A 72,089-nucleotide genomic window follows, 5' to 3' on the forward strand; every position below is an offset into this window, starting at 1 on the left:
CGGAAGTTTACATACAAATTAGCCAAATACATTGCTGACATTTAATCCTAGTAAAAAATCCCTGTCTTAGGTCAGTTAGGATCACCACTTTATTTTAAGAATGTGAAATGTCAGAATAATAGTAGAGAGAATGATTTATTTCACATTTTATTTATTTCATCACATTCCCAGTGGGTCAGAAGTTTACATACACTCAATTAGTATTTGGTAGCATTGCCTTTCAATTGTTTAACTTGGGTCAAATGTTTCGGGCAGCCTTCCACAAGCACAATGTTCTATGAGATTGAGGTCAGGGCTTTGTGATGACCACTCCAATACCTTGACTTTGTTTTCCTTAAGCCATTTTGTCATAACTTTGGAAGTATGCTTGGGGTCATTGTCCATTTGGAAGACCCATTTGCGACCAAGCTTTAACTTCCTGACTGATGTCTTGAGATGTTGCTTCAATATAACCCACATATTTTCCACTCTCATGATGCCATCTATTTTGTGAAGTGCACCAGTCTCTCCTGCAGCAAAGCACCCCCACAACATGATGCTGCCAACCCCGTCCTTCACGTCCGTCCTCCAAACGTTATGTTGGTCATTATTTTTTTTACCTTTATTTAACTAGGCAAGTCAGTTAAGAACAAATTCTTATTTTCAATGACGGCACAAGGAACAGTGGGTTAACTGCCTTGTTCAGGAGCAGAACGACAGATTTTTAACCTTCCGGTTACAAGTCCAATGCTCTAACCACTAGGCTACCTGCCGCCCTGGCATTATGGCCAAACAGTTCTATTTTTGTTTTATCTGACCAGAGGACATTTCTCCAAATAGTACGATCTTTGTCCCCATGTGCAGTTGCAAACCGTAGTCTGGCTTTTTTATGGCGGTTTTGGAGATGAGGCTTCTTCCTTGCTGAGAGTCCTTTCAGGTTATGTCAATATAGGACTCATTTTACTGTGGATATAGATACTTTTGTATCCAGCATCTTCACAAGATCCTTTGCTGTTGTTCTGGGATTGATTTGCACTTTTCACACCAAAGTGCGTTCATCTTTAGGAGACAGAACGCGTCTTCTTCCTGAGCAGTATGACGGCTGCGTGGTCCCATGGTGTTTATACTTGCGTACTATTGTTTGTACAGATGAACGTGGTACCTTCAGGCGTTTGGAACTTGCTCCCAAGGATGAACCAGACTTGGTTTATTTCTTTTGATTTTCCCATGACATCAAGCAAAGAGGCACTGAGTTTGAAGGTAGGCCTTGAAGTACATCCACAGGTTCACCTCCAATTAACTCAAATTATGTCAATTAGCCTATCAGAGGCTTCTAAAGCCAAAGACATAATTTTCTGGAATTTTCCAAGCTGTTTAAAGGCACAGTCAATTTAGTGTATGTAAACTTCTGACCCACTGGATTTGTGGGTGAAATCCACAAATCCACAAAGTGAAATAATCTGTCTGTAAAAGATTGTTGGAAAAAAAGACTTGTGTATTTGTAGATATCCTAACCGACTTGCCAAAACTATAGTTTGTTAACAAATTTGTGGAGTGGTTGAAAAATGAGTTTTAATGACTCCACCATAAGTGTACGTAAACTTTCGACTTCAACTGTACATATGGACGAGCGATGTCAGAGCGGAACGGACTAAGATACAGTAGAATAGTATTGGAAAAAAACAGTATATACATATGAGATGCCGGGGGCAAACTACCCGCCCTCCAGGCCACCAGCAGCACCTGATGTCACAGGAAGGCCAAAAAGCTCATGAAGGACATCAATCACCCGAGCCACTGCCTGTTTACCCCGCTATCATCCAGAAGGCGAGATCAGTACAGGTCCATCAAAGCTGGGACGGAGAGACTGCAAAGCAGTGTCTATCTCAAGGCCATCAGACTGTTAAATAGCCATCACTAGCACATTAGAGGCTGCTGCCAAAAGGCATTGACTAGGAATCACTGGCCACTTTAAGGAATCGAAGAAAAATTGAGGGTTTAAGGTGTCAAGCCACATTTATTTAACCTCCTGAGGTTGAAGAAGCTCTGTTGTGTCTTCTTCACAACACTGTCTGTGTGGGTGGTCCATTTCAGTTTGTCAGTGATGTGTATGCCAAGGAACTTAAAGATTTCCCGTCGATGTATGTAGGAGGTGTACCCTCTGCTGTTTCCTTTAGTCCACAATCATCCCCTATGTTTTGTTGATGTTGCGTGAGAGGTTGTTTTCCAGGCACCACACTCCCAGAGCCCTCACCTCCTCCCTGTAGGCTGTCTCATCATCATTGGTAATCAAGCCTACTACTGTTGTGTTGTCTGCAATTGAGTTGGAGGCGTGCTTGGCCACGCAGTCATGGGTGAACACATGGAGCCGGTTCGGTCATCATGTAAGGATGACACGGTTGTAAGTAGCAAAGTGTAAACACAGGTTGTAACATAGAAACAAAATGGACAGGGACAATGATTTAATGTTAGAGATGTCTCAACCTGTGATGTCAAGTGTCACAACCTGGACAACTGCTGACCCTAGAGAAAAACCTAAGGAAATTTAATTGGGGAAGATGTCTCCCTCTATTTTGAGAAACACTGAACAAAAACTTCCAATACATAAAAAAAAAGTTAATTGAAACAATTTCATTTGGCCCTAATCGATGGATTTTACAACTGGGAATACAGATATGGATTTGATGATAACAGACACCGTTTTTTTTTTACAGGTAGGTGTGTGGATCAGAAAACCAGTCAGTATCTGGTGTGACCACCATTTGCCTCATGAGGTGCAACAGACACATCTCCTTCACATAGAGTTGATCAGGCTGTTGGTTGTGGCCTGTGGAATGTTGTCCCACTCCTCTTCAATGGCTGTACGAAGTTGCTGGATATTGGCAGGAACTGGAACATGCTGTCGTACACGTCGACCCAGAGCATCCCAAACGTGCTTAATGGCTGACATGTCCGGTGAGTATGCAGACCATAAAAGAACTGGGACATATTCAGCTTCCAGGAACTGTGTACAGATCCTTGTGACATGGGGCTGTGCATTATTATGCTGAAACATGAGGTGATGGCGGCGGATGAAAGGCACTACAAAGGGTCGTCAATAAATGCAATGGTGTTCATTATCCTTAACTTACGCCTGCCCATAACATAACCCCACCATGGGGCACTCTGTTCACAACGTTGACATCAGCAAACCGCTCGCCCACACACGCTGTCTGCCATCTGCCTGGTACAGTTGAAACCAGGATTCATCAGTGAAGAGCACACTTCTCCAACATGCCAGTGGCAATCGAAGGTGAGCCTTTGCCCACTGAAGGCACTGCATCTCAGTGCTAGAGGCATCACTACAGACCCTGGTTCGATTCCAGGCTGTATCACAGCCGGCCACGATTGGGAGTCCTATAGGGCAGCACACAAATGGCCCAGCATCGTCCGGGTTAGGGTTTGGACGGGGTAGGTCGTCATTGTAAATAAGAGTTTGTTCATAACTGACTTTCCTAGTTAAATAAAGGTTACATTTAAAAAACGACGCCAAACTGCAGTCAGGTCAAGACCCTGATGAGGACGAGCACGCAGAGGAGCTTTCCTGAGACCGTTTCCGACAGTTTGTGCAGAAATTCTTTGGTTGTGCAAACCCACAATTTCATCAACTGTCCTGGTAGCTGGTCTCAGACAATCCCACAGGTGAAGAAGCCGAATGTGGAGGTCCCGGGTTAGCGTGGTTACATATGGTTGTGAGGCCGGTCGGACATACTGCCAAATTCTCTAAAATGTTCAAAGGGGCTTATGGTAGAGCAATGAACATTAAATTCTCTGGTAATAGCTCTGGTGGACATTCCTGCATTCAGCACGCCAATTTCAGGCACCCTCAAAACTTTACATCTGTGGCATTGTGTTGCGTGACTAAACTGCACATTTTAGTGGCCTTTTATTGTCCCCAGCACAAAGTGCATTTGTGTAATGCGGTTTAATCAGCTTCTTGATATGCCACATGTCAGGTGGATGGATTATTTTGGAAAAGGAGAAATGCTCACAAACAGGGATATAAACAAATGTGTGCACAAAATGAAAGAAACAATCTGTGTATATGTAACATATATTTTGTTTCAATTCATGAAAGATGGGACCAACATTTTACATGTGGCGTTTATATTTTTGTTAACAATTTGAAACAATCACATATGACCTTTACACTTTTAAATTAAAGGTTCATAAATGTCAGGATTTTCATGAAAATACACCTCAAACGTCAAATCAGTGAACAATTCCTTATGGCATACTTTTGGTGAAAGATTGGAAGAAAACGGGTAGCCTGTGAATTATCTATACAACCTTAACATGAATTACTTGCATAAAATCTGGTTTCATGCACAACTTCAAGGTGAAACCAAAAAAACAAAGACATTTCACACAATGAATGTTATTTCCAAGCATATAAGTAAGAGTAATGTTAATGTGATATTCAACAACAACAAAAAACATGACATCCAGCCTTTATTAAAACCTTATTGTCCATGAATGTCACTGCAGCATTTATTGCATACAGCATCTCTTCAGTCAAATTATATACAAAATATAATATTTTAAGAAATAAATGTATACAGTGACATCTTTTGTTCCATAAAATCTGTTACAGCAAATTATGTTATACTTCTCTAGCAAACAAGTAAATATGGGTGGGAAAAAGTGGCCTTCTAAATGACGTTGTGCCACATATCCAAAAAACTAAATACAGCGATTTTTCATATTATGGCCTATACTGGTATGCGTGTGACTATAAATTAGTTATACATTGAAACAATTTTAATCTGCAAGGAGTGTCAGGTAGCTCAGGAAATAGTGCCTTAATTTACAAGTAACTTTGCAACAAACATTACACACATCATTCAAACTCACAAGTTGCTGTAAATTTACCATACAGTTTTGGAAAATGGATTAACACATTCATAGAGATTGGATTGACACATGCTTAATACCCAGGATGTTAACAAGGCATAAGACTGCAAAGTAGCCTATTTCATGAAATATTATTTACAGATAGATAGATAGATCTATCTCTATATACTTGCATAGTTCCCGGTATGTTAATTTTTTTTATATATATATATATATATATATATATATATATATATATATATATATATATATATATATATATATATATATATATATATATAATATATATTATATATATATATAATATATATTATATATATATATAATATATATTATATATATATATAATATATATTATATATATATATAATATATATTATATATATATATAATATATATTATATATATATATATATATATTATATTATATATATATATATATATATATAAAAAAATCAAACATACCGGGAACTATGCAAGTTTAAACATAAGATATCTAATAAATGTATCTCTAATAAGTATATATATAAAAAAATAGCAATTGTTCCTCTGAAATGAGCTGAACAAAATGCCATATGAAAGGAGCTGAAACTCAAGAAAAAAAATTGCATGTGAAATCATGTTTTAGTTTGTGAGAATACAACATCTTCAATACCCATTCAAGGGAGTCGCTACAGTACACTGTTGTATGGAGGGAGGTAACAAATGGAAACAGACATGCAGGAGTAAAAAAAAAAAATAGAAATGGCAGTAACACAATGTCTTCTGAGTGCTTTGCTAAATAATAATTTCAAACAAAAGGTGAGACTGAACCTGCCCATGTAACCAACACTGCTTCCCAGACACAGCTATGTAACATCTGACAAAATTAAAGCAACTAAACCATTTACATTTGAACAGTTAAAGGAAAACATGTATTAAAGGAAAATTCCATTGTTAATATAGTCCCAAAATGTTTTGCATGTCAGCAATGAAGTTTTCAAAATAAGTCACTTTCAAAATACAGAAATAACTGCTGCATTTTGCATCATATGATGTTGCGCTTTGCATCATACCGGCTATATTTCTGCTGACATGGAAAACATTTTAGGACTGTATTAACAGACTAATGAAACAAATACCAAAATATATTTTTTCCTTTAATTCAAAACAACTAAGCTTCTGCAGTTTTCGGATGTGCTACCAAAAAGACAGCCTATTGTATGGAGCAGGGATTCTCAAGCTTTTTGGGTCCAGGGACCCGTTTTGTGACAGCAAATTAAATCAACCTCATAAATCAGAACAACTTGAGTGCGATAAAAATGGCCTAAAATGAGTTTTACTTGGGAGTATGTTTCCACGCACACTAATAATTTGAAATTAAAATGCTTATGACAGAAGGCCAAGTATGGCATTAGTCTTGTAAATAAACACTTCTCTGCCCATCTGTGTAAGGTCATAATCAAAGTCAGCACACGCAGAATAAAACACCTGGTTTTCAGAGCAATCTTTCAAATAATTAGGACATTTAAACATCTTAATTGACATTCCAGAGGTGTATTTGATCTGACATGAGCAAGTACTGGGTAGCGTAAGCTTCCCTCTTATGCACGTGTGAAGTGAGTTCGGAAAAACTGAAAGTATGCATCTTAAAGTTTTCACATTCAAATTTACCATACACATGTCCGTACTCAGAATCAAACTGTCTTTGCAAAAATAACATGGTCAGTGTGGTAGAATGTTTGTGAATGGCGATTTTCTGCATTTATTCAAAGTCCAGATGTGTCCATGTAAACAGCAAAATCGTTCTTGCAAAGTACGTAAACGTTATTATATTAACCTCACTATTCACAATAATCTGATTATTGAAAATGATCAGTTTAGGCTAATTTCTTGCCATTCCACACATTTTGCCACAGCTTTAAGTCTAATATTCTGCAATTCTACACATTTTACCATGAGGCAAAGAGAAAATGTTGCAGTTTTAAAGCTACAACAGCCTTCACTCTTCTGGGAAGGCTTTCCACTAAATGTTGGAACATTGCTGCGGAGACTTGCTTCCATTCAGCCACAAGAGCATTACGGTAGTAAGGGAACTGATGTTGGGCGATTAGGCCTGGCTCACAGTCAGCATTCCAATTCATCTCAAAGGTGTTCAATGGAGTTGAGGTCAGGGCTCTGTGCAGGTCAGTCAAGTTCTTCCACACTGATCTCGACAACCCATTTCTGTACGGCTCTTGCTTTGTGCACGGGGGCATTGTCGTGCAGAAACAGGAAAGGGCCTTCCCCAAACAGAATCGTCTAGAATGTAATTGATGCTGTAGCATTAAGCGTTTCGCTCTACTGGAAATAAGGGGTCTAGCCAGAACCATGAAAAACAGCCCCAGACCATTATTGCTCTTCCACCAAACTTTACAGTTGGCACTATGCAGTCGGCAGGTAGTGTTCTCCTGGCATCTGCCAAACCCAGGTAGTGAGTGTTGCAACCGAGAACAGGCCATTTTTACACGCTTCAGCACTCTGTGGTCCCGTTCTGTGAGCTTGTGTGGCCTACCACTTCAGAGGATGAGCCGTTGTTGCTCCTAGACGTTTCCACTTCAAAGCACTTACAGTTGACCGGGGCAGCTCCAGCAATGCAGAAATTTTACAAAACAGACTTTTTAGAAAGGTGGCATCCTACGACAGTGCCATATTAAAAGTCACTGAGCACTTCAGTACGGGCAATTTGACTGCCAATGTTTGTCTATGGAGATCGTATGGCTGTGTGCTCGATTTTAAAACACCTGTCAGCAACTGTGTGGCTCTAATTTGGGGTGTCCACATACTTCCAGATATGAAGTGTGTACAGTGCATTTGGAATGTATTCAGACTACTTTTTCCACATTTTGTTACGTTACAGCCTTATTCTAAAATGTATTAAATACAAATTTGAATTATAAATCTACACACAATACCCCATAATTAAAGTAAAAACAGGTTAAGACATTTTAGCAAATGTATATGTATTGTGTGTAGATTGATGAGGGAAAAACAATTGAATACATTTTAGAATAAGGCTGTAACGTAACAAAATGTGGAAAAAGTAATGGGATTTGAATACTTTCCAAATGCACTGTGTGTGGATATATATATATATATATCTATATATCCACACACTACCAGTTAAAAGTGTGGACACTTACTCATTCCAGGGTTTCTCTTATTTTTACTATTTTCTACATTGTAAAATAATAGTGAAGACATCAAAAACTATAAAATAACACACATGGAATCATGTAACCAAGAAATTTTCAATCAAAATAAATTTGAGATGATTCAAAGTAGTCACCCTTTGCCTTGACAGCTTTGCACAATCTAGCCATTTTCTCCACCAGCTTCATGAGGTCGTCAGCTGGAATGGATTTCCATTAACAGGTGTGCCTTGTTAAAAGTTCATTTGTTATTAATGTGTTTGATCCTATCAGTTGTGTTGTGATAAGGTAGGGGTGGTATACAGAAGATAGCCATATTTGGTAAAAGACCAAGTACAAGAACAGCTCAAATAAGCAAAGAGAAACAACAGTCCATTACTGTAAGACATTAAAGTAAGTCAATGCAGAACATTTCAAAAACTGAGTTTTATCAAGTGCTATGATTAAATTGGCTCATGAGGACCGCCACAGGAAAGGAAGACCCAGAGTTAACTCGACTGCAGAGGATAAGTTCATTAGAGTTAACTGCACCTCAGATTGTTGAATTGTGAAGCATTTATTTGGGCTGCAAACACAACATCAACTGTTCAAAGGAGACTGCATGAAATCAGGCCTTCATGGTCAAATTGCTGCAAAGAAACCACTACTAAAGGATACCAATAGGAAGAAGAGACTTGCTTGAGCCAAGAATCACAAGCAATGAACATTAGACCGGTGGAAATCTGTCATTTGGTCTGATGAGTCCAAATGTTAAAATTCTTGTGAGACACAGAGATGTTGAATGGATGATCTCCGCATGTGTGGTTCCCTCCGTGAAGCATGGAGGTGGTGTGATGGTGCTTTGCTGACGACACGGTTTTATTTATAATTCAAGGCAAAATTAACCAGCATAGCTACCACAGCATTCTGCAGTGATAAGCCATCCCATCTGATTTGCGCTTAGTGGGACTATCATTTGTTTTTCAACAGGACAATGACCCAACACGCCTACAGGCTGTGTAAGGGCTATTTGACCAAGAAGGAGAGTGATGGAGTGCAGCATCAGATGACCTGGCCTCCACAATCACCTGACAACACAATTGAGATGGTTTGGGATGAGTTGGACTGCAGAGTGAAGGAAAAGCAGCCCAGCATATATGGGAACTCCTTCAAGACTGTTGGAAAAACATTCCTCATGAAGCTGGTTGCGAGAATGCCAATAGTGTGCAAAGCTGTCATTAAAGCAAAGGGTGGCTACTTTGAAGAACCTCAAATATAAAATATACTTGTTTAACACTACTGTACATGATTCCATAGTTGAGGTCTTCACTGTTATTCTACGATGTAGAATATAGTAATTATAAAGAAAAATCCTTGAATGAGGTGTCAACAAACTTTTGACTTTTGATATGTGTATAAAATCTGGTTACGGGCCCCCTGCAGTTCCCCACTTTGAGAACCCATGGTATACAGTAATTCTATACTGAACAAAAAGATAAACGCAACATGTAAAGTGTTTGTCACATGTTTCATGTGCTGAAATAAAAGTTCCCAGAAGTTTTCCATACGCACAAAAAGTATTTCAAATTTTGTGCAGAAATTTGTTTACATCCCTTTTAGTGAGCATTTCTCCTTTGCCAAGATAATCCATCCACCTGACAGGTGTGGCATATCAAGAAACCGATTAAACAGCATGATCATTACAAAGGTGCACCTTGTGCAGGGGACAATAAAAGGCCACTCGTGTCACACAACACAATGCCACAGATGTCTCAAGTTGAGGGAGAGTGCAATTAGCAGACTGACTGCAGGAATGTCCATCAGTTGTTGCTAGAGAATTTTATAATAATTTCCCTATCATAAGCTGCCTCCAACGTCGTTTTATAGAAGTTGGCAGTGCGTCCAACCGGCCTCACACCCGCAGACCACACCAGCCCAGGACCTCCACATCCGGCTTCTTCACATGAGGGATCGTCCGAGACCTTCACAGCTAAATCCAGGTTTCAACTATACCGGGCAGATGGCAGACTGGTGTCGTGTGGGCGAGTGGTTTGCTGGCGGTGGGATTATGTATGGGAAGGCATAAGCTACGAACAACAAACACAATTACATTTATCGATGGCAATTTGAATGCAGAGATATCATGACAAGATCCATTATTGTGCCATTCATCTGCCGCCATCACCTCATGTTTCAGCATGATAATGCACGACCCCATGTCACAAGGATCTGTACACAATTCCTGGAAGCTTGAAATATCCCAGTTCTTCCATGGCCTGCATACTCACCAGACATGTCACTCATTGAGCATGTTTGGGATGCACTGGATCGATGTGTACGAGAGCATGTTCCAGTTCCTGCCAATATCCATCAACTTTGCACAGCCATTGAAGAGGAGTGGGACAAATTCCACAGGCCACAACCAACAGCCTGATCAACTCTATGCGAAGGAGATGCGTCCGTTGCACTGCATGAGGCAAATGGTGGTCACACCAGATACACCAGACTGGTTTTCGGATCCACACCACAATTTTTTTTTAAGGTATCTGTGACCAACAGATGCATATCTGTATTCCCAGTCATGTGCAATCAATAGATTAGAGCCTAATGAATTTATTTCAATTGACAAATTTCCTTATATGAACTGTAACTTAGTAAAATCTTTGAAATTGTTGCATGGTTTCGTTTATATTTTTGTTCAGTGTAGTTAAAGCCCATAAGTTTCCTACCCCTCTTGGGGTTGTTGTACCTTAAAATATATAATCTCACTTCATCTTAATTTGAATACAATACCTACTCGGAGGTTAAAAAAAATAAAAATAAAATGCCCCATGACCTGACAAGTAAAACATTGCTACAAATGATACATGAAACATATCACAGGTTTTTGCTTTGTAATTAGGTTTGCTTTGCTACTACTGTACCCCTCATCAAGGACTGCATGTCCATGTGACTGTAGTATTGTATTGAGTATTTTCCTTTTCTGACATCCATTTCTTTGTAAAAAGATACTGTATCTTTATATTATGCAGAAAGACTGTTTAGGATTATAGACTGGGCCAAGAAAGTTGAATTAAACCTAAAACAAACACTGACGTGTAGGCCTAACACACAAGAACTGGCAAGAGTCACTAGCATGAACTAGAACTAGGAGCAACTTAAAAATCCCTAAAATGTGTAATACCACCTAATATAGACAGTAACTCTTTGTGCCACTGTAAAATGGGCATTTCATTGGTTTTTGTCTTTCTTTGCAAATAATCACTTGGTTTAAAATGGAGGGAAGGATTATTTAAAGCAACAAATGTTTTAAAAACAAAACAGGAAACAAAAGACAAAAAACGTGGTCTACCTAGTATTTTTGTGTCGCAGCACGAGGGGTGTCTGCATAATGTGCCTGTGTATACGTTTAGTGCTAACTGCACGCGAGGAGGATCATGGCAAGAAGGACCTCATTCAACCTTGTGGAATGAAGGAACTAGGCAATTGTTTTGAATGCGTCATGTCTCAGCTCCACCCTCAACAGACTGCAAAAATCCCAATACATGTGAGACCTTATGGAACGCCTGCCTCCCCTTGCTAGAATTCAGAAAACTCTTTCGCACACTTTTCTGTGTCGGACACACGGACATCCTCCTCTTCGTAGTCGTCAAAGTTGCTTGTGTCTCCTGGTCCTCTGCACTTTGGTATGAAGGGAGCTTCCACCTGAAAGGCAACAGCACAAGTGTGTGAGTGGCTCTAAAGACCACAATACAATCACAACAGCTACACATTGTTTATGTGGCAAAGGCAATCAATCTATGTTGATGATGAGGGTTAGAGGGGAAAGCACTGAACTCCCAACATCCTTGCCTACAAGCTGTGCAAGGCCTTTATAGTGCAAATGTGTTATATCTGGCAGTGTTTTTATGACGGTAAAGCTCATATTTAATTACACCTGGAATGTCAATCTTTCTGGGGATACATAATGTGTTACCTGTTGTTTTTACTGTTCCAAACTAACCGTGGTTATTTCACACTTAAAACTAACGATCGGGACATACCTTCCTCTCGTAGATTGCGATCCAGTCCGTTGTGGCAAACCACTTGTGGTTCTTGATGTCATTCACCCCATTCTTCAGGTTGCCGTAGCGCTTCGTCAGGTCCACCTGGAGCAGGTTCCTCAGCAGGTCTTTCAAGTCTGAGCTGAAATGGGAGGGGAATCGTACCTGGAACACAGGAGAGGAGTTGGGCTTTAACTGTGGAGCTCATTGTTAAAATATGGATAAAAGTAACTGGGACGATAGAAACACGCACAGCAATGTTGGCAAATAACCAGAACATCAAGGGACACCATATAGGCTAATAGCTCTGTCATTTTAAAACAGTAGGGGCCGCTGCAAAATATATAGGCAAATCACCCCTGTGAAGAAAGTTTTATAGGACACTAATACGTATGCAATAGTTTTGCATAACATTCAAGAACGCATGGTGTCCGGTAACATGTCAGTCCAGACTACACATAACATCAATTCCTGCATACCTTGCCAGACACGATCTTCTCGTAGATCTGGATTGGCTGATCAGCGAAGAACGGAGGGTACCCGGCAGCCATCTCGTAGATCAGGACTCCCAGTGCCCACCAGTCCACAGCTTTGTTGTAGCCCTAGCAGAGTACAGCAGAGAAAACAATCTTCAGCAACTTTCTTTGCACATACTGTGCAAACAACTAATTCATATCTACAGGTAGGTTGCAAACAGTCAAACACACTATGTACAGCACGCTATATTGGACACGATGGCCCACCTTGCTGAGGATGATCTCTGGAGCCAGGTACTCAGGAGTTCCACACAATGTCCAGGTCCTGCCTTTTACTCTTTTGGCAAAGCCAAAGTCTGTGACCTGAAACGGACCAACAAGGGCATTAGAACCATGTAATAATAGCAGTCCACATTTGCATAGGGCAAATTTGCATGGACTGTCAACAGTAATGTGATGTCTAACCTCTCATTATTTGCTACTCACAATCTCAAGACAGAAGTCTTAGATGAGAGTTCATAGTCAACAAATGTGGATATGCTTTGGTTTGGATATCGCTGCATCTGTACCTGGATGTACCCTTGGTGATCAATGAGAAGGTTTTCAGGCTTCAGGTCTCTGTAGATAAGGTCTAGCGAGTGGAGGTACTCAAAAGTGAGTACTATCTGAGCTGCATAAAATCGTGCGTGATGTTCACTGAAGACAGAAGAAGGAAAATGTAAGTTGACGTGATGTCAAACGGGTGAAAAAAAATGAAACCAAAGACAACAGAGCACAATACCTTATAATTCATAGATTGTGCCCATTATTTTGTATCTCAAGTATATAGACACACCAGGCTATGAACATGGTGTCAAAACTTTTTTAAATTCACCTGAACCTCCCGATGCGTCTCAGATGGGAGAACATTTCTCCTCCTGGAACGTACTCCATCACCATGTAGAGGTTGGAGTTATCCTATGGTTCAAACAAAGTTAGAACACACACACTTACCTTGGGTTGAAATTGATACAATATTTTTTGTCAAAATCTACAAGGACTATTCCAACATATTTGCAAGTAGAACGATAAATTACAATATATATTGGAATTAGATATTTCTATAAATAATTAACACAGCCGTTCACAAAGGAAAGACGTTACTGCAGCAGATAAGCAACCTCTGTTGCTGGGTGGGATGGGAGGAATGCTTTCTTTTGGGAGGTGGGTCAGGGTCATCTTTGTATGCATTTATTTGATTGTTTTTGGACCTGTAAACCCCACTCTGAAAAAAGTTGGTCACCAACTTTTTTACGATAAATAATTTTGGGGGGAGTTGCGTTATGGACAAAAAGTAATATTGTGATCAATGTAACTATTTTGCTGGATAACAATAAATACAACAATATATGTATTGATTTCAATAGACAGTTACTTTAAATTCACATCAGGGCTATAGATAATTTTCCAGTGTCAAGACAGACAGGTGAGATGGTAGCCTATGATTAAAAAGTAAGCCCTTTCATCTAACATTTCCAGGGAAAACATGATTGTGCAACTGGTTAAAATAGAATCCATTATTATCAGATTAATTTGGGCGCTTTGTGAATATTGGCTTATAGGCTATATTATTCACCATCTGAGGAAGTGGGAACTCAAAACACTTAGCTAGACTGCTAACTCTAAACATGATATTGTTGCTATATAGCCATGTATGCTAATTGATTCATCTATCGTACAAAAAAATTCTAGCGCTAGGCTTAGGCTACTTGATATAGGCCTATCCACTGCAAATGGTGCGCTCCGCAGCCACATCAAAACCAAACCATACTACAACTTACTCCAGTTGTGAAGTGGTGCCATGAATTCAATATTAAGAGGTGAGAAATAAAATATACTCACAGAAAGCTGTGACTCTCCTCTCTAAATGTAACAGCAGTTGCTTTGAAAACTGTAATTTTCCCGCAATTGCATTTTGAACAACGGTCATATGCTTGTGTTTCTCAGAATGCATCTCTCCCTCCTCCAGGCACACAGTGGGGAGTTAGAGAGGCTCGCTAACACAGCAGCCGACAGGAAAACAGGGACAAGCAGACACTTTTATAGCAGGAATCAACATACTCTCCCGGGTTCGATCCCAAGCTGTGTCACAGCTGGCCGTGACTGGGAGACCCATGAGGCGGAGCACAATTGGCCCCGCATCGTCCGGGTTAGGAGAGGGTTTGGCCGGCCAGGATTTCCTTGTCACATTGTGCTCTAGCGACTCCATGTGGCAGGCCAGGCGCCTGCGAGCTGTCTTGGTCGCCAGTTGTACAGCGTTTCCTCCGACACATTGGTGCGGCTGGCATCCGGGTTAAGTGAGCAGTGTGTTAAGAAGCAGTGCGGCTTGGCAGGGTCATGTTTCAGAGGAAGAATGGCTCTCGACCTTCGCCTACCCCGTACAGGAGTTGCAGCGATGGGACAAGACTAACTACAAATTGGATGTCATGAAATTTGGGAGAAAAAGGGGTAAAAAGTACCCCCAAAAAATACAGGAGCCAACATAATGCATAGGCTATTACTGTCAACCAAATAACGGTTTTAGAACAATCTACAGCACGTGTCCAAATCACTCCACGGAGGGCCGGGTATCTGCAGGTTCTCTTTGAGACCCCATATTTACAGTAACATTGTGTAGCAAAATCACAGAAAATGACTGGGGTACCAAGGAAGGCCATTTTTGGTTTATCATCCAAGCTCTATTAGCAGGATAACACTGCTCATCTTTTTCACCAATTGTATGGTGCACATTTTAGGACATCCTACTGCTGCTGACATACCTTGAAGGAATACTCTAGTCTCACGAGAAAGGGGAAGGACACCGCCTGCAGTATTCTCTTTTCGTTTAGCGTGTGTTCTATCTGCTTCAGCTTCACCACCTGTGAGAACAATGAGAGAGGAGGCATAACGATGAGGAGAGGAGCACAATAGTACAGAGAAAAGTCACCAGTCATCTGATAAATCTAATGCATGTGAGCGTACCACATCCCAAAGAAGAATTTATAGTGGTGGCTAACTTTGGAGATCAAGGAATGAGTGCCTGGGCAATAGACAACATTTGTAGTACTTTAGTCTAATTTTTGTTATTTTAAATTTTTTTTTACATGCAACTTACAATTGGCTCATTCATCCCCCTCCTCTCCCCTGTAACTATTCCCCAGGTCGTTGCTGTAAATGAGAATGTGTTCTCAGTCAACTTACCTGGTAAAATAAAATAAATAAACTGGACCTATGTAGCATATTTGTTATCAGAATGCTAGTAGTGGGAACGTGTGATGCTTACAAATCTACACACGAGAATAAAGAGAACAAAGTGTTTGCCTTTCCACATAAATTCATTTGATACACAGCAAAATAATAATGTAAGAGACAATATCAAGGGAACATCCCTACTATATTTGGTGGCAGCCAATGCGATCTAGTCACCACAAGGCAGCACCATTTACGATGATCAGGGCAATTAAATATCAATAGGACAGTCCAATTGCTAATCTTTAACAGCTTTAGAATACAGCATTATGTGGGGAAAATACCACAGTGTAGGTTTAAAGCCAAACTGTCAAGAGGTCATAGGTTCAAAAGGCACGTCAGTCACCGTTTGAAACCTGCATGGGACTGACATTTCATAAAATATCCCAAAGCAGGCAGCTGAAAAAAGGGAGAGCTTACTTTGTAGCTAACAAAATAGTGTTGCCTCAATGACTGGTTTACATTTTTAATTCAGATTTTTAACTTTTTCCCCCTGCTCTCACTGGGCCTAGCAAACACATTAAAAAGGTACAAACACATTAATTTTAACTGAAACAGTGAAAACCATTTAGTTCTGACCATCATGTGCCTTGATGTAAGATCAAGTTAACCAAAATAATATACCAGTGCTATAACAAGGTACAGGATCTCTCATACTGTGTCTCATTAAGTTTCACTTTAAAAATGTCAAGCAAAAAAATACAAGATGTATTTTGTGGTTAACCAAGCCTCACAGCACCTGAGAAGATGCATTTCCATTTCCTTTTGAACTAGTGTAAACCCATGCTAGATAAAGCCAGGCTTTCTCTGACACCAGCCAACTTTACTGTGCTGGGTGATTTAACCGGCCTAGGTTTTGTTCAACTTCATTCAAAACAAAACAGGGTCATGTTCATTAGGCACTAAACGGAAGAAAGCAAACAAACAGGGAAGGACTACCTGGACTTACCCAATAAGGAACGCTCATTTTCTTTTTCCGTTATCTAACCTAATGAACACAACCCAGTGCATGTTAATGCATGGTACCCACTTTCTGTTTGTCCAGGATCTTCATGGCGTAGAACTGTTCTGTTCCTTTATGTTTCACCAACATCACTCTACCGAACGAGCCTGTGCCCAGAGTCTTCAGCCTGTCAAAGTCATCCAGTCCAGTTGTGCTCTGAGGAGGAAAACACATCCTTAAAATGTGACAGCAAACAGTGAGCCGACATTAAAGTTGAAATTCAATACAGGGCAGCACACTTTAATGAAGGTAATTGTGCAGCGTTTACTGTCTATGCGATCTCCGCAAAGAACGGGTAATATGCCTTTAATTAAAAAGGCACATTGTAGGCTGCTCATAGACTGTAGAAAGAATAGAGTGGCACATTTGAAGATCAGGAAGTGTCTTTTTAGCGTGTTGCCATCATGTTTCATGAAAGAGTTTTTGGAACATTGCATGCGCAGTTTGAGCTACTCTAGGAAGTGATGTTCTTCCATGGATTTTTTTAACTAGGTGGTGCTGCTGAGTACAAGGGCCAGAGATTTTTGAATTTTTAAACACCAGTAAAGTTAAGGTTCAGCCATTTTGAATGTCGATTCTCTGGGTCATTTTCTGTTTATGTGAGTTATTGGTGTTCGAGCAGGCAGAAATACGGCCGGTATTACGTAGCACCGTAAGTAAGTCGCTCTCACAGCATTGTAAGTTAAGAATACGACTTTTAGATTGCGAAAACGTCTATCGTACATGTCAGATTTGAATGCTGGCCGATGTCATAACTCTGGAGGATCTCTTCTCTCGAATGAGCCATTGAACATATTTTTACGATATTCCTACCTTGAGAAATGTGTCAATTAGCACATTTTTCCTATTTGTCTGCCTCTTTAGTCCAGGGTGCATTGCATGGTACAGTTGCCAGAGATACAGTTGAAGTCTGAAGTTTATATACACTTAGGTTGGAGTCATTAAAATTTGTTTTTCAACCACTCCACACATTTCTTGTTAACAAACTATAGTTTTGGCAAGTCGGTTAGGACATATACTTTGTGCAAGACAAGTAATTTTTCCAACAATTGTTAACAGACAAGATTATTTCACTGTATCACAAATCCAGTGGGTCAGAAGTTTACATACACTAAGTTGACTGCGTCTTAGCTTGGAAAATTCCAGAAAATGATGTCATGGCTTTAGAAGCTTCTGGCTAATTGACATAATTTGAGTCAATTGGAGGTGTAGCTGTGGACGTATTTCAAGGCCTACCTTCAAACTCAGTGCCTCTTTGCTTGATATCATGGGAAAATCAAAAGAAATCAGCCAAGACCTCCAAAAAATAATTGTAGACCTCCACAAGTCTGGTTCATCCTTGGGAGCAATTTCCAAACACCTGAAGGTACCACATTCATCTGTACAAACAATAATACGCAAGTATAAACACCATGGGACCACGCAGTCGTCATACCTCTCAGGAAGAAGACGCGTTCTGTCTCCTAGAGATGAATGTACTTTGGTGCGAACAGCGCAAATCAATCCCAGAACAGGAAGAAGCCACTGCTCAAAACCGCCATAGAAAAGCGGTTTGCAACTGCACATGGGAACAAAGATCATACTTTTTGGAGAAATGTCCTCTGGTCTGATGAAACAAAAATAGAACTGTTTGGCCATAATGACCATCGTTATGTTTGGAGGAAAAAGGGAGAGGCTTGCAAGCCAAAGAACCACCCCAACCGGGAAGCACGGGGGTTGCAGCATCATGTTGTGGGGGTGCTTTGCTGCAGGAGGGACTGATGCACAAAATAGATGGAATCATGAGGGTGGAAAATGGATGTGGATATATTGAAGCAACAACTCAACTTGGTCGCAAATTGGTCTTCCAAATGGACAATGACCCCAAGCATACTTCCAAAGTTGTGGCAAAATGGCTTAAGGACAAAGCCAAGGTATTGGAGTGGCCATCACAAAGCCCTGACCTCAATCCCACAATAAATTTGTGGGCAGAACTCAAAAAGCATAAGCGAGCAAGGAGGCCTACAAACCTGACCCAGCTCTGTCAGGAGGAATGGGCCAAAATTCACCCAACTTATTGTGGGAAGCTTGTGGAAGGCTACCCAAAACATTTGACCCAAGTTAAACAATTTAAAGGCAATGCTACCAAATACTAATTGAGTGTATGTAAACTTCTGAACCACTTCTGAACCACCACAATGTGATATGAAAGAAATAGAAGCTGAAATAAATCACTAGTATTATTCTGACATTTCAAAATCTTAAAATAAAAGAGGTGATCCTATTTTTTATTTTACCTTTATTTAACTAGGCAAGTCAGTTAAGAACAAAGTCTTATTTTTTAAATTTTATTTTTTACCCCGTTTTCTCCCAAATTTCGTGGTATCCAATTGTTTTTAGTAGCTACTATCTTGTCTCATCGCTACAACTCCCGTACGGCTCAGGAGAGACGAAGGTTGAAAGTCATGCGTCCTCCGATACACAACCCAACCAAGCCGCACTGCTTCTTAACACAGCGCGCATCCAACCCGGAAGCCAGCCGCACCAATGTGTCCGAGGAAACACCGTGCACCTGGCAACCTTGGTTAGCGCCCGGCCCGCCACAGGAGTCGCTGGTGCGCGATGACATCCCTACCGGCCAACCCCTCCCTAACCCGGGCGACGCTAGGGCAATTGTGCATCGCCCCACGGACCTCCCAGTCCCGGCCGGTTACAACAGAGCCTGGCCGCGAACCCAGAGTCTCTGATGGCACAGCTGGCGCTGCAGTACAGCACCTTTAACCACTGCGCCACCCGGGAGGCCCACAAAGTCTTATTTTCAATGACGATTCCAAAGCCACGATAATAATGCCACGATTCCAAAGCTATACGATACTACAGATAGCAAGATGATTATCTCACATTTCGGAAGATATTGGTAATGTTGTACTTCTTGTTGACGAGATTCTTGCTAATGTTTTTCACTCCATGGAGTGCGCTCATTGGTAGCAAAATCGCCCAGAATGCACCGCGTGGCAAATTGACATGGCGTGGGCACCGTTTCCCTATCTCCTCAAAAGTATGTGCCTTTGCGAATTTTAGACTACTCTGGCCGGGAACGAAAGATGGCAGAAGCGGATGATGAAGTGGATTCTGAATACAATGGCGGTAGAATCAAGCAGAATTGGAGTATTGTCCAAAAAAATGGAAAACTGCCTGTTCTGCCTGTGATTATTATTATTTGACCATGCTGGTCATTTATGAACATTTGAACATCTGTTATAATCGCCACCCGGCACAGCCAGAAGAGGACTGGCTACCCCTCATAGCCTGGTTTCTCTAAGTTTCTTCCTAGGTTTTGGCCTTTCTAGGGAGTTTTTCCTAGCCACCGTGCTTCTACACCTGCATTGCTTGCTGTTTGGGGTTTTAGACTGGGTTTCTGTACAGCACTTTTGAGATATCAGCTGATGAGCTATATAAATACATTTGATGATTTTGATTGAAAACAGAGCAAAGTAGTGTACAGTGATGAGAATGACCCTTTGTATTTCGTAGGAGTAGTGTTTGTTAATGAGGAGCAGCTGAGCAGAGTCCCAATCATGAAGAAACCATTGGAGTTAACCAAAATGGTGGAGAGAGTGCTGGGTAAAATGAAGGCTGTGAGGATCCTGGGAGGCGGGCTTATTTTGATTTAGAAACATTCTCAGGGAAGCCCTTTGTGTCCTTACCAGGGTCTTAACCTGACCGCAGTTTGGCGTCACAACCAACTTCAGTGGGCAAAAGCTCACCTTAGACAGCCACTGGCGCGCTTGAAGTGTACCTTTACGGCTAAATCCCAGTTTCAACTGTACCGGGCAGATGGAAGATCGCGTGTATGACGTTGTGAGGTAGAGCAGTTTGCTGATGTCAACACTGTGAACAGAGTGACCCATGGTGGCGGTGGAGTTATGGTATGGGCATAAGCTACGTACAACAAACCCAATTGCATTTTATAGATGTCAATTTGAATGGACATAGATACCGTGACGAGATCCTGAGACCCATTGTAGTGTCATTCATCCGCTGCCATGACAGAGATACCGTGACGAGATCCTGAGACCCATTGTAGTGTCATTCATCTGCTGCCATCACCTCATGTTTCAGCATGATAATGCACGACTCCATGTCGCAAGGATCTGTACACAATTCCTGGAAGCTGAAAATGTCCCAGTTCTTCCATGGCCTGCACTCACCAGACATGTTACCCATTGAGAACTTATGGGATGCTCTGGATCGACGTGTTCCAGTTCCTGCCAATATCCAGCAACTTCACACAGCCATTGAAGCGGAGTGGGACAACATTTCACAGGCCACAATCAACAGCCATATCAACTCTATGTGAAGAAGATGTGTCGCGCTGCATGATGCAAATGGAGGTCACACCTGATACTGACTGGTTTTATGATAACGCCCCTATTTTTTTAAATATTTTTTTTAAAGGCATCTAAACATCTGTATTCCCAGTCGTGTAAAAATTCATAGATTAGGGCCTAATTTATTTATTTAAATTGACTGACTTCCTTATATGAACTGTAACTCCATCAAATATTTGAAGTTGTTGCATATTGCGTTTTATATTTTTGTTCAGTGTAGTATTTTGTTACCTATGGGAAATAAGTATTTTGTTATTGATCTCTTACCTGTGGTGGGCACTCCCATTTTCGTAAAAAATCTTCTTTGGCTTTGGCTAAGAACTCTTTCACTGAAAGGTGAAGAAAGAAGACAATTAGCACAGAATAAACACAGGTTAGACAGGTCTATAGACCTATTGCATTTCTACTTAGATCAGAGTTGCTGGGTATCTAACAGTCAACATGTTCAGGGGATCACACTAACTACATAAACCGTTAGTAAGGTCAGGCCAAAGTAAAGTACCAGGTAGAGGTACTGTACTTAAAACATCTTTATTAGCTAGCAATTTTACAATGAAGAGATGCAAAGAGCACTCACAGGCTTTACAGATAGCCAATTCAAAGAGTAACAACAGTGCATTCCTTTCAGAGGGTTAACACTATTCAAGGGGGAAAAAATTTTAATTAAAATTCAGAAAAAGTTTTAAAAGCCACAGCAAACTAACTACAGTGCAGGCATAGAAAGTGCTTTGCGGAAACCACAGCAGACATGAGCAGTCCATAGTCACCGAGGAATGACAAAGTAATTGGCTAAATCCATGAGTTAGTCATGATGTTACTATTGAAGAAAAGCCACACAATTTCTACTGTTTTAGCAGCAGCCAGGTTGTAGTCCTAGCCTATTTGTTGAATGATATCTAGGCTATTGGCTGTCTGCCCTCTCTGTGACTTAGGACAGCTTATGGAAGAGAATGCGCATACCAAAAGTCTCTAGTTCACCAAGGGTTTTCAGGAACATTCACCCACATGGATGGAAATGATGAAGAGGAGAAAGAGGGAAGAAATGTTTATGTAAAAACAAGAACATTAGCTAGATACTTAAGTGGGTTAGATGTAACAACAAAAGTACATTGGAGAAGACAACATAAGACTGTGCAATTTCAAATAGCCTACCTCAAATGGATTAGCCTGAAACCACTGGAGTTGGGGGGAATCTCAGTTTAATAAATAAACATGGATTTAATTCATGAATTGAAAGTCCACAATCTTCACAAAATCAACTCTCAATACATGAATGAAACTTCAGTTCATTCCCTAACTTGACTGGATTTGAGCCCAACTATGTCTACATATCAGATATGTCTAAATCTCAATTATGTCTCTAAAAGGCAAAACGTTAAGACTGAGCTAGCTGTTGAGCTGACAGGGTTTCTGCATGCAGCCTAAGCCATGTCGTTGGTTGCTGGAGAACTTCCTGTCTGTCTGTAGCAGGAGTTGTAGCTCACTGCTGTAACTACACAATAATAGGGGCATCTATTTCCATGGGCCTCACATATCTGACATGATAGTAGGCCTAACTGGTAAGGGAGACTACGTCTCTCACTAGCTGTTCGAAAGCTCACTGACCCCTCTAACTGACATTGAACGTAACATAGGACTGTTAAGGACAGATCATTAGAAAAAGGAGAAAAAAGTGATAAAAAAATAAATAAAAATCAGAATAGAATACAAACCATCCACCCTCCCCGGCCAAGAAGTGGCACAAAGAAAATGACAGGACAGAGAGATCTCATTCAGACGAGGCAACAGAGACTGACTGCAACAATGTTGCTGCGCATTTACAATATACATTACACGTTGTTGATGACAGTGCAGTTTGTGTACGATGCATCTTCGAAGTTAAAAATAAGGTTTTAAGAAGAACAAATAGCTGCATAGACCTAGTTACTGGTGTGTTTTCTTCCTGGTGAATTCAATACATTATCTAATAACTTCCTGACTTTGGGCACTGGATTCCAGGGCACGTAGCACTAGGTAGTGTTTTATGGGACTGACTCTGTGTAAGAACTAGCCTAACTCTCCATGCAATTTTAGCTCCATGGTGAAGATCAACCGAACGCTTCTATAGTTAGTAACATTGAGGAATCAAGCAAGTTCCATGGTTGTCATATGACAAGAAAAAAAAACCTATGAAAACAAGTTTCAGTAGGTCACTCCTGGTTTCATACCATTTGCTTCTCTTAAAACTTTAGTGTGTTTTAAGATGAATGTCTTGGTTTTTCAGACCCTGTGTCCTTTTAGTTTAGCCTAAAGCACCAGTCTCGCTCTGGTTTAATTATCAGCCCTGACAAGTTTGAAGGAAACACAAGGCTCAGTTAAAGCGTATAGACTCATTTAGAAAAAGCACCAAAAAGTCAAGTGTTACTGTGTCCATGTAGCCATAAAGATACCAGGGGTGTATTCACTAGAAACGTAATATTTACTGGTTAGGGTTTTGCCAACGTTGACGTCAGCAATTATCAAATAAAAGTTTGAGCTCGTCTAATAATTAGACCCACTTGGTCACACCTGCCTATTTCGATAGCTACAGCATGAAGAGCACACAGTAACTTACTCAACTTATCCCAAATGATGGTGAACTCTGAGACATGAGGCCCCTCACTCTCCAGGGCTTTTTGCTCTTGGTTGCCTTTGCGATACCTGTTGAAGAATCGGCTGGCAAGGTCGTCCAGCTTTAGGAAGGAATGATCCTTTCCCTGGGCCATTTAGAATTGAAATGGCGTTTTTCCCTTCCCAACGACTAGATCAAACTTACAGCTAAAAGGTAGCCAAACCGTTTTTCAACTGGAGGCCATACAGAGTGATTATACACTTCCTGTTTGTGATGAATTGCAAACTGCGATGCTTGACTAACCACACACTAACATGGCTTCCTGTTCAAGTGTACTTCAGTTCTTGTAAAAGAAATCCACTTCAGAACTCTAGACCACTGTCTAAACTATTTTCACTTTCATACTAGACATTAACAGCACTCATGCTTTTTAAAAATGAGTTTAAAAAAAACGTACAAAAACATTGCATTGCAAAACAATGCAATGTGTTCAAGAACGTTTAATATTTTGTAAACAATACATCTAGGTCTATGATATAGGCTATTCTAACAAAGGTGATATTGCTCTCTAGTGTTAATGCATAAAGGTTCTCCAGAGTTTTATAGTCTGTTGCAGGCCCATCACTACAACTTGATAACCTTGTTTTTATTAGATTACATTGTAGAATGGACAAATAATACATCTGGTACCTGTAAAAAAATATATATACAGTACCAGTCAAAAGTTTGGGCATACCGAATCCTTCCAGGGTTTTTCTTACTTTTTACTATCTTGTACATTGTGGAATAATAGTGAAGACATCAAAACTACGAAATAAAACACATGAAATCATGTAGTAACCAAATGTGTTAAAAATCTAAATATATTTTATATTTGAGGTTCTTCAGAACCTTGATGACAGCTTTCCACACTCTTGGCACTGTCCCCCAGTCATAACGCTTTTGTGTGGAACTTGGTTTTCAAAGTCAACTTTATTTTATTGTCAAGCAGTCAAAGGCAATATCCTAGTCATATAACCAAGCAATGATAGTTTTTTGCATGTTTAGATCTCCCCTCTTTCTAAATTTCTAACAGATATTTCCATCTTCGTCCATGAAACCAATCGCATGTGCATTTTAGAATGGCACTTTCCCACAAATTACATTTTGGAACATTCCCGTGTACCGCCATGTGGGCACATTCATACCTTTTTAACCATTTGGGCTAGAGACACATGGTTTTCAGTGAAGTAATGGTGAAGCCATGACAGTGACAAAGCTGTGCCCAGTTTTTATCTATGGCACTCAGGCTGCACTAGGAAGGAACACAGTTTGACCGTGGAAAACGTTTCCGGCTGAAAATGAGTCTTACAGGCTACTTGACCAGTGACCGGCACTTACAGAAAACAGAGCAGTTCCTACGCTTTTGGGCAGATTCAAACCCTACTGTTACGCTTGTTTACACTGACCTGCACTGGGGTCGGAATGCAATCATGGGTACGTTAAGACACTGTGGACATGGCGCGATATATGGGTAATGGAGTACAGTGGCATATCCAACCCCTTCATTGAGGTACATTTTCTGACAAATCTCCAGCTCTGTCACAGATGCCATGGTTGCCCTTAGTTTGAAGATGCAATCCAGAGCATTCTGGGTTCTCTTTTCGACTCAGTCTGAATAGTTGCAATCAAATGCCAGAATTGTATCCCTCTCCTTAGCTATCATACTCTAATTCCACTGATTTCAAAACTCGGTCTTCCAGAAAGTGGAGAGCAACACTTATGCAGTTCTACTACGTGATATATTAAAGCATTAGAAAGGATTACCTACACATGACCACCTCATATTATAAACAGAAGCGTGCAACATGGCAGACTAATCCGAACTCATCTCTCGGCATGTCCAGCCCACTCATTATCTCAGCCAATCATGGCTAGCGGGACGGTTGCTGTCATTTTCCATGGCTCAACCAACTAGGCTCGTAATTTAACAATTGCATTCGTATTTACATATGGAATACAAGTTTGTTATTATGACACATGAAAATTCACATGTTCCAGAAGGCATTTCTGCCCCAAAAAAGTTCAAATGGCTCGCCTGTGAAGTAGTGACGTGCGACATACGCCTAGTTTTCTGAAACGAGTCACAATAAAGCTGTCAACGCTAAACTAATGTTGAGATGTTCAGACTGACCCAACTTAAAATGCATTCAGATTTGATACCACTTATACTTAATAATTTTACATGTGCATAAATGAACATGGTTTGAAGTAGAACCACAGTAATATAGTGGTAGTTTTTTAAAATATCCCTGCTCCTTGGTCAGTTAAGTTACAAAACCAACCTAAAACCTTTCAGGCTATCCTAACATATAATAATAGTTGTAAAAAGTTAAGAATTGTAACACCAACAGTAACTCTTGAACCGTTTAAAGCTAGAGACACCAAACCAACTTTCTCATGTTCAGGCTAACTTCAAATTTGTAACTTTTTGTATTTTTACTTCTGATATTGAGATGTGCCGTCTCTTTCAGATCATCATTCTCACAAGTCCTCCTATAATAAATGTGGCCACATATGCTCCCGGCAGGTCCAGTTATTCAGGAAAGCTTAACACATGCTCTGCCTCCTCTCCAATCAGTGGCTCTTCCTTGCGCACCTAGACCATAATGCTTCAAAATTGCCAAAATGTGTATAATTAAACTTTTTAAATGTATTACCTGTTATATGTGGCATGAACACAAGTCAATGTTTTACTCAGATTAGGTTACTTCAAAAGTATCTTGTAGGCATGTGCACATTAATCCAAAAAATTAATTCCAGCATCCCCAAAATGGATTGACATTAACCAGGTTTCCATCTAACCTTTTTATGAGAGTAAAGTACATACTGGATTTTTTTTAAAGTCACGACATCATGGGAAAGCATGCCGTTTATTAGGCTACAGATTATTTTTTTTTATTATGAACTTCACAAGGTGGTGAAAGCGCCCGGGGATGAACTTACTCTGGTGACATGATTGGTGCTTGGCTGCCGTTTGACAAACCTAAATAATCTTGCTTTTTTGTCCATAATAAATCTCATGTAGGAGGCTATACCCACACTGTATCTGCGAGCTGTTGGCTAGAATGCATGAGCCAGAGTGGAAATATTTGACATATCTACTCAACATTTTTAGTGACAAAACCACCAGTAGGCCTAGAGTTGAAAATGCGATAAATGGGTTTCTAAATAAACTCAGCAAAAAAAAGAAATATCTGCTCACTGTCAACTGCGTTAATATTTAGCAAACTTAACAAGTGTAAATATTTGTATGAACATAACAAGATTCAACACATGAGACATAAACTGAACAAATTCCACAGATTTTGTGCGGGTTTGTGCAAAGATCGACCGATTAATTAGGGACGATTTCAAATTTCATAACAATCGGTAAATTGGCATTTTTGGACACAGATCATGGCCGATTACATTGCACTCCACGAGGAGATTGCGTGGCAGGCTGACAACCTGTTATGCGAGTGCAGCAAGGAGCCAAGGTAAGGTGCTGGCTAGCATTAAACATATCGTATAAAAAAACAATCTTAACATAATCACTAGTTAACTACACAAGGTTGATGATATTACTAGTTTATTGAGCTAGTCCTGCGTTGCATATAATCGATGCGGTGCCTGTTAATTTATCATTGAATCATAGCCTACTTCGCCAAACGGGTGATTTAACAAGCGCATTAGCGAAAAAAGCACTGTCGTTGTACCAATGATTACCTAACCATAAACATCAATGCCTTTCTTAAAATAAATACACAAGTATATATTTTTAAACCTGCATATTTACTTAATATTGCCTGCTAACATGAATTTCTTTAACTAGGGAAATTGTGTCACTTCTCTTGAGTTCTGTGCAACAGAGTCAGGATATATGCAGCAGTTTGGGCCGCCTGGCTCATTGTGAACTGTGTGAAGACTATTTCTTCCTAACAAAGACAGCCAACTTCACCAAACACGGGAAGATTTAACAAAAGCGCATTTGCGAAAAAAGCACAATCGTTGCATAAATGTACCTAACCATAAACATCAATGCCTTTCTTAAAATCAATACACAGAAGTATATATTTTTTTAAACCTGCATATTTAGTTAAAAGAAATTCAGGTTAGCAGGCAATATTAAACTAGGGAAATTGTGTCAATTCTCTTGCGTTCATTGCACGCTGAGTCAGTGTATATGCAGCAGTTTGGGCCGCCTGGCTCGTTGCGAACTAATTTGCCAGAATTTTACGTAATTATGACATAACATTGAAGGTTGTGCAATCTAACAGAAATAATAAGACTTATGGATGCCACCCGTTAGATAAAATACGGAACAGTTCCGTATTTCACTGAAAGAATAAACATTTTGTTTTCGAAATGATAGATTCCGGAATTAACCATATTAATGACCTAAGGCTCGTATTTCTGTGAGATTATATTATAATTAAGTCTATGATTTGATAGAGCAGTCTGACTGAGCAGTGGTAGGCAGCAGAGGGCTCGTAAGCATTCATTCAAACAGCACTTTACTGCATTTTCCAGCAGCTCTTCGCAATGCTTCAAGCATTGCGCTGTTTATGACTTCAAGCCTATCAACTCCCGAGATTAGGCTGGCAATACTAAAGTACTTATTAGAACATACAACAGTCAAAGGTATATGAAATACAAATGGTAAAGAGAGAAATAGTCCTATAATAACTAAAACTTCTTAACTGGGAATATTGAAGACTCATGTTAAAAGGAACCACCAGCTTTCATATGTTCTCACGTTCTGAGCAAGGAACTTAAACCTTTTTTTACATGGCACATATTGCACTTATACTTTCTTCTCCAACACTTTGTTTTTGCATTATGTAAACCAAATTGAACGTTTCATTATTTATTTGAGACTAAATAGATTTTATTGATATATTATATTAAGTTAAAATAAGTGTTCATTGTTCATTCAGTATTGTTGTAATTGTCATTATTACAAATAATATTTTTTTTAAATCGTCCGAATAATCAGCATCGCTGGTCCTCTAATAATTGGTATCGGCGTTAAAAAATCATATTCGGTCGACCTCTAGTTTGTGCCCATAGGCGACGTTGTTGCCGGTGATGTCTGGTGAGAACCTGCCTTTACAACAGGCCTTACAAACCCTCAGTCCAGCCTCTCTCAGCCTATTGCAGACAGTCTGAGTACTGATGGAGAGATTGTGAGTTCCTGGTTTAACTCGGGCAGTTGTTGTTGCCATCCTGTACCTGTCCCGCAGGTGTGATGTTCGGATGTACTGATCCTGTGCAGGTGTTGTTACACGTGATCTGCCACTGCGAGGACGATCAGCTGTCCGTCCTGTCTCCCTGTAGCGCTGTCTTCGGCGTCTCACAGTACGGACATTGCAATTTATTGCCCTGGCCACATCTGCAGTCCTCATGCCTCCTTGCAGCATGTCTAAGGCACGTTCACGCAGAGGAGCCGGGACCCTGGGCATCTTTCTTTTGGTGCTTTTCAGAGTCAGTAGAAAGGCCTGTTTAATGTCCTAAGTTTTCATAACTGTGACTTTAATTGCCTACCGCCTATGCAATGGTGTGGGCAGTGACCATGTAATGCATTTACAACATACAGAAGTGCGCTGGTTATCAAGGGGCAAAGTATTGACATGTTTTTTTGAATTGAGAGACAAGCTTAAAGTTCTTTGCTGACCATAATTATCACTTGTCTGAACGCTTGCGTCATTACGAGTTTCTCACATGACTGACCTATCTGGGTGATGTTTTTTCTCGCCTGAATAATTTGAATCTAGGATTACAGGGACGCGTCACGTCTATATTAAATGTGCGGGACAAAATTGAGGCTATGATTAAGAAGTTGGAGCTCTTTTCTGTCTGCATTAACAAGGACAACACACAGGTCTTTCCATCATTGTATGATTTTCTTGGTGCAAATGAACTCAAGCTTATGGACAATGTCAAATGTGATATAGCGAAGCACCCGAGTGAGCTGGGTGCGCAATTACGCAGGTAATTTCCCGAAATGGACGACACAAACAACTGGATTCAGTCCACTTAACGATTTCTGAACAAAAGAGCCTCATCGAAATTGCAACAGGCGGTTCTGTAAAAATTGAATTTAATCAGAATAGGGCTGCGCTCAGAGTTTCTTGCCTTGGCAAATCGCGCTATTAAGACACTGATGCCCTTTGCAACCACGTACCTATGGTAGACTGGATTCTCAGCCCTCACTAGCATGAAAACTAAATACGGGCACAGACTGTGTGGAAAATTAATTAAGACCGAGACTCTCCAATACAACATAGCAGAGTTATGTGCATTCTTTCAATCATACCCTTCTTATTAACCTGTGGTGAGTTATTCACAATTTTTTTATGAACAAATAAAGTTTTATATGTAAGATGGCTAAATAAAGAGCAACATTATTGATTATTATTATTTGTGCCCTGGTCCTACAAGAGCTCTTTGTCACTTCCCAAGAGCCAGGTTGTGATAAAAACTCACTCATTCTTATGTTAAATAAATATATTGTATAGTGTGTGTGTGGCAGGCTTACAATGACGGCACAAAACTACATTTGAGAGTGCGCTGACCCTGGTGCTAGAGGGGGTAAGCAACTGGAGGGTGAATGTTTGAAATAGCACGGGACTATAACAAGTTTGGGAACCACTAGTGTAGACAAAGAAGAGCTCTCCAGTTGGTGTACCAAAACATTGAAGGGCCATTTTCTCAAAAGTGGGGTTACAAGTTTATCAACTTTCAAAGAATGCAATGTATGATAAACCATTTTCTAGCTCCGAGTCTCTACTTTTATAACAATTTCTAGTGTTGCTACATAAGACCGAATCGAGGCATTCGGTCACATGTGTCAACGCCCTGGGAGTCCTCTTATATTTGGGAACTTTACAGTCCTATAGATCAAACAACCATGGCAAGGTAGGTTCTCTTATTCTGCGCTCTGGCACCTTCAGACAAGAGTGCTCTGAAATCGGAGTACATAGCTTGCCAGAGTGACTTTGCGAACACAAGCGATATGCTAACTGGACAACAGTCGTCCAGTATAGCTAGCGAGCAAAGTTATTCACATTTCTTGCTAGTTAACAAAATGACACGTGCATCTCTAGCTGTGTAGCTACTGAAAAACGATACAAGGGGGAAAAAGTCAGTCAGTCATCCACTCCTCCAATGACATTACGCCCCACTAGCAGCCAGCTAGATAGCTAGCTAACATTTTTAGCTTGCTACATAAATACATACTAGCATATTAGTTATGACTGACTTGGGATCATTGCCCTTGCTAGTTTGATTAATTGACATTCCTTGCCTTTGTTACCTTTGTCCATGCTATTGACTTATTGAAACTTTAACAACCTGAAAATGTATAGGTGAATATTTATCATGCATTGAACTGCATCCATTTATTCTGCCACTCATGCCTTAGTGTAGCAGTAACTTACATCATGGAATGTTGAGTTTTACATTTTTAAAACTTCAAAGTTGGTTTTGTATTATAAACTGGGAAAGTTATATTTTTACTGAAATTATGAACTGATGATTGTCTGTTTCATATCTGCAAAGTAGTTAAAACGCTGCCAGTTCCACTTTAATGTCAGCGGTTTTCTGAAATAAAAAACGTTAGCCAACGGTTCAAGTTACCACGTTATAGTAACGTTAACTACTTTACTTACGTAGCTGCTAAATTAGGTAGCTGGCTAGCTAACTACAGTAACTGGACAGCCAGTGTCTTCGTGAATATCAACATAAAAAATGTAAATTGTTATTTACTGTCTGACACTTTTCCAAAATGTTTAGCTAGCTAACGTTACTCAAACACAAATGAATTAGTATACCCTCCCTCCCCCACTCTGTTGCACCGCTGGTAGTACGACGGCCGCATCGTCCACCCAACTGTCAGTGTAGCTAGCTAGTTAGCTCGTTAACGTTAGCGCACTGTTACTAACGTTTGTTACGTTAGTTAGCCAAGCCAGTTCGTCCCCTAACGTTAGCCTGCAATCCTTTATCAACTTGGCTCTTGAAGTAACGAACATCATTAGTTAGCTAGCTTTTCTGGGAAGATAGCAATAATCACTTACCGCTCTCTTGTTCGTTGCCTTTCTTAGCTGTAGCGGCGTTTCCCATCGTACTAAAATGAAGACACGGCGATATATTTGAAACGATGGTGGTGTTGATGGGTCCGTAGCTAACAATCTATTAGTAGTCTTCTGACATATACTTAATGTTCTGCTTATTAGCCAACGTTACTGTAGCTGGGTGGCTAACTAACATTTATTCCGTTAGTTGCACTACCGAATGGGACTCTGCCGACCCCTTTGACCTTTCTTGCAGTTTACTTTATCGTTAGATGCCTATTAGTGTAACACCTCTATGTCACTGACATAAAGACATAGTCAGGCTTTTTACCTCAGCCTGTCGTTCCACCAGCACAAAAAAAAAAAACAACAACAATATTTTTGCTAACACCGGAAATTACAAAAACTGAATCTTCTTCTATAATATTATGGCGGTCCGCAAACAAACGTTAGATATGAATTCCGCCACCTACTGTACTGGAGTGTGTAGTCAATCACAGTTTAGACTAAATGAATAAAGAGACATGAAGATAAACCTACTATCTAATCATGTACTACAAAGAAAATAAAAAAGAGCCCTACTAACTTCAAACCCTCCCTCATCCACCAAATCCCTACACATCTATCTTTCCCTCTCTTCCTCATACCGGTACTTACAACAATACATCAACACATGCTTTATTGTTTCATCAACCATACCCAAACCATTTGCATGCTTGCCAACCAGATATAAGGATATAACAAATTCAATGTACATTTTCCGAGCAAACACTACCTCTTCCTTCCTAATCTGACCCTTGAATCTTAGTCCACCAACCTTTCTTTGGAGGGCATAAAAATGCCGCCCTTGGGCTCTGATTCCTACCTCTGTTGCCATACATCTATCATAATGGCTCTAATCGTATATTTGGTTTCACGAATGGAGCACGAATATAAATTGTATACATTTTATATCTTTTTAAAGGTAATATGGCCCACTCCCGAATGCACTACACCTTGTCTCTCAATTCTCCATAATAACAAAAATTCCTCCAATAGTAGGTCACTTCTATTACATTTATTTATTTTTTATTTCACCTTTATTTAACCAGGTAGGCTAGTTGAAAACGAGGTCTCATTTACAATTGTGACCTGGCCAAGATAAAGCATAGCAGTGTGAACAGACAACAACACAGTTACACATGGAGTAAACAATAAACAAGTCAATAACACAGTAGAAAAAAATAAAAAAATAGTATATATACATTGTGTGCAAAAGGCATGAGGAGGTAGGCAAATAATTACAATTTAGCAGATTAACACTGGAGTGATAAATGATCAGATGGTCATGTGCAGGTAGAGATACTGGTGTGCAAAAGAGCAGAAAAGTAAATAAATACAGTATGGGGATGAGGTAGGTCAATTGGGTGGGCTATTTACCGATGGACTATGTACAGCTGCAGCGATTGGTTAGCTGCTCAGATAGCAGATGTTTAAAGTTGGTGAGGGAGATAAAAGTCTCCAACTTCAGCGATTTTTGCAATTCGTTCCAGTCACAGGCAGCAGATGACAAACTATTCAATACAGAATCTGAGCATACTACAATTCTGATAGGTTAAACGTCCTGGAGGGCAGCTACTACTATCGCCAACAGTTCAACAGAGTAAACTGACAGTTCATCTGTTAGTCTTCAACATAACTCCACATCAACTTGCGTAATGTAAATGCCTGCTCCTGTATGACCACTATCTGGGTCCTTGGAGCCATCTGTAAAAATCTGTAAACTATAAAAGCTTCTACCAATGTAATTATTAACCGGTTCCCCTATATCACTCACTTTGGTCTCTTCACCAGTGGTTAATGCGTCTGACCAAGGACTTGGGCATGTCCTACGTCGACAATTTTGACTCCTTCTGGAATAGGCCTGGCTACTTTGTGGAAGACTGAATTCACCTGGGTGAAAATGGCTCCCGGCTGTTGTCATCAAACATTGGAAAGGTTGTTGGTCAACTAAATTGATGCGATGAAAACATTAGCATTATATGTAAGTCAGTTTTTACCATCTCCTCTTTGGTCTCTATGAGAGTTCCACATGTTGTATCTGAAAGTGGTGACATGCCAAATGGTGCTAACTGGATAAATGTAATTGTTATTCCTACTTTGTTTTATTTTCCTAATAGGTATAATCCAATCTTTGAGTCTCATGTTGTGCTGAAATCTCAAAGTAATCTGACTTGTATTGAAACTCTGTATGATTTTAAATGCAGAAATAGTTTGATATTTTTACATCTTAATATTTGTAGTTTATTACCTAAAATAGATCATGTCAAGATCTGGTTCTCTCAGGCAGACACTGATATTTTTATTGATTTTGAGACATGTTTAAATGATAAAACCCTGGACGCTGATATTTCTATGGATGGTTACAAGGTGTTTAGGGCGGATAGGAAAGGCAAAGGTGGTGGTGTTGCTATTTACAGAAGGAATATTCTTCCTGTGTCTCTGTTAAAGGCTACCTCCAATCCTAAACAATTTTAATTGTTGGATTTAAGTCTTCAGTTGGGTTCAAACTCAAAAATAACAGTTATAGGAATCTGTCATCCACCCTCCGCCAAGAAGTGTGTACTAAACAAACTCATTGATTTAATTGCCATTTTTATCACTTGAGATTTTAATCTTGCATAGGGAATGCAGGATGCTGACTGTTTAAATGATTTTTGTACTAATCTACATTTGACCCAGCTGATCACAAAGCCCACTCGCCCAAACATAAAGGACCCTACGAAATCGACTTTGATTGACCTCATATTTACAAATACTCCATAGAAATATGTTGGGAGTGGGGTATTTGCTTTGGATATTAGTGACCACTGTCCTATTGTATGTGTCAAGGATATACAGATCCAAACCTTGTTTTATCAACAAGAGGAATTTAAAAAATGTCAATGAACAGGCCTTTTTTGTGACCTTTATTTTGGTGACTTTGATTGTATTGCAACTATACCTGACCCAGAGTTGGCTCTGAACCATTTCACAAATGTTTTCAATTGTATTGTAGATAAACATGCTCCCTTTAAAAAACTGAGAATTAAAAATTGGTCTTGCCCTTGGTTCAGTCCAGAGCTATCTGAAGTCATACACAACAGAGATGCTGCCTGGGCCAAAGCTAGATTCACGGACTCGGGCCCAGACTGGCAGTCTTTTAGGCAGTTGAGAAATCTATGTGTAAAACTAAGTTAAAAAAGCAAAATCTGATTTTTATGTTAATACTCTCATGACGTTACCCTGTTGGGTGAGGTTTATGACCCCCCCATAAATACCTTTCCCCCTTATCTCTCCACTCTACAGAATGGACTCTGGAAAGCCCTGTGTTACCACCGAGAAAGTATGGTACCATCAAATGTTAGGGGAATGGAACAATATTTCCCTATCTCAACCAGTTATAAGTGTCCGTTGGTACTTAAAGAATGTGATGTCAGATCAGTTGTTGTCTGGGACATTATATCTGATGATAGGATGACATAAATTGTATCTTGGAAAGTCTACACATTCTAGTTATCAGATTCACATGGAATTGTTATAATTTAAATGTTTAAATATGAAACTATTTGTAAAAAATATTAAATGTAATTTTAGCCTCCTAAATAAGATAATTGTTTCATAGTAAAACATAGGCCCACTCAGTGGCCACGCCCAACTGAACAGACATTGGTTGAGAACTATGAAACACGCCCTTCTCTCCCCCAGTACAAAAGCTCATTGACGGAAGTCAAACTCAGTACCCGATGACGTGAGGACTGGTGTCCATATGTTTAAAAGGGCTAATTTCAACTACAACTTAACAAATGTAACATTTAGTTCCAGAAATGTTAAGACTACTGTCCTAACATTTAAAAAGGCAAATTTCAACGTGGAGGTGACGATCACCACGCTGGAATGATTCATTTTGACTAGACCAGCCAGAATATTAGTATTTGCTAGCTTTGCCTTTAAATGGTTTAACGTGGGTCAAACGTTTCGGGGAACCTTCCACAAGCTTCCCAGAATAAGTTGGGTGAATTTTGGCCCATTCCTCCTGACAGAGCTGGTGTAACTGAGTCAGGTTTGTAGGCCTCCTTGCTCTCACACACTTTTTCAGTTCTGCCCACAAATGTTCTATAGGATTGAGGTCAGGGCTTTGTGATGGCCACTCCAATACCTTGACTTTGTTGTCCTCAAGCCATTTTACCACAACTTTGGAAGTATGCTTGTGGTCATTGTCTATTTGGAAGACCCATTTGCGACCAAGCTTTAACTTCCTGAATGATTCCTTGAAATGTTGCTTCAATATATCCACATAATTTTCCTCCTGCAGCAAAGCACCCCCACAACATGATGCTGCCACCCCCGTGCTTCATGGTTGGGATGGTGTTCTTCAGCTTGCAAGCCTCCCCCTTTTTCCTCCAAACATAATGATGGTCATTATGGCCAAACAGTTCTATTTTTGTTTCATCAGACCAGAGGACATTTCTCCAAAAAGTACAATCTTTGTGCCCATGTGAGTTGCAAACCTTAGCCTGGCTTTTTTATGGCGGTTTTTGAACAGTGGCTTCTTTCTTGCTGGGCGGCCATTCAGGTTATGTCGATATAGGACTCGTTTTACTGTGGATATAGACTTTTGTACCTGTTTCCTCAAGCATCTTCACAAGGTCCTGCGCAGTTGTTCTGTGATTGATTTGCACTTTTCACACCAAAGTACGTTCATCTATGCGTGGTCCCATGGTGTTTACATTAGCATTCTATTGTTTGTACAGATGAACGTGGTACCTTCAGGCGTTTGGAACTTGCTCCCAAGGATGAACCAGACTTGTGGAGGTCTACATTTTGAAATTATTTTTCTGAGGTCTTGGCTGATTTCTTTTGATTTTCACATGATGTCAACCAAAGAGGTACTGAGTTTGAAGGTAGTCCTTGAAATACATCCACAGGTAAACCTCCAATTGACTCAAATGATGTCAATTAACCTATCAGAAGCTTCTAAAGCCATTATATCATTTTCTGGAATTTTCCAAGCTATTTAAAGGTACAGTCAACTTTGTGTATGTAAACTTCTGACCCACTGGAATTGTGATACATTGAATTATAAGTCAAATAATCTGTCTGTAAACAATTGTTGGTAAAATTACTTGTGTCATGCACAAAATAGATGTCCTAGCCGACTTGCCAAAACTATAGTTTATTAGTAAGAAATTTGTGGAGTGGTTGAAAAACGAGTTTTAATGACTCCAACCTAAGTGTATGTAAACTTAAATTTGTGTATTGCTGATTCAACGTATTAGCTAGGGTTTGTGCAGATAAACAAGTACTTACAACAATCAGAATGAGACCGATCGAGGTGACGATTAATAATTGACTGCTATTGATATAAAAGATCTTCAGATCTTTAAGAGAGTGGATTCGGGAGATAACCGCTCTATATAAATTAATGCTTCCGTGGTGCCCCAGGTTATTACTGGTTCAAATGTTGTATGGTTTAATTCAATCACGTAATCAATTAAACGTTAGGTAATCGATTTGATAAAATAGCATGTCATGTAATTTAATCAGTCAGAGACATGACAATACATGACCTGAATGGACAGGGAACCCAACTACATTTTCGAAAGCTGTTAAATCACTGAAGGGTTGTGTCTCCTCTTCTCTCCCCCAATAAATTAATTGAGATTCTGGCCCCATTACTGACAAAATTAATATAATTAATTAATTGTATCACAATTTTATCCCTGCTGGCTTTATATTGGAATTAATTTCAAAGCCAGCTCTTGAAAAGAGTGGTTTGGATGTAAATGACGAAAATCTATTGAAAGATACTGAAAATTCTGTCCAGGAGTTTTCTTTTCGGGAAATTCACTGATAAGCTAGTCCTGGATGCTTTGTTAACATCAGACAAAAATAAATCCACAGGGGCTGATAATTTGGAGCCTGGTCTGCCTAAGTGTGCATCACACCTTATTCCTGGTTCGGTAGCCCACATTTTTTAATTAACATTGTCATCAGGAAGTATTCCAAAAGCATGAAAATACGCATATGTGCTGCCACTCCATCAGGGTGGGGAGAGAAATGATCTTGACAACTATCGCCCCATTTCAAGACTACCTTGTTTAGCTAAGATTCTTGAATCCTTGGTTAATGTACGACTTTGTTCCTTTTAATCTGATAATTGTATCCTTAATATAAACCAATCAGTGTTTAGGCCTGGGCATAGTACTACCACAGCAACCACGCTAGTTGTTAATGATCTTGTCAATGCCATGGATGCTAAAAAGAGCTGTGCTGCCTTGTTCATTGACCTGTCAAAGATGTTTGACACTGTTGATCATTCTGTTTTGCTGAAGAAATTATCAAGAGTAGGCCTGGAATATACAGCCTGTTTATGGTTTCAGAATTATCTTAGCGACAGATAATTGGTGCTTTGAGAAGATGGCTGATTTACGTGCTCCTAACCAACTGTGTTTTTTTTGTTGTTTTTTTTTGGGGGGGGGGGGTTACATTTTTTGTAACTTATTTTTTTACTTATTTTGTACACAATGTTGCTGCTACCATCTCTTATGACCGAAAATAACTTCTGGACATCAGAAAAGCGATTAGTGGCAGAAGCTTTTTTTCCATTACGAGCCCCACGTGAAGGACATACTGCTTTCCTGGGAACAGGAAAGCAGAAAAAAGAGGATACAGAGAACATGAGGGTGGAAGTCGGTCTGCCTTCTGAGAATTCCTAGCCAATCAAATAAGCCAACCACTGCCTTCTGTTCTACTAGCTAATGTGCAATCATTGGAAAATAAAATCGATGACCTACGAGGAAGATTAAACGACCAAGAGGACATTAACAACTGTAATATCTTATGCTTCACGGAGTCGTGGCTGAACAATGACATTATCAACATACAGCAGGCTGGTTATACGCTGTGTAGGCAGGATAGAACAGCAGCGTCTGGTAAGACAAGGGGTGGCGGACTATGTATATTTGTAAGCAACAGCTGGTGCACGATATCAGGAAGTCTCAAGATTTTGCTCATCTGAGGTAGAGTATCTCATGATAAGCTGTAGACCACACTATCTACCTAGTGCGTTTTCATCTGTATTTTTCGTAGCTTTCTACATACCACCACAGACCGATGCTGGTACTAAGACCACACTCAATGAGTTGTATTCCGCCATAAGCAAACAGGAAAACTCTCATCCAGAGGCGGCACTCCTAGTGGCTGAGTACGTTAATGCAGGGAAACTTAAATCCGTTTTACCAAATTTCTCTCGGCATGTTAAATGTGCAACCAGAGTGAAAAAAACTCTAGACCACCTTTACTCCACACAGAAAGACGCATGCAAAGCTCTCCCTCGCCCTCCATTTGGCAAATCTGACCATAATTCTATCCTCCTGATTCCTGCTTACAAGCAAAAATTAAACCAGGAAGCACCATTGACTCAGTCAATACAAAAGTGGTCAGATGATGCAGATGCTAAGCTACAGGACTGTTTTGCTTGCACAGACTGGAATATGTTCCGGGATTCTTCTGATGGCATTGAGGAGTACACCACATTAGTCATAGGTTCATCAATACGTGCATCGATGACGTCCCCCCCACAGTGAACGTACGTACATACTCCAAACAGAAGCCATGGATTACAGGCAACATCCGCACTGAGCTAAAGGCTAGAGCTGCCGCTTTCAGGGGAGTGGGACTCTGACATCCGACGCTCATCGGATGTGGCAGGGCTTGCAAACCATTACAGACTACAAAGTGAAGCACACCCAAGAGCTGCCTAGTGACACGAGCCTACCAGATGAGCTAAACTACTTCTATGCTCGCTTCGAGGCAAATAACACTGAAACATGCATGAGAATCATCACACATCTGTCTGCTACTCTGTACCTCCTGGACTCTGATCTGGTTTTTACCTTTTGCCTGTCCACGACCATTCTCTTGCCTACCCCTTTGGATTAATAAACATTGTATGACTCCAACCATCTGCATCTGGGTCTCACCTTGTGTCATGATAGTAATAATAGCTATAGTATTGGCACCTGAAAGCTGGGTGTGGCATTCCAGTTGTTCTTGGTTAGCTAGCTAGCTTCTTCAACCCACATTGACAGTAGTGAGTTCTAGTGACGATGAAATCGTAAACCATTTCTCAGTAGTCAGAACACTCAAGAGGCAAAGCACAGCCCCAATGCATCGGGAGTGGCTAACAAGCTCTTGCATGGTTTACATGAAACATGTAGGTATTGCAGACTTGGTCAGGGAGAGGTTGAAAATGTCAGTGAAGACACTTGCCAGTTGCCAGTGAGTACACATCCTGGTAGTCCGTCTGGCCCCGCAGCCTTGTGAATGCTAACCTGTTCAAAGGTCTTGCTCATATCGGCTACAGAGAGCGTGATCACACAGTCGTACAGAACAGCTGGTGCTCTCATGCATGCTTCAGTGTTGCTTGCCTCAATGCGAGCATAAAAGGCATTTGACTTGTATGGTAGGCTCGTGTCACTGGGCAGTTCACGGCTGGGTTTCCCTTTTGTGGTCCGAAATAGTATTGATGCTTTGCCTGTTTGATGGTTCGTCTGAGGGCATAGCGGGATTTCTTATAAGCGTCCAGATTAGCGTTCCAGCTCTAGCCTTTAGCTCGGTGCAGATGTTGCCTGTATTCCATGGCTTCTGGTTGGGATATGTACGTATGGTCACTGTGGGGACGATGTCGTCGGTGCACTTATTGATGAAGCCGGTGACTGAGGTGGTATACTCCTCAATGCTGCAGCAGGTAGCCTAGTGGTTAGAGCATTGGGCCAGTAACCGAAAGGCTGCTGGATGGAATCCCTAAACTGACAAGATAAAAATCTGCCGTTCTGCCCCTGAACAAGGAAGTTAACCCACTGTTCCCCGGTAGGCCATCATTGAAAATAATAATTTGTTCTTAACTGACTTGCCTAGTTAAATAAAGTTTAAATAAAAATATTTAAATGCCATTGGATGAATCCCGGAACATATTCCAGTTTGTGTTAGCAAAACAGTCCTGTAGCGTATCATTCACGTCATCTGACCACTTCCGTATTGAGCGAGTCCCTGGTACTTCCTGCTTTAGTTTTGCTTTTAAGCAGGATTCAGGAGGATAGAATTATGGTCAGATTTGCCAAATGGAGGGCGAGCGAGAGCTTTGTATGAGTCTCTGTGTGTGGAGTAAAGGTGGTCTAGAGTGCTGGTAGAAATGAGGTAAAACCGATTTAAGTTTGACTGCATAAATGTCCCCGGCCATTAGGAGCGCTGCTTCTGCATGAGCATTTTCTTGTTTCCTTATGGTTTTATACAGCTCTATTAGTGTGGTCTTAGTGCCAGCATCAGTTTGCTTTGGAAATAGATGGCTATAGATGAAAACTCTCTTGGTACAGCTTATCATGAGGTACTCTACCACAGGCGAGCAATACCTCAAGACTTCCTTAATATTAGACATTGTGCACCAGCTGTTATTGACAAATAGACCCACACCCCCACTACTCGTCTTACCAGACGCAGCTGTTCTGTCCTGCCGATGCATGGAAAACCCAGCCAAATATATATTATCCGTGTCGTCGTTCAGCCACGACTCAGTGAAACATATGATATTACAGTTTTTAATGTCCCGTTGGTAGAATAGTCTCGAACGGAGATCATCCAGTTGATTTTCCAGTGATTGCAGGTTGGCCAATAGAGCAGATGGTAGAGGTGGGTCACCCAATCGCCGACAAATTCTAAAAGGCACCCGATCTCTGCCCAATTTTCTTCACGCAAATGACAGGGATTTGATCTCAGAGAAGCAGTATATCCTTCTCATTGGACTCTTTAAAGAAACAAATCTTTGTCCAGTTCGAGATGAGTAATCGCTGTTCTGATATCCAGAAGCTTTTTTCAGTCATAAGAGACTGTAGCAGCAACATTATGTACAAAATAAGTTACAATGTGAAAAACACACAAAATAGCACAGTTGGTTAGGAGCCCGTAAAACGGCACCATTGTATTTGTAATCCTGTAACTGATTCTATCAAAAATGAATTATCCTCATGGTTACGGATGGATTCAATGGATGGTGCTTTTAAGTCTGAGGGGCTATCTCGTGCATCCACATTTTTTAAATCTATTGACATTCCCAAATACACTTGCCCTACCTTAGGCTATTGTACGTCATATGGAAAAACAAGCTACATAAGATAAAAAAGAGATGTTATCACCAACAGGCATAGCCACGTAAGTAGGGGTGCTGAGAGTGTTGCTGCAACCCTTGAAAAATACAAACGTAAAAAAAAGATGTTTTGCACAAAAGTAGTGGATTGGGCCTTTATCAGTCCTGTATTTGCAGACCGTTATAGATCGTTACAAAAGAAATTCAGCATCTCAGCTTTGGCAAAAAAGGTAGTTGTATAATTAAGAACAGTATCTTGCTGGGTTCAATAGTTGGAATTGTAAGAGTTGTTGCTCTGTCCCTTTCTCTGCGATCATCATTCTAATGGAATCCAGAAAGAACAAAACCCTGTCCTCAAACATTTACATCAAAAGGTGCAAAGTTATGGGCAAAGACCCAAAACATCCACATCAAATTAAATATTTTTCTTGATCAAATAAGATGGAAAACAACCACTTTTTGTGCAGTATTAATTTACCATCCTTACAAACCACTTAATGTAAATGACTGTATTGTACATAGGATGGTCATCTAGGTTTGTACCTCTAGACTTTCCATCACCATGGAGAAAAACAATGACAATTCAGTAATTGAGTACATTGAGACATCAAGTGGTTTGTGATGTGACGATGTCGCTCATTTGGTAGAGAATGGCGCTTACAACACTAGGGTTGTGGGTTTGATTCCCACGGGGAACCAATACAAAGAAGTTTGAAAATGTATGCACACAGTAATGCAAGTTGCTCTGGATAAGAGTGTCTACTAAAATGTGAAAGGAATGAATAGACCATTTCAGTTTCCACATAGAAATAAGTTGCATTTGCAAAGTATTTCAATAAACTGGAAAACATATCAAGCAAGTATTTAAACCTAGATATGTTTTATTATTCAGATTAACTGTTTTGTACAGATAATTATCAGGCTCAAATTACAAATGCTGGTAAACACTGAAATACAAATACACTTAGTACATTTTTCTTCACAAAAGTAGTTCACTGGGACTTTACTAGTCCTGTATTAGCGGACGATATACATGTCGATGTCTTCAGAGAAAGCATGTTTTTCCTTCTGCATCGCATCTGAACTAAACTGGATCTATTGAACACTTATTTTGGAATTGTTTACATAGTGATGTGTTCTGGACTGATGTGAAGATATATCTTGGCAACAAGATGCAAACAACCATTGAAATATCTAAGTTTAACATATTATTGTACTACACTGATTCTACAATTGAACATGTTCATACACAAATAAATGTATAAAGAAAAATACAATTTTATATATTTTTAACTGATTTGAAAAATTATAATTAAATGTCTCTTCACTTTATTTAACTAGGCAAGTGAATTAAGAACAAATTCTTATTTACAACAACAGCCTAGGAAAAGTGGGTTAACTGCCTTGTTCAGCAGCAGAACGACAGATTTTTACCTTGTCAGCTCAGGGATTTGATCTAGCAACCTTTTGGTTACTGGCCCAATGCTCTAACCACTAGGCTACCTGCCACCTCTTGGCTGTACTTGATTTGAAATGTGGATTTATTTTTTATTTATTTGTCCTCTTTGTAATTTATTCTTTATGTAATCCCTCTGTCTCTTGTATGTCACTGTTTAATCAAATGTTTTTATATATATATATATATATTTTTTTTTTTAAAAATTAAGATAACTTAGCGAATGAAGCCAGGCTTTCACTTGTTTATATACTCTGCTAACTTCTGCACTAACCACACTTTACCTTCTGATTATGTTGGAGCACTAGATCTGTTGATCGTTGGAGTCAAGTATTAAATGGGTTTAGCACAAAGGCTTTCAAAGGCTCTTCTTTCGCTTTACTTTCGTACAGGTGGATGGCAACAAAATGAAAGGTGCATACACCACCACCTACTGTACTGAAGTGTGAGGCCGGTCCCTATTCATCTATTTATCAAGCCCGGTGTTTCCACCCACTGTTCTGGCGTATGAACTCATTATACTTTTTGACATAAAAGGGAAGGATGGGGAAAAGGCAAGAAAATTTGCTCTACCAAATAACCCTAGACCAATTAAAACCTCACCACTATTCCACTACTTGACCCTATCTGATCCTACTTTAGGCCAGCAGCCTACGAGGATGGGACACTGTCGTTCAACACACCTTGTAACTCTTCTGCAAAACATCTCCTACACCCAAGTACTTCTCTGCAGCTGCCACCACAGCATCTTTTTTCTGTTATTTACATTCCATTTCTGCAGTAGAGTTGATAACCATGAACGCTAAGAAGCCAACTTTATGCGGCCTACTCACAGGGAGCCTCTTAGGATCCCTCACCCTGGACTCATCCTCCTCTACTACTCTCTTCACTGCCTCAGCATACAATACCTTCTGTACTACTTTGATCCTGGCAACTTCAACCTGCCTTACTCTCACCAGATACTTCTGATCTCCAACACCATGGGTACCCCTACAGTTTTCGCACCAACACTACACATTCCTTTGTCTCATGCCCTCATGCACATTTCTCACATCTAGGAATCTCCCTCCTACACACTGTTGCAACATGACCATAAGTTTGGCACCTTAAACACCGTAATGGGTTTGGGACAAAAGCTCTCACGGGATAACTGACTTGAATTTGTTGGGTAAAGACTCTGCATCAAAACTCAACAGGATAGTGAGTGTCTTCTCTGTTTCACCAACTCTCTCCACCAGGTCTGCATCACACCAAATGGCGGGCGTCAGACACTGGGAATCTTCCATTTCAGTCCTCCTCAACACTTAACACCACGCCAGTCATCACTGCTTTCAATGGCGCCCTGCTCTGGAGAGCAAAGCAAGCCACAGGTCCCCCCCCAAGGTGTGCGGTGCGGAGCACCTGCTCTCTCTAGATGAAAGGCACACAAAAAAATGTATTGAGTCCACTTTTAGTTACTTTCACCGATTCAACAGCCCCCAACCGCTTCTACACCAATCCAGACACCACATATGGATCAGCCAGAAGGCAAGGATCCATTCTCTCCAAAAAAATCTCACTCCCACTGGGTTAGAATCATCCTTGTCATCATTGGGGTGAGGCCCAAACACGGCAACCTTCACTGCACCTGCCACCGCAGGTAATTCATCTTCACACTTGTCAGGTTAAATTTCTGAACTACCGGAGTATGGTTTCAAGTACAAAAATAAAAAAAACAAATCTTCCTCACCACACCGCTTCCCTCTACACTCAGCTCCTTTCCTTCTTCCACTCTGTCCATTTCCACATCTCCATGCTCTTTACGCTCCTTTATCCACAGTAACAGCAAACTGTTAAAATGGTCATTGTATCTTGAATATTACACCATGTCACGTCCACTCAAAAACTTCTACCCGGCTTCTTCTTTGAGGTTTTTTGGAAGATTGCAACCGACAAGGTGTATTGCCGACACCTACTTTACAAAGCTAGAAAAACATTTATTGCAGGAAAAGGGGGGAAAACAACATACAAAATACAAAAATAGGAATCCTTCAGTCACAGTCCAATTCAAATCACATCCCTACAGGCGCAGGTACCTGTGAGGAGGGAACATTCTTCGACAGGATTCCTTGCAAGGCCTCAGCTGTAAAAATCATTCCCAAAAAAGTCCCAAAAAATGTGGCACTGCACTTACAATAATAGCAACTTTCTCAGATTTCTTCTATTTGTGCTGTGCATTTTATGACCATTGTGTGAATGGATCAGCTTGTCCAAAGCACCCTAACATGAACAGACCAGAGGCAGTGGTTGTGGTTCCTTTTCTTTTGTTTCTTTCACCCGACAAATGAACTCCAGTACAGGGAACAGCCAATGCTGAAACACCAGCGTAACAAAACTAATAAACCTAAACTAAGCCATTGACCTAAAGGTCATGGCCAGAAATGGAAAGCAAAACAACAAAGGCTACTCCTGTCTTAGACAATCATCTACCCATAAGGGTAACAGGAGGAACACTTCTCTCTGCCTAAAGCCTGCCAAGGTTAACAGAGAGACAAGGTGCCCAGTCACAGCCGCTTTCTCAGAGGTAGGAAAAAACCAACGTCCTCACAGGTCCCCGTCTCTACTCCCAATCCTCCCCCAGCTCCTCTCCTGACACACCTGTATAGAGGAAGAGACAAAGCAATTAGTGGTCCCAGCTGTGTACTAATTGGTTTTACACTGAGTACCTTTCCCCTGAGGAGGGTGCTGTTGTGTCGTCATCCTCCGGCTGATAACTGAACTCCCACAATTGCAATAAACGATACAGAGTCCACCTTTTTAACATGCATTATATCAGGATCCATTGGTTGCCGAGAAACATTCACTGGTGCAGGCTCTACTACCCTTGCATCTTCAACGCAGCTCAGTCCTTTGACGCTTCTCGTATAATTGTTTGTGTGTTATTAGTTTAAGCAGACTATGTCTATTGTTGTGACCTAGATGAAGTTCAGACCAAATTTCATGACCAATTTATGCAGAAATCCAGGTATTTCCAAAGGGTTCACATACTTTCTCTTGCCACTGTACGTATAACCTCACTGGCTTTTGATACTATGCCCGTCTGCATATATTTGCCACATGACCAAATATTTTGCACTTATGACACACTGGGCGAAAAAGGTCCATATTAAGGGATATCTTTACATGAAACGCTTTTGATATTCTGGCTGACTTCAGACCATTTCCAATCCAAATGTGTAGTTTTGTGGCTATGCACCATATTTGTGGAATTGCACCACCACACAAATTCTGAATGCAGAGGTGTCTTTTAGACATATATGATATTGGGATTACTCTACATATCACACACACTATGGCCGGATATAGAGTTATTCAATATCCAGAGATATGTGACATCAATTTCTTTTAAATCTCTTCATGTTGACAAATACTCACTGCATAAATCGCATATCTGTGTTTTCTCAGCACATTCACGATATGAAGGTTGTCTTGGCTGAGGTCCATATTCGGATCTTGATATGCTTTTGATATGCTGAATATAAGGACAATTTCTGATGCATTTCTGAGTTTTCAGCACATGGTCAGTAATTTAACAAATATGAAATCCATATTTATCTTTCAAGCACAAATCAATTTTGGATTCCCTCAGGATATCACACATGGTATGGCCGAATATTGACTCATTAGGTATCGTGAGATGTTTATTTGAGTATTGAGGACATGCTCAATAATTTGAAATATACAGTATTAAATCCATATCATTCTTTCAGACACTAGCTATAACTGTTGTATTCCCTCTGCAGAAAGGCGCTCTAAAAGCACTGTAACTGGTAGCCTAACAACAAGAATCAATGTATTTTCTGTGGCGTTCCAACTGTCATTTTAGAATTTGGGCGCCACAAATTAGCGTGTAAACGGTGTGTGGTCGAACTGACAACTGGAGAAACAAAGAGGTGAGAAGATGTTCAGAAAATAACTCAAAGAAGTTAACGCTAAAATGAGTAGCTAGAATAAAGAACGTTAATAGATTTGGCCAGCAGCCATAGGGCTAGCTAGTTTTGTATTTGTATTTTTTTCAAGGCAGCAGCTACTCTTCTTGTGGTCCAGCAAAATTAGGGCAGTTTATACAATTTTTAAAACATGACAATACATTCACTGATTTCAAAACACAGAGTGTGCCTTCAGGCCCCTACTTCACCACTACCACATATCTACAGTACAAAATCTATGTACACTTGTCACAACTTCCGCCGAAGTTGGCTCCCCTGGCTGTTCGGGCGGTGATCGGCGGTCGTCGTCACCGTCCTACTAGCCGCCACCGATTCCTTTTTCGTTTGTCTGTTTGTTTTGTCTTATTAGTTTCACCTGTGTTTCTGTTGTTTGGTTTAATGAGCTTCCCTATGTGTGTGCGTTTTAGGTAGAGGTGGATTTATTTTCTTAACTTGGCACCCTGTGTTTTTTGGGTTGTCACGTTGTTGTCCGCGCCCTGTATTGTTGGGCTTATCATTTTGTGTGCCGAAGTAAAGAGCACATTACTTTACTTTACTTTACTTACTACACTTTACTACACTTTACTACACTTTACTACACTTTACTTTACTTTTCCCACTTTACTACACTTTACTTTACTTTACTTTAAGGAGTCCCCAGTGGAACTCTCTGCGTCTGATTCCTTCACCCACCTAGTCCCGCGTGACAGAATCCCGCACCAACATGGAATCAGCAGGAGCAGCTGCACCTCCTCTCCCATCGAAGGAGGAAAGGGTCCTCCATCATACCAGTGTTCTCCACAGGATTGGTTCTGCAATGGATGGATTGATGGGAAAGGAGTGGCCTTCCCACCTCATCTCCAGCACCCCTTCCTCCAGCACCTCCTGTTCCTGCTACCACATCCGGCTCCGGGGCTCTTTGGCTGGCGCTCCCACGGGAGTATGATGGAACGGCGGCGGGGTGTCAGGGTTTCCTCCTACAACTGGAACTTTACCTGGCGACCGTTCGTCCTACTCCCTCCGGAGAGGAGAGCGTGAGCACCCTCGTCTCCTGTCTGACTGGACGAGCCCTAGAGCGGGCAAACGCAGTGTGGAATGGTCCAGACTCGGCAAGGGATCATTACCCCGATTTCACCCGCCGAATCCGAGCTGTGTTTGACCACCCACCAGAGGGTCGTGCGGCAGGTTCCACCTGCGTCAGGAGACGAGGAGCGCGCAGGACTCTGCCCTGGAGTTCAGGACCTTGGCCGCAGGAGCGGGGTGGAACGACAGGGCCTTGATAGACCATTTCCGATGCAGCCTCAGGGAGGACGTCCGCAGGGAGCTAGCGTGTTGGGACACCACCCTCACGCTGGATGAGCTCATCGACATGGCCATCCGTCTCGACAACCTGCTGGCTGCCCGCGGGCGTTCGGAACAGGTCCTGTCATTTCCACCTCCCAGCCCTCCTGCTCCTATCCCTATGGAGTTAGGGGGGCGGCTTCGAGGGGGACCGGAGGAGGAGTGTCCTCCTGCACCAGTTGTGGTTGGCGAGGACACACGTCCAACCGGTGCTGGAGGACCTCGTCTGGGAGTCGGGAGGGCAGGCGGAGCACTACTCGATCACCCCAGGTGAGTCAGCACCAGACTCACCCAGAGATTCCTGTCAGTCATATGTATGTGTTAACCTCTTTCCCTGGTTTTTCTCCCTCTCTACAGCATAAGGCGCTAGTCGATTCAGGCGCAGCTGTGAATTTCATGGATTGGGGGCTCGCGTTAAGGCTAGGGATTCCCCTTGTGTCGTTAGACCTACCTTTCCCTGTGCACTCCTTAGATAGCCGACCATTAGGGTCAGGAGTGGTCAGGGAGGCCACGACGCCGCTGGACATGGTAACGCAGGGGAGTCATAAGGAGCAGATTAGTCTGTTCCTTATCGATTCACCTGCGTTTCCAGTGGTGTTGGGAATTCCCTGGCTAGCTCAGCACAACTCAGTGATTTCCTGGCGACAGGGGGATCTTAAGGGGTGGTCAGAGGAGTGTTCAGGCAGGTGTATAGGAGTTGCTGTTGGTGCGACTACGGTGGAGAGTCCAGACCAGGTTTCCACCGTGCGCATTCCCTCTGAATATGCCGATTTGGCTATCGCCTTCAGTAAAAATAAGGCGACCCAATTACCACGCCATCGTCGAGGGGACTGCGCAATAGACCTCCTGGAGAACGCTGCACTTCCTAGGAGTCACGTGTATCCATTGTCCCAGGAGGAGACAGTAGCTAGCTGAATCACTGGGACAGGGGTACATTTGGCCCTCTGCATCACCTGTCTCCTCGAGCTTCTTTTTTGTGAAGAAGGAGGAGGGAGGTCTGCGTCCGTGCATTGATTATCGAGGTCTAAATTCCATCACAGTGGGGTTTAGTTACCCACTACCTCTCATCGCTACGGCGGTGGAATCATTTCACGGGGTGCGCTTCTTCACAAAACTGGACCTGAGGAGTGCGTATAATCTGGTGTTTATCCAGGGAGGAGATGAGTGGAAAACCGCATTTAGTACTACATCTGGCCATTATGAGTACCGCGTCATGCCATATGGGTTGAAAAATGCTCCAGTAGTCTTCCAATCCTTTGTAGATGAGATTCTCCGAGACCTGCTCGGGCAGGGAGTGGTAGTGTACATCGATGACATCTTGATCTATTCTGCCACACGCGCGGCGCATGTGTCTCTGGTGCGTAAGGTACTTGGGCGACTGCTGGAGCATGACCTGTATTGCAAGGCGGAGAAATGTGTGTTCTACAAGCAGGCCGTTTCCTTCCTGGGTTATCGTATTTCCACCTCCGGGGTGGTGATGGAGGGTGACCGCGTTACAGCCGTGCGTAATTGGCCGACTCCGACCAATGAAAGAGTGAAAGAGGTGCAGCTGTTTTTAGGGTTTGTCAATTACTACCGGAGGTTTATCTGAGGTTTTGGTTAGATGGCTGCTCCCATTACCTCACTGCTGAAGGGAGGACCGGTGCGCTTGCGTTGTTCAGCCGAGGCGGGCAGAGCTTTCAGTCGTCTGAAGGAGCTGTTCACCAATGCGCCCGTGTTGGCTTATCCGGACCCCTCTTTAGCGTTCATAGTGGAGGTGGATGCGTCCGAGGCGGGGGTCGGGGCCGTGCTGTCCCAGCGCTTGGGTGTGCCACCCAAGCTCCACCCTTGTGCCTTCTTTTCGAGCAAGCTCGGTTCGGCGGAGCGGAACTATGACGTGGGGGACCGGGAGTTGTTAGCTGTAGTCAAGGCTCTGAAGGTTTGTAGACATTGGCTTGAGGGGGCGAAACACCCTTTTGTCATCTGGACTGACCATCGTAATCTCGATTATATCCGGGCAGCGAGGAGACTAAATCCGCATCAAGCTAGATGGGCCAACACTGCATATGTTATCGTGTGTGTGTATATGCATTTGTCTGTGTCTATGTTTGTGTTGCTTCACAGTCCCTGCTGTTCCATAAGGTGTTTTTTTTCTGCTTTTTAAATCAAATTTTACTGCTTGCATCAGTTACTTGATGTGGAATAAAATTCCACATAGTCATGGCATTATGTGGTACTGTGCACCTCCCATAGTCTGTTCTGGACTTGGGGACTGTGAAGAGACCTCTTGTGGCATGTCTTGTGGGGTATGTATGGGTGTCCGAGCTGTGTACCAGTAGTTCAAATAGACAGCTCGGTGTATTCAACATATACCTCTCACAAATACAGGTAGTGATGAAGTAAATCTCTCCTCCACTTTGAACTAGGAGAGATTGACATGCATATTAATAATATTAACTCTCTGTGTACATCCGAGGGCCAGCCGTGCTGCCCTGTTCTGAGCCAATTGCAAAAAAGTCATTTTTTTTGTGGCAACTGACCACACGACTAAACAGTAGTACAGGTGTGACAAACTAGGGCCTGTAGGACCTGCCTTGTTGATAGTGTTGTTAAAAAGGCAGAGCAGCGCTTTATTATGGACATACTTCTCCCCATCTTAGCTACTGTTGTATCAAAATGTTTTGACCAGGACAGTTTACAATCCAGGGTTACTCCAAGCTGTTTAGTCACCTCAACTTTTCCACATTATTTGTTTAGTTGAGGTTTAGGGTTTAGTGAATGATTTGTCCCATATCCAATGCTTTTAGTTTTAGAAATATTTAGGCTTTACTCAAAGCCAGTGGCATGTCATTAGTAAAGATTTTTAAAAGTTATGGGCCTAGACAGCTGCCCTGGGGAATTATGTTGGAGAGGCTTCCATTAAATTGGGGCAGCAGGGTAGCCTAGTGGTTAGAGCGTTGGACTAGTAACTGGAAGGTTGACCCTGAACAGGCAGTTAACCCACTGTTCCTAGGCCATCATTAAAAATAAGAATTTGTTCTTAACTGACTTGCCTAGTTAAATAAAGGTAAAAATGTAATTAAAGAACACCCTCTGACAGGTCATTTTTTGTAACATTTTTAAATATATATATTTTTCACATTTAATTTAACCTTTATTTAACTAGGCAAGTCAGTTAAGAAAAAAAGTATTATTTATAGTGATGGCCTACACCGGCCAAACCCAGACGATGCTGAGCCAATTGTGCGACACCCAATCACGGCCGGTTGTGATACAGCCTCCAATTGATCCAGGGTGTCGGCAGTGGCGCCTCAAGCACTGAGATGCAGTGGCTTAGACCTCTGCGCCACTTGGGAGTAAAGTTATCTCACATAGGTTTTTCCAGCAGCAGATTATGATCGATAATGTCAAAAGTTGCACTGAAGTCTAACAAAACAGCCCACACAATCTTTGAATCATCAATTTCTCTCAGGCAATCATGAGTCATTTGTGTAGGTGCTGTGCTTGTTGAATGTCCTTCCCTACATTTTTTTAATTTATTTTTTTATTTCACCTTTATTTAACCAGGTAGGCAAGTTGAGAACAAGTTTTCATTTACAATTGCGAAATGGCCAAGATAAAGCAAGGCAGTTCGACACATACAACAACACAGAGTTACACATGGAGTAAAACAAACATACAGTCAATAATACAGTATAAACAAGTCTATATACGATGTGAGCAAATGAGGTGAGTTAAGGGAGGTAAAGGCAAAAAAAGGCCATGGTGGCAAAGTAAATACAATATAGCAAGTAAAACACTGGAATGGTAGATTTACAATGGAAGGATGTGCAAAGTAGAAATAAAAATAATGGGGTGCAAAGGAGCAAAATAAATAAATAAATTAAATACAGTAGGGAAAGAGGTAGTTGTTTTGGCTAAATTATAGTGGGCTGTGTACAGGTGCAGTAATCTGTGAGCTGCTCTGACAGTTGGTGCTTAAAGCTAGTGAGGGAGATAAGTGTTTCCAGGTTCAGAGATTTTTGTAGTTCGTTCCAGTCATTGGCAGCAGAGAACTGGAAGGAGAGGCGGCCAAAGGAAGAATTGGTTTTGGGGGTGACTAGAGAGATATACCTGCTGGAGCGTGTGCTACAGGTGGGAGATGCTATGGTGACCAGCGATAAGGGGGGACTTTACCTTGCAGGGTCTTGTAGATGACATGGAGCCAGTGGGTTTGGCGACGAGTATGAAGCGAGGGCCAGCCAACGAGAGCGTACAGGTCGCAATGGTGGGTAGTATATGGGGCTTTGGTGACAAAACGGATTGCACTGTGATAGACTGCATCCAATTTGTTGAGTAGGGTATTGGAGGCTATTTTGTAAATGACATCGCCAAAGTCGAGGATTGGCAGGATGGTCAGTTTTACAAGGGTATGTTTGGCAGCATGAGTGAAGGATGCTTTGTTGCGAAATAGGAAGCCAATTCTAGTTTTAACTTTGGATTGGAGATGTTTGACATGGGTCTGGAAGGAGAGTTTACAGTCTAACCAGACACCTAAGTATTTGTAGTTGTCCACGTATTCTAAGTCAGAGCCGTCCAGAGTAGTGATGTTGGACAGGCGGACAGGTGCAGGTAGCGATCGGTTGAAGAGCAAACATTTAGTTTTACTTGTATTTAAGAGCAATTGGAGGCCACTGAAGGAGAGTTGTATGGCATTGAAGCTTGCCTGGAGGGTTATTAACACAGTGTCCAAAGAAGGGCCAGAAGTATACAGAATGGTGTCGTCTGCGTAGAGGTGGATCAGAGACTCACCAGCGGCAAGAGCGACCTCATTGATGTATACAGAGAAGAGAGTCGGTCCAAGAATTGAACCCTGTGGCACCCCCATAGAGACTGCCAGAGGTCCGGACAGCAGACCCTCCGATTTGACACACTGAACTCTATCAGAGAAGTAGTTGGTGAACCAGGCGAGGCAATCATTTGAGAAACCAAGGCTGTCGAGTCTGCCGATGAGGATGTGGTGACTGACAGAGTTGAAAGCCTTGGCCAGATCAATGAATATGGCTGCACAGTAATGTTTCTTATCGATGGCGGTTAAGATATCATTTAGGTGCACCCATGACCAGCTCTGAAACAAGATTGCATAGCAGAGAAGGTATGGTGAGATTCGAAATGGTCGGTAATCTGTTTGCTGACTTGGCTTTCGAAGACCTTAGAAAGGTATGGTAGGATAGATATAGGTCTGTAGCAGTTTGGGTCAAGTGTGTCCCCCCCTTTGAAGAGGGGGATGACCGCAGCTGCTTTCCAATCTTTGGGAATCTCAGACGACACAAAAGAGAGGTTGAACAGGCTAGTAAAGGGGTGGCAACAATTTCGGCAGATAATTTTAGAAAGAAAGGGTCCAGATTGTCTAGCCCGGCTAATTTGTAGGGGTCCAGATTTTCCAGCTCTTTCAGAACATCAGCTGACTGGATTTGGGAGAAGGAGTGCTGTTGACCGGGGTAGGAGTAGCCAGGTGGAAAGCATGGCCAGCCTTAGAAAAATGCTTATTGAATTATGGTGGATTTATCAGTGGTGACAGTGTTTCCTATCTTCAGTGCAGTGGGCAGCTGGGAGGAGGTGTTCTTATTCTCCATGGACTTTACAGTGTCCCAGAACTTTTTTGAGTTAGTGTTGCAGGAAGCAAATTTCTGCTTGAAAAAGCTAGCCTGAGCTTTTCTAACTGCCTGTGTATAATGGTTTCTAGCTTCCCTGAACAGCTGCATATCACGGGGGCTGTTCGATGCTAATGCAGAACGCCATAGGATGTTTTTGTGTTGGTTAAGGGCAGTCAGGTCTGGGGAGAACCAAGGGCTATATCTGTTCCTGGTTCTAAATTTCTTTAATGGGGCGTGTTTATTTAAGATGGTTAGGAAGGCATTTAAAAAAAATATCCAGGCATCCTCTACTGACGAGATGAGATCAATATCCTTCCAGGATACCCCGGCCAGGTCGATTAGAAAGGCCTGCTCGCTGAAGTGTTTCAGGGAGCGTTTGACAGTGATGAGTGGGGGTCGTTTCACCGCTGACCCATTACGGATGCAGGCAATGAGGCAGTGATCGCTGAGATCTTGGTTGAAGACAGCAGAGGTGTATTTAGAGGGCAAGTTGGTTAGGATGATATCTATGAGGGTGCCCGTGTTTAAGGCTTTGGGGAGGTACCTGGTAGGTTCATTGATAATTTGTGTGAGATTGAGGGCATCAAGTTTAGATTGTAGGATGGCTGGGGTGTTAAGCATGTTCCAGTTTAGGTCGCCTAGCAGCACGAGCTCTGAAGATAGATGGGGGGCAATCAGTTCACATATGGTGTCCAGAGCACAGCTGGGGGCAGAGGGTGGTCTATAGCAGGCGGCAACGGTGAGAGACTTGTTTTTAGAGAGGTGTATTTTTAAAAGTAGAAGTTCAAATTGTTTGGGTACAGACCTGGATAGTAGGACAGAACTCTGCAGGCTATCTTTGCAGTAGATTGCAACACCGCCCCCTTTGGCAGTTCTATCTTGTCTGAAAATGTTGTAGTTTGGGATTAAAATTTCAGAATTTTTGGTGGTCTTCCTAAGCCAGGATTCAGACACAGCTAGAACATCCGGGTTGGCAGAGTGTGCTAAAGCAGTGAATAGAACAAACTTAGGGAGGAGGCTTCTAATGTTAACATGCATGAAACCAAGGCTATTACGGTTACAGAAGTCGTCAAAAGAGAGCGCCCGGGGAATAGGAGTGGAGCTAGGCACTGCAGGGCCTGGATTCACCTCTACATCGCCAGAGGAACAGAGGAGGAGTAAAATAAGGGTACGGCTAAAAGCAATAAGAATTGGTCGTCTAGAACGTCTGGAACAGAGAGTAAAAGGAGGTTTCTGGGGGCGATAAAATAGCATCAAGGTATAATGTACAGACAAAGGTATGGTAGGATATGAATACAGTGGAGGTAAACCTAGGTATTGAGTGATGAAGAGAGAGGTATTGTCTATAGAAACATCATTGACACCAGGAGATGTCATTGCATGTGTGGGTGCTGAAAGTTTGTTGTCAATGTGTTTACTATAAAATAGCATTGTATCTGGTAAAACACAATTTATTCCAAAAGTTTACTAAGAGTTGGTAACAGGCTAATTGGTTGGTTATTTGAGACAGTAAGTGGGGCTTTACTATTTTTAGGTTGTGGAATGACTTCTGCTTCCCTCCCAGCCTGGGGGCACACACATTCTAGTGGGCTTCAATTGAAAATATGGCAATTGTCCTCAGTAATTTTCCACCCAAGTTGTCAGACCCCGGTGGCTTGTCATTGTTAATATTATTGATTGATAAAAAATAAAATAAAAACAGTTCATGGTTGATGGTCTTCCACAGCTTCGTGGGATGTGTTGGAGGATAATGTGGCGTCGGTCAGAGTCACAAGAAGTCATATTTAGATTTTATGTCTGTCTGTAAGCAAAAGAATCATGCTTTGTACCTCAAAAACCTATCGGAGTGGAATGTTTCGTGTGTGGCTCTTCAAAGCAGAGCACTTATCAAGCGGGTTATCTCTGGGGTAGCGCATTAAGTTTGTGCAGATTAAATACCTGAGGAAGTACATGTAGGTGGGGTGGTTGGAGCATGTCAATTGACCAGTGTGGTGGATGGAGTGAAGAAATAAATTTTCCAAACTTTTGTTGTTTGATGAAGAGTCTCTCCCTTTTCATGCGAAGTTAGGCTTTACCCTGTAAGAGACTTCAGCGAAAAGGGTCAATAACAGGGGATATCTTTATCTATATATATCCTGATATCTGACATTTTATAAGATATAAGGAGTAGACATGTTCCAGATACGCATGTTCTTAATTTCATAAATGGAGCAAGGATATTCTCTGTAATGGGACAGTTTCTCCATGCATCCAATCTGGAATTCAGAAATCTCCTTGCTACCGTATGATTCCAGGGAGATGTCTGTGGTGAGATACATTCAAGATAAGCAAATTATACATGTGCACGCGCTTACATATTTGTAGAATATTCAATCTCCGGAAAGGGTATGTGTCAACATGCTGACATATCTATATGTAGGCATGAACTACTCCACATATTTTCAGAAATGTATCATATCTGTAGTCATTACCTGATCATTTACAGTATGTATTTTTTTTAAACAAAAAAATCATAATTTCAATAGATATCCTTACATGATATTTAATATTCATCCTCATATGTCTGACTGAAAATTAGTAGGCTACAAGGCACCGAAAGGCAAACATCGTCAAATGTAATACAAGTTGCTATTTACAAAGCACATCAATGCTATGTATTTATTTAAAAATACAGCATAGCAAATCCAGAGCTCCAACCACCATATATGTTTTCTGTAACAATACAAACGTAGGCCAGTCATTGCTAAAAGTGTATTTTATTTATTTAACAGAAAATAAAAGTTGAACATCCTAAATATCCCTGCCTGCCCTGGTTGTTATGTAAGATGGATGCGATGGGTGCAGATTGGGTCGTCAGCGGCGGTCCCCTGGAAAAGGATGCGGCCCACAATTCAGGGCGTTCCTGCATGTGGGAATTCCTGCATCTGTAGGAACCCCTATTATTACTTCTATTGTTTTTGGGGGGTTTGTACAGTAGGTGGCGTTAATGCACAATAATGTTGGATGCCAGCCGCTGATAAACCCCACAGAAGAAGGGGCAGGGGCGACAATGGTAACTAGCTAGCCGTACACCGGTAGGCAGTGTCCTTCGCCCCCGCCTATCGGGCACGTTTTTCCTACAGTTCTGTTAATGACGCCTAGGGCAGGTGTTCGGCATGTGGGAGTGAAGGAGACTGTGTACTAGCTTACTAGCAAGCTAGCTAGCACACCGTTTCATTAACCAACAAGCCAGCTAGTACACAGTGTCTCCCTACCCTTCTGCCTGCTGTGCAAGTGGGAGGCGGGGGTGACCGGTAGATGGTGTCTTTCGCCCCCGCATGTCTGGCACTTTTTTCCTGTCGTTCTATTAATGACGGCGAGGGCAGGTGTTCCTCAGGCTTGAGCGAAGGACACTGTCTACAGATAAAACTTTTATTTCCCTTTTGATCAACATTCAAAAGTGTCACACAAGCATGAAAATATCGTGCTCAATGGGGGGCCGTTCATGCTGGAACCAATGGTGTGCTCGAGGGAAGGTGTTCATCAGGAACCAATGGGATGCACGAGGGGGTTGTTCATGAAGGAACTAATGGGATGCTTCTCTTGTTTCCTATCATTTTAGCCAATGTAGGCGACTCATTCTCATTGCTCTCATCTTCACCCGACATGCCGTTGGTTTCAAACAGAACATCCACCCCAGCCATAGCTTTCCCACTCTCCAATCCTTTGCTCATCCACTCGATCAGCGACCTTTGTTGTCCTCTTCAAAGGCTCGGATACAGATATGGCATTTTTTTTCTCTTCTTCTTCTTCTTTGAAGTTTATTGGCAGACTACAACCCATGAGGTGTATTTTCGCAACCTACTGTATGGGGTAGTTCGAGGGACTAAAATATGAATTAAGAAGGGACGTTGACAGGGAACGACCCATTGTCAGGACTGACTTTGGGAAACCCTGCATTAGATCAGAGACTGAATATTAACACACACATCACTTTATTAGCTGCCATACTGGCAAGGGCCATCTGCATTATTTATCTTTTAACCCCCCCAGTGCTTGTTCATATGTGTACCGGTATGTACTGCATTTGGACCGTATTTGTCCTGCTACAGTACATGGTGTTCTATCAGAAGTCCCATTGCAATCGGAGCCCCATTGCTGGTTGTACATTTCTTCACAGATTTCCTACAATGTAAAGAATTTAGTTTAAGGTTTTATTGCACATGGTGGTAATTGACAATGCATGGTCATGAAAGTCACAAATTATGCAAATTATGGAAGCCAAACTAATGGAGAGAAAGTACATAATCTGCCCATAAGAAAAATTCCCATTAACAGTGAAATATAATTATGATTAATTACATCTTTACACAAAAGTGTTGCCATTAATTCTCTCAAGGAGCACCCGGATGGTACCATAGGCTGTGTATCCAAAGACAGAGTATGCGCAAAGACAGTACAGTATGAAGATCCCCGGTCATTGGAGGAAATGTCATGGCGACGTTGGCTATCTAAACGCGCAGAAACACGTAATCGAGGCTAACGGTCGTCTTGCGCCGAACTACGCATGTGCACGCCGCCAAATCAAACTCAAATAAAAACAAAATTGATGAAAATGAGAACGTGTCAGTTTGTAAATTTCACAAGGTTTGAGTAATAACTCGTTAAATTACATAAGACATTGACTCGAACGTAAGTTGTGCCTTTAGATTTCTAGAAAACTAAGAACTAAGGAATCATTTTTCACTTCTCTTAGACTGCTTTGTAGTCGTTCCCGGAAATCTCGCGATGTTGCGACTCTGCGTATAGAAACTCTGTGGTATGCGTAGGTTGCCATGTCTCCTGTTTGCACTGAAACAGCAACTGCAGTAACGTTTGTGATTTTTATATTTATTGTAAAAGCATACCGTTTCGTTCTCTACAATGGCCAAACAATAAAAATGTGAATAATAAAAAATATCTGAAAATGTCATGCGCAATACGTCCGGTATTTGTCGTAAAGGGATAAATACACATTCAATTATTTACAACTCATGCACACCTATCGAGGAATTGGTTTCACCCACCCTTGGACGCTTTCTCAGGAACTGAGAGCACGCCATAGGACAAAATATTGACATTATTATGTGTATTTCTAGCTACATGAAATATTAGGATTTTCTATTACCTTTCAATATTGAAAGTTAGCATTTACCCCAACATCATAGAACCACGCGAGACTGTGCATAGGTTACTGGTTTATCATCACCATTTGTTTCGGCTGATCCAAGCACTAACGTTAGCCACAACTGCCTGGATAAAATAATAAGGTACCTTACCCTTCTATCATTTTCCCCTAAAATAACAGGGTTGTATCAGACTATTGTTCTTTCCAGCATGAGACGTCTGCAAATATGATATTGTTATTCATGCATGTTTGGCTATGTGCCATCCCACTTTAGTTTACTGGAAGTGTTGCCTGCTTTTGTGAGGTCTGGCTACTCTGCATGATGATAACGGGGGCCGTAGCTAGCATGCTATCTGGCTAGCTAGCTAGCTGCCTAATAAACTAACTACCTGGCTAGGTCAATGTATATACACATCTTTGGTAGCTGTACACTTTCGCATCATTTCGACACAATGGTGGCATCAATTACATAGTTGTTTGGGACTCACTGACAGTTTCAATTTAATATTTGAAGCTAGCTATAGCGTTAGATGGATGAGAACAATTCTGCAATCAGCAGAGATGGCCAGCTCCCATTGACATAAAGCTAATTTATCATGTCTGTATAGTTTCTCTGCCGATCATGGGACACCTGCACAACAGATGATGTATTTGTAGACTGTATCTGCTCATCCTCAATCACTATTCTGGTGACCCTTTACTAATATACAGGAACCTCCGATTTATCAAACTCCTTTCCTAGAACAATTTAAGACTTTCTTAGGATGTTGTCAGGCAAATGAGTAGTCTATGGCCAAGGGATGAATTGAGATGCCCAGGGGTGTCATTTCAGCTTACGCTATGGTATGCGGAGGGGGTTACCTAACTACAGCCATCTTTATCTCTGAACTGTTTAGATAAAAAGTTACGCTATTCCCAGCATATGCGTCGATGCTCTCTCCATAAAGGCAGCCTTACAAACAGCCTTCCCTCCTGTTCCCAGGCGTCCGCATGGTCCTAAAGTCAGCGGGGTTGTACCGCTTAACTGCATTTAATCAGGATTGGAATGATTTTAGTATTCTATTGCATATTGTTGGTGTTGGCGACCCTTCCATACCCAATTGACTCCCCTGGAGATGCCATCCGATGGCTTGGTAAGAATTTGAGATGCCATTTGGCAACAATATTATTTACTTTACTAGGCAAGTCAGTTAAGAACAAATTCTTATTTTCAATAACAGTGGGTTAACTGCCTTGTTCAGGGGCAGAACGACATATTTTTTACTTTGTCAGCTCAGGGATTCGATCTTGCAACCTTCCGGTTACTAGTCCAACACACTAACCACTAGGCTACCTTCCACCCCAATAAATGGATGCATTGCATGAATGTTTGTCTATCATAAATATATTATTGCTCACTGAATAATATCAATATTTGAGTAAGTCATAATATCTCAGCCTACTGGATGTAGGCTATACCTTGTTACTCTTCTGTGTCACTGTGAGTATTGTAGTTTATTTGTTGTCTAGGCTACATTATATTGCTACAATGCAATCACTCAGTACCCATCTAGAAATGACAATCCCCAGGGCAAGTTGATTATGCAGCTAATCAGTAAGGTTTCAAGATAACAAGTTAGATTGTCACATCCATAAATTCAGCCGGGTCAGAAGAAACCGGAAACATCAAGTTTTCATGGGGAAATGACATGCGCCTCACATTTTACATTCCCCGGTGAAACATATAGCAGATGCCTATAGTGTCTGTTTTCTTCGAGATTAAGTTCTTGCCACAAAGTCGACAGACGCCACATATCAATTTTGTTGGTGTCAACTTTGACGGAGATTCCATTATTGCTAGGTAAAGCTAGCATATATCTGGCTAACAGCTAGCTACGGCACGTGCTAGCTTGCGCTCTGAAGTTGTTTCCAATCCGTATTATTAACAAGACAACGCTCCATCTTAACTCCTCTACATTTACTGGATTGTTTGAACAGTCCAGAAGAAATCCTCCCCTGAGTTTTTTTCTTTCTTGTCATGATCAGAATGTGGGGAATCCAGTTCAAGCGTTTCCTTTACATCTGGTATGTTAGGTTTATAAACTATATGTATAGGCCTGCTGCTTCATTTGTCTTATAGGGTAATCTATATAATAGCGTAACCTAGGCCTATTAGCCTATACGGTGCCTTTGGAAAGTATTCAGACCCCTTGACTTTTTCCAAATTTTGTTACGTTACAGCCTTTTTCTAAAATGGATTAAATAAAAAAATACTCCAATCTATACACAATACCCCATAATGACAAAGCGAAAACAGGTTTTTATCATTTGCAAAGGTTTGCAAAATTTGCAAAATTTATAATTTGCAAAAAATACAGAGTATTCAGACCTTTTGCTGAGACTTGAAATTGAGTGCATCCTGTTTCCATTGGTCATCCTTCTACGACTTGATTGGAGTCCACCTGTGGTAAATTCAACTGATTGGACATGATTTGGAAAGGCACACACCTGTCTATATTAGAGGTCGACCGATTATGATTTTTCAACGCCGATACCGATTATTGGAGGACCAAAAAAACCCGATACCGATTAATCGGCCAATTTTTTATTTATTTTATTTTATTTGTAATAATGACAATTACAACAATACTGAATGAACACTTATTTTAACTTCATATAAAACATCAATAAAATCAATTTAGCCTCAAGTAAATAATGAAACATGTTCAATTTGGTTTAAATAATGCAAAAACAAAGTGTTGGAGAAGAAAGTAAAAGTGCAATATGTGCCATGTAAGAAAGCTAACATTTAAGTTCCTTGCTTAGAACATGAGAACATATGAAAGCTGGTGGTTCCTTTAAACATGAGTCTTCAATATTCCCAGGTAAGAAGTTTTAGGTTGTAGTTATTATAGGACTATTTCCCTCTATACCATTTGTATTTCATTAACCTTTGACTATTGGCTGTTCTTATAGGCACTTTATTATTGCCAGTGTAACAGTATAGCTTCCGTCCCTCTCCTCGCACCTACCTGGGCTCGAACCAGGAACAGAACGACAACAGCCACCCTCGAAGCAGTGTTAGCCATGCAGAGCAAGGGGAACAACTACTCCAAGTCTCAGAGCGAGTGACGTTTGAAACGCTATTAGGGTGCACCCCGCTAACTAGCTAGCCATTTCACATCAGTTACACAAGCCTAATCTTGGGAGTTGATAGGCTTGAAGTCATAAACAGCGCAATGCTTGACGCACAACGAAGAGCTTCTGGCAAAACGCACGAAAGTGCTGTTTGAATGAATGCTTACGAGCCTGCTGCTGCCTACCATCGCTCAGTCAGACTGCTCTATCAAATCATAGACTTAGTTATAACATAATAACACACAGAAATACGAGCCTTAGTTTCCGGATTCGACCATATTAATGACCTATCATCTCGAAAACAAGACGTTTATTCTGTTCCGTATTTTATCCAACGGGTGGCAGCCATTAGTCTAAATATTCCCGTTACATTGCACAACCTTATGTCATAATTACGTAAAATTCTGGCAAATTAGGCGACCCAAACTGTTGCATATACACTGACTCTGCGTGCAATGAACGCAAGAGAAGTGACACAATTTCACCTGGTTAATATTGTCTGCTACCCTGTATTTCTTTTAGCTAAATATGCAGGTTTAAAAATATATACTTCTGTGTATTGATTTTAAGAAAGGCATTGATGTTTATGGTTAGGTACACATTGGAGCAACGATACGCACCACATCGATTATATGCAACGCAGGACACGCTAGATAAACTAGTATTATCATCAACCATGTGTAGTTAACTAGTGATTATGATTGATTGATTGATTGTTGTTTATAAGATAAGTTTAATGCTAGCTAGCAACTTACCTTGGCTTACTGCATTCGCGTAACAGGCAGTCTCCTCGTGGAGTGCAATGTAATCAGGTGGTTAGAGCGTTGGACTAGTTAACTGTAAGGTTGCAAGATTGACTGTCGTTCTGCACCTGAATGAGGCAGTTAACCCACCGTTCCTAGGCAGTCATTGAAAATAAGAATGTGTTCTTAACTGACTTGCCTAGTTAAATAAAGATTAAATAAAGGTGTAAAAAAATTAAAATACAAATCGGCCAAATCAGTGTCCAAAAATACCGATTTCCGATTGTTATGAACTTGAAATCGTCCCTAATTAATCGGCCATTCCGATTAATCGGTCAACCTCTACTACAGGACTGCAAAAACAAATATTTAGGCCATCCACTATTTATCACATTTGGTTACTCTAGTCTAGATGTTAGACCAGAGATTGGAATTCCATTGGGCAATGAATGGAGAAATGTATAATGCCCCAAACAGCAGACTGTCGACCAATCGATGTCACGTTGTCATGCTGCATTATGCGGTTGCTGAGCTAATTGTCATGCTAATGTTGGGTTTCTGTGCTAGCGCCCAATTGACTTCCATTCACTCCTTGAAGGAGAGCTCTCCTTGTCCCAGAATCGCCTAGAATGCACCATTGACGACGCATTGGCAATGTGCATATTGGGCATTAATACGATTCCATAGAAATTACCCATCTCCCCAAAACTATCTCTGGTTAGATGTCGTTTTTCTAGCTAATGGTGACTAGCGTTAGTGCAATAACGCTAGTGAGTAATTGTGCTACCTTCAAACTGCATGCAGACATACAAATGTTATCCACAAGTACATCTGACTGTGAGGAAGTAGATAAAGTGCTTCATTGCCAAAATCCCAAACTGTCCCTGATTAGCTAGCATATCAATGTAACCTGTTGGGGGTTAATTGACTCTAACGTTAGCTAACTTGGCCTGTGAACCTGTCAGTCGGTACCGGGTTGCTATAATCAACATTCGCTAGAACAGTTTAACTATTTTGATTAACTTACATGTCTGATATATTGGGGAAATCTGACATGTTGAGAGTACATGATATCTCCCTCTGTGTCGACAGGTCGAGTACATGGAAACTCCTCTTTCCAGCGTTAATGTCGAGCCCTGCAATGATTCTCTAAACTATACTTGTTTTGTCACATAAACTGAAATTAAGCAAACTATTACAATTTTAGCAACCAGGAAATGGCAGAGCGATTTATGCATAGTGCATCTTTAAATCGGCTTTAAAATCTATGGCAAGACCTGAAAATGTCTGTCTAGTAATGACCAACAACCAATTTGACAGTGCTTGATGAATTTTAAAATAATAATGTGCAAATAGTGTACAATCCAGGTGTGCAAAGGTTGACAAAAAGTATTCCGACCCCTTTTTCCACATTTTGTTACGTTAAAGCCTTATTCTAAAATTGATTAAACAGTTTTTCCCCCTCATCAATCTACACACAATACCCCATAATGACAAATCTTTTTTTCCCCCCCAAAATGTATTACAAATAAAATGAAATCACATTTACATAAGTATTCAGACCATTTACTCCGTTGAAGCACCTTTGGCTGCGATTAGAACCTCGAGTCTCCTTGGAAATGACGCTACAAGCTTGGCAGACCTGTATTTGGGGAGTTTCTCCCATTCTTCTCTGCAGATCCTCTCAAGCTCTGTCAGGTTGGATGGGGAGCGTTGCTGCACAGGTATTTTCAGGTCTCCCCAGAGATGTTCGATCACGTTCAAGTCCGGGCTCTGGCTGGGCCACTCAAGAACTTTCAGAGACTTGTCCCGAAGCCACTTCTGCGTTTTCTTGGCTGTGTGCTTAGGGGCTTTGTCCTGTTGGAAGGTGAACCTTCACCCCAGTCTGAGATCTGGCGGCAGGGTAGCCTAGTGGTTAGAGCATTGGGCTAACCGAAAGGTAGCAAGTTCGATTCCCCCAGTTGACAAGTTACAAATCGGTTGTTCTGCCCCTGAACAAGGCAGTTAACCCACTGTTCCTAGGCCGTCATTGAAAATAAGAATTTGTTCTTAACTGACTTGCCTAGCTAAATAAAGGTAAAATAAAAAAATTAAAATCCTGAGCGCTCTGGAGCAAGTTTTCATCAAGGATCTCTCTGTACTTTGCGCCGTTCATCTTTCCCCCGATACTGACTAGTCTTCCAGTCACTGCCGCTAAAAAACATCTCCAAAGCATGATGCTGCCACCACCATGCTTCACCATAGGGAGGGTGCCAGGTTTTCTCCAGACGTGACGCTTGGCATTCAAGCCAAAGAGTTCAATATTGGTTTCATCAGACCAGAGAATCTTGTTTCTCATGGTCTGAGTCCTTTAGGTGCATTTTGGCAAACCCCAAGCTGGCTGTCATGTGCCTTCTACTGAGGAGTGGCTTCCATCTGGCCAATACCATACAGGCCGGATTGGTGGAGTGCTGCAGAGATGGTTGTCCTTCTGGAAGGTTCTCCAAACTCCACAGAGGAACTCTGGAGCTCAGTCAGTGACCACCGGGTTCTTGGTCACCTCCCTAACCAAGGCCCTTCTCCCCCGATTGCTCAGTTTGGCCTGGGGGGCCAGCTCTAGGAAGAGTCTTGCTGGTTCCAAACTTCTTCCATTTAAGAATGATGGAGGCAATTGTGTTCTTGGGGACATTCAATTCTGCAGACATTTTTTGGTACCCTTCCCCACAACCCTGTCTCGGAGCTCTACAGACAATTCCTTCGACCTCATGGCTTGGTTTTTGCTCTGACATGCACTGTCAACTCTGGGACCTTATATAGGCAGGTGTGTGCCTTCCCAAATCATGTCCAAATAATAGAATTTACCACAGGTGAATTCCAATCAAGTTGTAAAAACATCTCAAGGATGATTAATGGAAACAGGATGCACTTGAGTTCAATTTCGAGTCTCATAGCAAATGGTCTGAATACTTATGTAAGTAAGGAATTTATGTTTTTTATTTGTATTGTTTATAAATGTGCAGAAATGTCTAAAAACATGTTTTTTTTTTGTCATTAGTAGGCATTGTGTGTAGATTGATTAGGATTGTATTTAATTGAATCCATTATAGAATAAGGCTGTAACGTTACAAAATGTGGAAAATGTCAAGGGGTCTGAATACTTTCTGAAGGCACTCTAACCTACTGACTTTGCCCTTTAAATGGCTATAAATCCCCAGAGGCCTCAGGAATGCTGAAGTGACAAGGCCAGAGAGTACCACATGTACAGGAAAGACCTGGCTGATGTCTGCTAAACCCCTTTTCTCCAACATTACTTTAAGGCCCCACTCTGTAATTTGAACAACAACAAAATGGACAGTCCTTGAGGCGACCACCATGATAGTTTTAACCATTTTTTTTTTTAAAGCCAAGTGTTTGTTTACAAAGACATTTTTCATAAACAAAAACAACAACCATTTGGTTATGATGGAGTTAGGCTCGACCGTTGAACTAAACTCATGAAGCATTTAGGGATATTCTTCAAGAATCAATGGATAGGCTAGGCCAATATGATCAAGAACAGCTGTCAATATCAGAGGTGGGACCAAGTCACTATTATTCGAGTCACAAGGTCCAAGTCTCAAGTTGGGTAGAAAGTCTCGAGTCAAGTCCAAGTTGTGTATTCTAAGAGCATGTCTCAAGTCAAGTATAAAATAAAATCTATACAGGCAATGTCTTGTTCAAATCTAGAAAGCTTTGTCTATTTATTGAGGCTACAAAAAAACGTTTTCATTATTTTGTCTACAACACATTTTGATTATGTAATTTATTTTAACAACAAATTCCAAATGTAAAAGCTTCATAAGAAAATGATCACTTTCGTGCCAAAAAACAGTAGGCCTATGCTCGTAATTGTTGCTTGATGCCCCACTGCTGTTGAACTTGCAAAGTAAACGGTTAATATTCTTGATCACCTAAATGTTTTGGAGCTGCATATTCATTTATGGCATCTCCCCTACAATTTGACATTTGCGCTGCATGATAGCTGTACATCAAATCAGCAATCTGTTCTCTAGCACAGTGGTTTTATATATATTTTTTACCTGCGGCCCCCAAAAAGGAGCTTGCGATGCCAGCGCACGCACATGCACACGCACACGCGCACAGAGTGAACATGCACCTACCATCGCTGCGCAAATATGGCCTGTCATTACAGCCATAAATGGTGATGCATTTTCAAAATGCAAGATACAGAAATAAACTGTTTTACATCAGCATTTTCAGCTGAAAGTCATTCATGTTAGCAGTCAATATCGACTACGGATATCATGTCCCATTGATACCTTCTCTGGAGTCCAGAGCAATCTTACGGCCTGCTGGTCAGATGGAAAGCATGATCTGTCTGTAGAGTTTTTCTTCCTCACAAATATAATGATTCATTCACCAGAATATGTTACATCTTTATCCCATAAGTACTTAAGTTAGTGCGATGTCTTTAGACATATACAGCTATCTTTAGACGTATAGCCAAAATAATACAATATTTTCCAGATTCAGTTTCAAACTCGCAACACCACAAAACCTTCTCACTGTGCTAGCTCAAGACTCGAGTCCACACCTGGTAAATATCACAGAGTTGGCCTTTAAGTGGTGTTTTCAGACGCCTCTATTGATTCCACGTTCTGCTTTGAAAACAAGTTTTCATGTTTAGGCAGACATGCATAAATCCTTTGGGGAAGTCCTTTTAGCTTTGAAGGGTCTTTGTAAAGACAGTGTTGTGACACTATTGTATGGCTCAGATTTTTATACAGACAGTTTAAGTATTCAACCTTTGCTGTGTCTTTTTAGTTCCTTGTACAGGGAGACCGAGAATTGTTTTGAAGTTGGAGGCTAATTTCTTGTTTTGAAATGAAGACATGACCTCTCTGTTTTATGTATTCTACAATGTGTGATAGAAAACGGTCAGCCTTCCTGTCTTGAATAAGACACGTGAGCCATTATTTTCATAAAATGAACATGACCAGCAGAGAACAGTGTTACAAAGTCTCAGCATATCTAGGGCTTGCTAATGGGACAGGATGGGGAGCCAGAGTTGCACTTTACTGCGACAGACCAACAAACACACATTTGTTGTGAATGAGGGATAGTGAATGGAGAAGTGGATAGAGAGGAACTGGCCTTGACAATGACTCCTTAATTCATCGGGCATTAGAGGGCGGGTATTGGCATGAGCTCACTCTGGCTCAGCGTCAATAGAAACTCTGCCATTCAGCATGTCAGTGCCACCTTTCTGTGTCCCTCTGCCTGTCTAAATAGTTTTCTGAAGGTTGTGGATAATAAGCAAGCACAAATCATGTTGTCAAGAAAATAAAGAAAATAGAAGCCTATAATGTGATAATCATTTAAATGGTATGGTACAATTTTTGTAGGACTATAGTCAATAAAATGACAATCATCTGGTTGTAAAAAAAATGGTCAGAATTGTGCTCTGAATTGACGTAGAATCTTTCTTTGGTACCATACTATTTATTATTTTACAGGCCGATCTCGTTTATAATAGTTTACTCTGCATAATAGCACAGTGTAGCCTAAATATGATTCAAGTAGGCCCTCTTGTGGTTGTTCATGCAATTACCAACGCATGAGGCAACCTCAGAGACAGAGGAGCAGACTGACAGAGAGACAGACCGAGAGGCAAAGGCAAACAGACAGAGAAACCTAGCAAGAGAGGGGCTGGATTATGAAAGCAGACCAGCCTAATAGACAATATTCTCTTTCTTTAGCAGATTAACCATGCCATTACATGACATGGTTGCAAGATTGCAAGATCAAATGTTGCAAGATCGAATCCCCGAGCTGACAAGGTAAAAATCTGTCGATCTGCCCCTGAACAAGGCAGTTAACCCACTGTTCCTAGGCCGTCATTGAAAATAAGAATTTGTTCTTAACTGACTTGCCTAGTTAAATAAAGGTTAACAAAAACTAAAAAAGATAACAGTAACAGCTGCCATTTAACCCAGGACCTGCTTAAGGGTTGCTTAGTCCTAGGAATAAATAAGTAGGCTAGGCCAATGTCAATGAAGAGAGAAAGTCCTGGGCTGCACATTACAGAAGCATTCTGATTGTAACGTGTAATAGAATCAGATTTTATTGAATAAAACCATAAATAAAGTGCTTACCTGTAACTCTTTCTACAGTACTTTACACCTACCCCCTACCCCCTCTCCACCCCATCCCCCTACTGTCTAGGGAGAGGGCCCAGCCGTGTGGGACTCTTATTATTGGCAGGGGCAGCTTTGGGCTCACACAATAGCAGATGCACACAGTAACAGACACATACAGACAGATGCATACAGTAGTAGATTAATAGATGAGTTTGTACTAGAGGTTGACCGATTATGATTTTCCAACGGCGATATCGATACCGATTTATTGGAGGACTAAAAAAGGCCGATACCGATTAATCGGACGATTTTTATATATTTATTTGTAATAATGACAATTACAACAATACTGAATGAACAATGAACACTTATTTTAACTTAATATAATATAGCAATAAAATCTATTTAGTCTGAAATAAATAATGAAATAATGTAAAACAAAGTGTTGGAGAAGAAAGTATAAGTGCAATATGTGCCATGTAAAAAAGCTAACGTTTAAGTTCCTTGCTCAGAACTTGAGAACATATGAAAGCTGGTGGTTCCTTTTAACATGAGTCTTCAATATTCCCAGGTAAAAAGTTATAGGTTGTAGTTCTTATAGGACTTCTCTCTGTACCATTTGTTTCATATACCTTTGACTATTGAATGTTCTAATAGGTACTTTAGTATTGCCAGCCTAATCTCTGGATTTGATAGGCTTCGAAGTTATAAACAGCGCAATGCTTGAAGCACAGCGAAGAGCTGCTGGCAAACGCAGTAAAGTGTTGTTTGAATGAATGCTTACGAGCCCGCTGCTGCCTACCATCGCTCAGTCAGACTGCTCTATCAAATCATAGACTTAATTATAATATAATAACACACAGAAATACGAGCCTTAGGTCATTAACATGGTCAAATCCGGAAACGATTATTTCAAAAACAAAACGTTTATTATTTCAGTGAAATATGGAACTGTTCCGTATTTTATCTAATGGGTGGCATCCCTAAGTCTAAATATTCTTGTTACATTGCACAACCTTCATTATTATGTCATAATTATGTAAAATTCTGGCAAATTAGTTCGCAACGAGCCAAGCGGCCCAAACTGCTGCATATACACTGACTCTGCGTGCAATGAACGCAAGAAAAGTGACACAATTTCCCTAGTTTAATAATATTTCCTGCTAACCTGAATTTATTTTAACTAAATATGCAGGTTTAAAAAAATATATACTTCTGTGCATTGATTTTAAGAAAGGCATTGATGTTTATGGTTAGGTACATTCGTGCAGCGATTGTGCTTTTTTCACGAAAATGCGCTTTTGTTAAATCATCCCCCGTTTGGCGAAGTTGCCTGTCTTTTTTAGGAAGAAATAGTCTTCACACAGTTTGCAATGAGCCAGGTGGCCCAAACTGCTGCATATACCCTGACTCTGTTGCACAGGACGCAAGAGAAGTGACACAAGTTCCCTAGTTAAAAGAAATATTAACTAAATATGCAGGTTTAAAATATATACTTGTGTATTGATTTTAAGAAAGGCATTGATGTTTATGGTTAGGTACACATTGGTGCAACAACAGTGCTTTTTTTTGCGAATGCGCTTGTTAAATCACCCATTTGGAAAAGTAGGCTGTGATTCAATGATAAATTAATAGGCACCACTTTGATTATATGCAACGCAGGACAAGCTAGATAAACTAGTAATATCATCAACCATGTGTAGTTAACTAGTGATTATGTTAAGATTGTTTTTTATAAGATACGTGTAATGCTAGCTAGCACCTTACCTTGGCTCCTTGCTGTACTTGCATAACAGGTAGTCAGCCTGCCACGCAGTCTCCTCGTGGAGTGCAATGTAATCGGCCATAATAGGTGTCCAAAAATGCTGATTACCGATTGTTATGAAATCGGCCCCAATTAATCAGCCATTCCGATTAATCGGTCGACCTCTAGAGTCTGCCTATCTGTCTGCCTGCCCGCCCGTCTGCCCATCCGCCTGCCTGCCTGCCTGCCTGCCCGCCTGTCTGTTTCTCCTGCCTGTCTATTAGGCTAGTGGCCAATCCTCAAAATGGGATTTGTTTTTTGAGAAACACCTACCTAAGGTAGAATGAATCACAACCATGTTTTTTCACAGCTCTTATATTTCCCAAATATGAAATGGATGGTTGTGTAAAAAGATTTTATTGCAAAAGTTTATAGATATTGTGACACACCTCCTATAATAATTTTTTCATTCAAAGATTCCTCTGGATTTGATTTGTCTACTGTTCTTATGACCTGTACTCAAAAAAATGTTGTGTTCCTAGCTTCAACAGTGCTGTAATATCTAACAATACACATAAATCTAAAGTAAAAGAATGGAGTTAAGAAATATATACATATTAGGACGAACAACATGTGGAGTGGCATTGACTAAATACAGTAGAATAGAATGCTGTATATACATATGAAATGAGTAAAGCAGTATGTAAACATTAAGTTGACCAGTGATTCCATGTCTGTGTATATAGGACAGCAGCCTCTCAGGTGCAGGGTTGAGTAACCGGGTAGTAGCCGCCTAGTGATGGCTATTTAACAGT

The 72,089-nt window shown here is 41.0% G+C and overlaps 1 protein-coding gene across 2 annotated transcripts; it reads right to left on the bottom strand.

Annotated features, from left to right (window-relative positions):
* Positions 1-11,014: 11,014 nt before the first annotated feature.
* LOC139406906 (protein kinase, cAMP-dependent, catalytic, beta a) lies at positions 11,015-32,240 on the bottom strand. Of its 2 annotated transcripts, none has more exons than XM_071150056.1 (10): positions 31,867-32,240; positions 21,448-21,509; positions 16,838-16,966; positions 15,339-15,437; positions 13,415-13,497; positions 13,110-13,236; positions 12,808-12,903; positions 12,544-12,666; positions 12,065-12,229; positions 11,015-11,726 (listed from the first exon to the last, which is right to left on the bottom strand). In XM_071150056.1, the coding sequence occupies exons 1-10, from the start codon at positions 31,910-31,912 to the stop codon at positions 11,601-11,603; spliced, it is 1,056 nt and encodes a 351-aa protein (XP_071006157.1). In that variant the 5' UTR covers positions 31,913-32,240; the 3' UTR covers positions 11,015-11,600. The 2 variants fall into 2 exon arrangements, with proteins under 2 accessions (XP_071006157.1, XP_071006156.1); XM_071150055.1 differs by lacking the exon at positions 31,867-32,240 and adding an exon at positions 23,774-24,042.
* Between the last annotated feature and the right edge of the window lie 39,849 nt (positions 32,241-72,089).

The sequence above is a fragment of the Oncorhynchus clarkii genome, chromosome 4 (genome assembly GCF_045791955.1).
Source record: "Oncorhynchus clarkii lewisi isolate Uvic-CL-2024 chromosome 4, UVic_Ocla_1.0, whole genome shotgun sequence".
Classification (NCBI taxonomy): Eukaryota; Metazoa; Chordata; class Actinopteri; order Salmoniformes; family Salmonidae; genus Oncorhynchus; species Oncorhynchus clarkii.

What these genes read in the sequence shown, in the direction of transcription:
- LOC139406906 (XM_071150055.1), bottom strand. Translation starts at nt 23,924, where the DNA reads ATGGCCCAGGGAAAGGATCATTCCTTCCTAAAGCTGGACGACCTTGCC. An exon ending in GACTAGAGTATTCCTTCAAG is followed by an intron (nt 13,498 to 15,338) that starts GTATGTCAGCAG and finishes TTTGAACCATAG; the next exon opens with GATAACTCCAACCTCTACAT. An exon ending in AGACGCATCGGGAGGTTCAG is followed by an intron (nt 13,237 to 13,414) that starts GTGAATTTAAAA and finishes TTCTGTCTTCAG; the next exon opens with TGAACATCACGCACGATTTT.